Source organism: Hemiscyllium ocellatum, chromosome 30, assembly GCF_020745735.1.
Source record: "Hemiscyllium ocellatum isolate sHemOce1 chromosome 30, sHemOce1.pat.X.cur, whole genome shotgun sequence".
Classification (NCBI taxonomy): domain Eukaryota; kingdom Metazoa; phylum Chordata; class Chondrichthyes; order Orectolobiformes; family Hemiscylliidae; genus Hemiscyllium; species Hemiscyllium ocellatum.
This window is the reverse complement of record NC_083430.1, coordinates 33,770,974-33,843,062: the sequence shown is the minus strand read 5'-3', so window position 1 is coordinate 33,843,062 and position 72,089 is coordinate 33,770,974. Positions and strand designations below refer to the sequence as shown.

At 40.3% G+C, this 72,089-nt stretch overlaps 1 protein-coding gene across 1 annotated transcript; it reads right to left on the bottom strand.

Moving 5' to 3' along the window:
- Positions 1–63,162: 63,162 nt before the first annotated feature.
- On the bottom strand, positions 63,163–70,412 carry LOC132829963 (endothelin-2-like). Its single transcript, XM_060847394.1, has 5 exons — positions 70,259–70,412; positions 69,361–69,502; positions 67,506–67,625; positions 65,328–65,462; positions 63,163–65,038 (listed from the first exon to the last, which is right to left on the bottom strand). Exons 1-5 carry the CDS (start codon positions 70,317–70,319, stop codon positions 64,951–64,953), a joined length of 546 nt encoding a protein of 181 aa, XP_060703377.1. The 5' UTR covers positions 70,320–70,412; the 3' UTR covers positions 63,163–64,950.
- Positions 70,413–72,089: the final 1,677 nt, after the last annotated feature.

Below are 72,089 nucleotides of genomic sequence, written 5' to 3'. Positions count from 1 at the left end.
CTTAACCAGTCACTAAGAGACCTTGCAATTAGTGTACCAATTGCCCTGTGCCTGTGGAATGGTGCTATTGACCTATGTTTATTTCTCTCTCCATCATATCACTTTTTTTTATTGTACACATCTGTCTATATGTGCATGTAGGAATTAACTAGTAGAGTTACATGTTATAAGTTGATAATTTTTCTATCCTTACAAATCACTTATTCTCATTATTCTTTTGAAGTACAAGAACTTGGTCAGTGCTTTCGGTTAGCCTGATTTCATCAGACAGGCAATCTTGGGACTTCGTATTCCAAAGCTGGGAATTGCTGTAAAATTCCTGCAGGTAACAGAGTTGTTCCAGGAAGTCTTAAGTGTAACTAAAAAGGCCTAGTTGGTTGAGTTGGCAAGTAAGTTAGGGTTAGCATTGCCTGCAAAACTAAGGAAGGCAGACAGAATTGACTACTAAGCATTTGGGCTTAGTAGAAATACAAGAAAGGCCAGGTACTTTAAGTAGTAAAATATTGGAATCAAATAGTATTAGGTTGTTTAAAGCAGCTTGAACATGAGGAGAAATTAAAGCAACCTGACATAAAAAAAAATGATGGAATTCCAAAAGGAAGAAAGAAGCAAATGAGAAAATGCAGAATTAAAATTACAGAGAGAAAAGAGATAGGAAGTTTAAGCTTAGAGTGCTACAGTTGAGAAAAGAGACAACAGATGCTGATGCTGGTTGCGATGGGGAGATTGAGTCACAGTTTGAAGTCTGGTAAGGAAGTATTTAAGTTTGTACAAGCCCAAACAAAATTTGATAAAAAGTATGTGGAGGCGTTCTTTATGTCCTTTGAGAAAGTAGCAGAGGAAATGAATTGGTCAAAGGAAGACTAGGCATTTCCACATGCAGTGTAAGTTGTCAGGTAAAGGTCAGAAAATTTACACTCCATTACCAGAGAAGTTGTTGATAGATTTTTTTTAGATTACTTACAGTGTGAAAACAGGCCCAACAAGTCCACACCAATCCTCCAAAGAGCAACCCACCCAGGCCCATTCCCCTACACCTAACACTACGGACAATTTAGCGTGGCCAATTCACTTAACCTGCATATTTTTGGATTGTGGGAGGAAACTGGAGCACCTGGAGGAAACCGACGCAGATACGGGGAGAATGTGCAAACTCCACACAGATAGTTGCCTGAGGCAGGAATTGAACCTGGATCTCTGGCACTGTGAGGCGGCAGTGCTTTCCCCTGAGCAACCGTGCCACCCAAATTTTAATACTGTAAAAACAGTGATATTAGCTGCATATAGGCTACTGTCTGAGGATAAACCTATGTTGAAGTTGAATTGGGAGAGGACAGTGGTTAGCACTGCCGCCTCACTGTACAAGGTTTGTTTCCAGCCTTGGGTGACCGTCAGTGTGGAGTCTGCACATTCTCCACATGGCTGTGTGAGTTTCCTTCCACTGTCCAAAGATATACAGGTTAGGTGGATTGGGCAAGCTAAATTATCACGTATTGTCTAGACATGGTAAATGCAGGGTGCAGAGATAGGGTGGGGGATTGGGTCGGGGTAGGATGCTCTTCAGAGAATCAGTGCACATTCAGTGGACTGAATGCCCTCTTTCTGCTCTGTAGGATTCTATCATTCTATTAGAAATTGAATCCATGTTTGAAGTTCAGAGAAAGATTATTTTTCTCATTGGAATTTAAAAGCTCACTATTTCCATAATAAGAACCTATGCTGAGCAACAAAAGTTTGCAACTGCTAAACAGGGAGCAATAATGACTGATGATTATGAGTTGATTCTTAAAACTAACCTTTCATTCACCAGCCTTATAAATTTGGAAGGGAAAGAAAGAAAAAAAAGACTGGAAAAGTGAAAGGAAGCAAGTACCAAGGCTAAAGCATGGATCTCTGCAAATTCCACTCCAATTCCTTCCTCTGATCATCCTCAGAACAGTCCTTTCTGAAGTTGAAAATCAAAGACTAAAGTGCTTCTATTGTTACAAAGTGGGGCACATTTGTTTCGAATGCTAGAAGTTGCAAGGAAATACTAACTGGAATTCATAAGCTTGAGTCTGAAAAGGGAATTCGAAAGGAAATTGCCGCAGATGAAGTTGCAACTTTAACTAAGAGACTGGTGATGGCGAGTGGTGATTGGTGACCGGTGGCGAAGGATGGTGGTGGTTGGCTGCAAGGGATGGCAGCAGTGGTTGTCAGCAGTGATGTGATGGTTGGGGCCAAAGCCTTGCGAGCAGCAACAAAGTCTGGCTTGCTCGGGTGGGTATTATCCCAGCTCAGGGGAGAGCGATATCTCTTGGGAATGCCCAGCTTGGAGCATCTGCAGGACCATGGCTCAAGAAAGGACTGTAATGATTGACATTTTAACTTCATTTCTTTATTTTTCTATTTTTACACTAAGAAGACTGTAATGCTGAACTTTTTAACTTATTTTTTTATTCCACTATTTCTGTAACTAATATTTTGTACCCAGGTACCTGGTCCCAAAGATGGCACCGTGTGTGGGAACATTGTATATTTTTCAATGTACTCTTGTACCTTCTATTTGTGTACATTTTACAATAAAGCCTAAATCTAAATCCAAAAACTGTGTGATTGCAGAAGAAGTAAGTATAGTAGATGAGTAACATGATAAGTTTATGTATAAAGGGAAAATAATCCCTTTTTCTTTGAATGATGCAGGCAGGGAAATGACAATGGTAAGAGGCCCAGTGGCTACTCAAAGTATCTTGCTGGAGAAGAGCTCAGTTTCCCCTCCAGAGGGTTCAGTAAAAACTAATATCTTGATGTGTACATCCTGGTCCTATTGTATAAAATCCAATTGGAGTGTAACTTGTCATCTAGATTATTGGTAGTCAGAGTTGGTACATGCGATGTACCAGTGCCTGTGATTACTCCTGGGGAATGATGTGGCTGGAGTTAAATTTAGAGTGTCACCTATAATCATGGAAAGTTTGAGTGATGCTAAAGAGACAGAACAGTTATAAAAATAGGTTGAGTATTTTTTCAATATGTTTAGTAACCAGGGCAATGGCTAAACAAAGTCCATCACCAGAGGTCACAGTAATACCGCAAAAGTATGTGAGGGTAGAAAAAAAGCTCTCTTTAAGAATGAGGATAATTCAGGAGGAGTATTTGGCATGTCTTCATTAATTGAGGATCAAGAGGCAGATCTGTGGGCGACACGGTGGCACAGTGGTTAACACTGCTGCCTCACAGCGCCAGAGACCCAGGTTCAATTCCCGACCCAGGCGACTGACTGTGTGACGTTTGCACATTCTCCCCGTGTCAGCGTGGGTTTTCTCCAGGTTTCCTCCCACAGTCCAAAGATGTGCAGGTAAGGTGAATTGACCATGCTAAATTGCCCGTAGTGTTAGATGAAGGATAAATGTAGGGGTATGAGTGGGTTGCGCTTCGGCGGGTCGGTGTGGACTTGTTGGGCCGAAGGGCCTGTTTCCACACTGTAAGTAATCTAATCTAATCTGCAATTAAGTAAGCGAGCACAGACAGCTCTCACTGAAGCGGAGGCTGAAGGAATTCTGGAGTGCTATTACCTTAAAAACAGTATTCTGATGAGGAACTGGACTCTCACAGATCTCCAGGTGAAGAATGGATGATTAATCTCAAATAATGGTGCTGGTCAGATATTATAAGGACGTATTGTAGCATGTGAAAATCCTATAACAGTGGTGAAAATGCAAGCATTGTTAAACAACTATGTTGTCTGGCCAGGGTTTCATAAAGATGTCATGCAGATTAGCATATTCCTCATGTGAGCAAGTGAAAGAACCTTGAGAAAAGGGATTGAAGAATGGAAGGTCTTGGGAAGCAAAAGGAACAGTATATGAAAGCCAGTCGACTGATGTCATTGAATTGTGTTCATTTTCTATCCACCCATAACGCCAACTCTTTTTTTTTGTTTGTCTATCTGTACATGTGTATCAGAATTTTAAAGGAGCTTAGAGTTTTAACTAGTAGAGTCATACATTACTGGCTCATAATCATTTGCCTGTTGTTAGAATTTATTTACTTGATTTTGAATGATTTTATTGTCCTTGTATTTTACAGTGAGAGAAACAGCTTTTCTGCTGTTGCCATGATCCAATGAATAGTTTAAGAATAAGACAAACAACAGAAAGATATCACTTAACGAAAATCCATCAGTCCTGAGCTAGCTCATAATCAACAATGCCTTCATCGTCATTCCTTTTCCACCACCTCACCCCTGCCTACACTGAATCCAACCAACGATGGAGTTACTGATCCTCAGGCAGCATACTCTGTCACTGGGCCTACTTTGCCAATATCACCTTCACCGATGTAGCAGCCGCCGATTCCGAGATCAGGTCCCATGTTTGCCTGGATAAAGTAAGTAGGGGGTCACTCAAGTCTACACTGGGCTCACCCACACTGCCACAAGGTCCCCCCCCAGGATCCCTCGAGTCTACGTTAGGATCATATGCTATCCCGAATGCCATCTGACCTCAGGACAAGAGATAAGTAAAGGAAAAGAGAATAAACTTGTAAACTAATACACTTGTAATAAATGTAGCAGTTCTTGTGAGGTACAGATTCTAACCTGCTAGTCCAATACCATCAGACAGGTAAATTGAGGACTTTAATAAAATGATTTTATATTTAAATTCTGATTGATGAAAGCAAATGTGGTCGGCCAGGTAATAACTAAAATCATACAGGAGATCGTTCAGCCTATCGCGATTCTTTCAAAAAACTGAGCAATTTTTACCAAGTATCAACTAACAGCTAATCTCATCATTTTGCTTGTTGAGACATCTCAAATGATTGTGAACATTTCCTCTGTCAGTTGCAATAAAATCATATGATCAATCTCAAAGAACAATGTGCAGAATGTTTCATGAAACATTAAGGTAAGAAAATCTTTCCAAGCATAAACTCGGAATACACCAGTCATTGCTCAGGGAAATTAAAAATGCTGGAAATCACAGCAGGTCAAACCTCCCTTGCTACACTGGTTCTGGGCAAAAATGGGGTGGTGTTTTTCTTTATTCTTTAACAGGAATGAGAATGTCACTGACTATGCAGCATTTATTGCCCATCCCTAATTGCCCAGAGGACAGTGAGAGTCAACAATTTATTGAGAGTCTGGAGTCACATGTAGGCCAGACCAGTTAAGGACTGCAATTGCCTTCCCTAAAGGATTTTGTCAAACACAAGGGTTTTCTGAAAAATGGCAATGGATTTATAATAGCTATTAGATTCATAATGCCAGATATTTATTGAATTCAAATTCCACCTTTTGCTATGGTGGGATTTGAAGCCGGGTCCCTGGAACATTACCTGAGTCTCTAGATTAACAGTCCACTGATAATGCCACTAGGGCTATCACCTCCACAAACAATGTAGGAGGATGGAAAATTAAAGCTCCAGCTCCCACTCAGTTCTGACAAAATGCCGTTCTGGACTCAAAATGTTAACTCTGTTTCTCTTTCCACAGGAGGATGCTGCCAGACCTGCTGAGGTTGTTTTTTAATCACCCCCAGTCTGGTGCTTTCCACAATGACAGAGAACTCGGTGCAAGGACTAGCACATTGTCCCTTCTGCTAATCTGACACTATGCCAACTTTGCATACAGGGAGTGTGTGATAGTGACTTTGAGTCACAGAGCAAGAATTCTGCTCGTCTTAAAATAATATTTTAAAACTTTATTGGTACCAATCTCGCTCTCCATTCTGCACATTAAATTGTAAATAGGTTCTCAGAAAAAATGTAAAATGGTTTTTACGTAAAACAAATACACTTGATTGCCTGCATTCTATAACAGTGACTGCACTTCGCAAATATTTAAATTATCCTCTTTGGGAGCCAAACCAATCTATAACTGTATCAGAATGGTGACTTTAACCCATTAACCCACTTAATAGTGGGGGTAATAAGCAGATTCAGAAACCATGGATGTGTCTAAGCCAAAATCCAAGGGCAGAATTTTAACTGCCATGGGTTAGGTCATATTCCAGTGGGTCAGAAACTTAATTTGATCTTGTCCACTTATAGGATTTACTGGGACATTTTGCAGGTGAATGTGTGTATCTATAATGGTGTTGGTGGAGTCTGTGCATGAGTCAGAGAGCCATAGAAATATACAGCATGGAAATATATCCTTCGGTCCAACTCATCCATGTAAACCAAAAACACTAAATTAATCTGCTGAAGAAGCGTCGCTCCAAAATCTAATGCTTCCAATTAAACTTGTTGGACTATAACCTGGTGTTGTGTGATTTTTAAATTAATCTCGTCCCATTTGCCAGCATTTGGCCCATATCTCTCTAACCTCTTGTGACACTGTGCCTTGGAACCTAATCCCTGTTGCTAATAGCTTGTGGAACTTCAATGCACAGTAGTTTACTTTGTGTGGTTTTCCTCTCTTCTTCCCTGCTGTCCACAAGAAACAACCTTCTAGTTCTCACTTCAACCAGCATCACCTCCCGCTAAGAATCGGAATGTCAGTGCTGGGATATGCTTTGTCTCTCTCTGGCCTTGAGCAACTTCATTGGCTGCAGCCATTTTGCCTCCTGCCAGGATCCATTCAAGTAGAAACTCTTCCAGTGACAGATGCAATCCATCATCAAGGCCACACTCTCTGATCAGACAGGACAATCCAGAAGTGGCCACTAACGTCATGACTGTTTTAGCTCAATCCAGTAAGGCATGGTAATTAAAATGGACAGGATTGCCCTGCAGAGACCTAACATTTTGTTGCTTCCACTCTGTACCTTGTTATCTCTAAAGTGGTGGTTCTAGTGCTGCTGCTAAATTAGGGCTTGCCATGTTGGAATGCTTTCTCTCTAGTCTCACTTTGTTGCTGTGCTTTAATTTTCATTATTCTCTCCCTCTGTTAAACATTTGCTTGAATAACCACACACCAGTCTGCACCAGGTACAAGATTACAGTGCTACAATTATATTGTCAATAGGATTCCAGTAAAGTTCAAAGGTCTGGGAGTGAGTTTTTTCCACAGTGTTTGATCTGCAAAACATGCTAAGAGTGTAATTAGAATACTGGGATCTTTCTGTAGTGGGTATTCTGGCAACATCTGTGGAAAAGGAAGTAGTGTGAATACTTCAGGAACTTAATCTTTTTGCGAGGATTGTGATAGAACATCACAGACTCAAAATGTTGACCAGGCTTCCCTCTCTCCACAGATACTGCCTTATCTGCAGAGTATTTCTAGAATTTCCTGATTATATTTCAGATTTCCAGCATTTGCATGTTTTTCTTCAAGTCATCATTTACTTCACTGGCTGGTTTTGGGAGAACAGTCTTATATTGAGCACACAACACTAAACTCTGGAAATCATAAGTCCACCTGCACTGTTTATTATTCAAAGCAAATTAAGTAGCAAATGCCTAGCATTGTTATATTTACCTCTGCGCATGAGGTTAGATCAACGTCTCCACTCCATCCGAAAAAATCCTTCAGTAATATGACTGAAACTTGTGACCTCCGAGACATCAGAAGGCACATGAAAACCTAAAAGGAAATAAAGAACTATGGAGGCTGGAAATCTGAAACAAAACCAAAAAATTGCTGGAGAAACTGAGATCTGATAGCAAGTGTAGAGAGAAAGCAGAGTTAACATTTCAAGTCCTGAATCTCACAACATGATAGCTTTGTGGAAGGTGTTCTCACTGCACAGTCTGTAGTAGTACAAAAGCCGGCCACCAGCTTATGAATGCCAACCAAGAATGGTACTGAATGCCAACCTTGCAATAGTAAGGTTTCAGATTGTTGATCATTAGAGAGACAGACGTCCAACATCAAGAGGTGAATTAATACCAATTGTACATATTCAATGCAAAAATGATACCTTACACTTGATGTAGCAAAGGCCAGTTAAGCATCCGATGATGATAACAGCATTAGACATCCAATTTATTTGACTATATATGAATGCTATGGCCAATTCTTATATCCTCTTACCCTTGACCATGCAGGAAGGCAGTCTCGGAACTGAAGAATCAAGCTAAGGTTTTAGGATTTGTGGTTTTGCCTTACATACCAGGTCTGGGAACCAAGATGATTAATGTAAAGAAATGGAAAAGAAAGGAAGGGAGAGTGAGCACACGGATGAGAAAGAGCATGTGAGAAAGGGAAAGAGCAAGAATGGGAGTGCAAGAGCAAGTCATATCTTTCATGTCATGTGGCTTTAGAGCCTCTAGATTATATTTGAACTGCAGCAAAATCATTAAAAGGCAAAAGATGCAGAAATGGCAGCATCCATTTCCACACAGCAAATTCTTACCAACAGAAAGGAAGAAAATCACCCCATTAATTGATATAGATGATAATTAACATAAATATTGGTCAGGACAAAGATGTAGGGGAAGCAATATTCTCTGATATTCTTTAAGGTGGACTATTGTAATCTTTTACATTCACCCAGAAGGAAAGATTGGATATTGGTTAAATAAAATAAGTCATCTCAAACAAGATAGAACCTTGTAGAAATTGGAACAGGAGCCAGGTGGATCTCTTTAACTATGAGATTCTTGATTGGAGTTGTGAACCTGGGCCAGTCCGGGTGCTCTGGATGACAGATATAAAACACTAGTCCACACCTGCACACACACACACACACCATGGTGCTGGGGTAAAACATAAGCACTACCGCAGTTAGGCGGTAGTGTGGGGGGTTAATAAAAAAATGTATAACCAGGAGAATCACGCAGCATTGCCCTTTGACGTGAAGGGCACTGCTTGTCACTGGACCACTCGGGTGTTTCCTTTCTTCCTGGTGGTGGAAAAAGAAAAAATAATGAAAAAAAAAATACTAGTCACTCGGGTGTTTTCCTATCTTCCTGGTGGTGGGAATTGAATAAAGATTCATGCACTTTGTGTCTCTCACTGTGTCTCACATCTGCACACACACACCATGGGTGCTGGTGAAAAAATAAGCACTATCGCAGTTAGGCGGTAGTGTGGGGGTTAATTAAAAAAAATGTGTTGAACTCAATATTACGAGAAAAAGGAAAGAAAAAACAGAAAAAATAAAAAAAAGAAAAAATAAAACACTAGTGATCACACAGCATTGCCCTTTTGTGAAGGGCACTGCTTGTCACTGGCCACTCGGGTGTTTTCCTATTTTCCTGGTGGTGGAAATTGAATAAAGATTTGTACGCTTTGTGTCTTTCACTGCGTCTCACACCTGCACACACACACACCATGGGTGCTGGGGAAAAAATAAGCACTACCGCAGAAGAAAGAAAATAAGAAAAAAAAAACTGGGGAATCACGCAGCATTTTAAAAAAAACAAAAAAAAACACTAGTCCACACCTACACACACACACACCATGGTGCTGGGGAAAATAATAAGCACTACCGCAGTTAGGCAGTAGTGTGGAGGTTAATGAAAAAAATGTATAACCAGGAGAATCACGCAGCATTGCCCTTTGACGTGAAGGGCACTGCTTGTCACTGGACCACTCGGGTGTTTCCTTTCTTCCTGGTGGTGGAAAAAGAAGAAAAAAATAAAACACTAGTCACTCGGGTGTTTTCCTATCTTCCTGGTGGTGGGAATTGAATAAAGATTCATGCACTTTGTGTCTCTCACTGTGTCTCACACCTGCACACACACACACCATGGGTGCTGGGGAAAAAATAAGCACTATTGCAGTTAGGCAGTAGTGTGGGGGTTAATTTAAAAAAAAGGTGCTCAACTCAATATTACGAAAGAAAACAGAAAGGAAAAAAAGAAAAAAGAAAAAAAAGAAAAAATAAAACACTAGTGATCACACAGCATTGCCCTTTTGTGAAGGGCACTGCTTGTCACTGGCCACTCGGGTGTTTTCCTATCTTCCTGGTGGTGGAAATTGAATAAAGATTCGTGCATCTTGTGTCTCTCACTGTGTCTCACATGTGCACACACACACCATGGGTGCTGGGGAAAAAATTTTTAAAAACCCACTAGTAATGGAGTGCTTTATTCCCCCCTCCAACTCTATTTGGATTTAATCCCTGCCCTCCCCTTCACATTTTGATCACGCAGCATTGCCTTTTGATGAGAAGGGCATTGTTTGTCACTGGCCAATCTGGTGTTTCCTTTCTTCCTAGTGGTGGAATATAAATAAAGATTTACGCACTTGTTATTTTGTACTGTCCGACACTTGCACAAACATGACATGGGTGCTGGGGAAACATAAACACTACTGCTGTTAGGCGGTTGTGTGGGGAACAATTTTTAAAAGTAGAGGAAAAGGAGAAAAAGAAAAAAAAACAAAAACACTAATATTGGAGCGTTTATTTCCCCCTCCAAATCTATCTTGATTTAATCCCTGCTTTCCCCTTCACTTTTGTTTGATGATACCCTTTGTTGTGAAGAGCGCTGCTTATCCCTGGCCTCTCTGGAGTCTCCTCTCTTCCTGGTGGTGGAATATAAGTAAAGTTTTACACACTTATTGTTCTTCACTGTTTCCTATACCTGCACATGGCATGGGTGCTGGGGAAAATAAGCACTATCGCAGTTAGGTGATAGTGTGGGGCAAAAATAAAAATAAAACACTAGTCTCAGAGAGTCTTCTCACTCTAGGGACTGACGCAGTGCTGGTTGGCCACAGTGTATACTGCTACTTTTGGTTTCTGTTTGTTTTGGGGGAAACCTGATTCCTGAACTAGCTGATCTATACAGCCAGTTTTATTAACTGGTATAGCTCTTTTTAATTGAGGACTGATTTGTAAGTTTGCTGATCTATACAGTCAATGTGTTACATGTGTATTTCAATTCTCTTTAGGGAACTGTTGTTTCACTGGCTGGTTACAGCCTGTGTGTTATTCTTTTCTTTTATTTGGAGAAAAGGACCAATGCTGATTTTATGGCAGGGCTTAGCTCTTGCACTTTGGATTTCTTTTTTGTGTGTGTTTTCACTTTTTGGTGTTTGGACTGAGGCTTTGTGAGATAATGCACCTTTCCAGATGAATTGTTCCTCTATGGGTAGACCTATCCCTTCATGGGTAGACTAGGCCTCTGTAAAGATTGAACAACTTTGTGTGTGTCTGGGAGGTGAGCATTTGCCTCTGCCTGTTGCAGTGGACCCGTGCCTGATGGAGTGGACCATGCCCTCTGAGTTAACTGCATTAGCTGCACATTTTACAATGAACTGTATTCCTGTTTGTGGGCCTGGTTCTCTCTGGATAGACCAGGCCTCTATGGAGACTGAATACCTGTGTGTGTGCTGTGGGGGTTTACATTTGCATTTCAGGAGTGGAGTCTGTATACTGGAGAGGATTCTGGGTAGGCCATCTTGAGAACTGGAAGATAGATAGGCTGCCCCAAAAGCAGGAGGGTGGGTAGGCCACCCTGATCAATGTCGTCCTGGGGTGGGGAAAAGAAACAGGATGGGCTGTCCTAGGGGTGGTTGACAGATGTGTCAGAGCGGACCCAGAGCCGGAAGGGCATGGGGAGAGCTGCTTTTGTGTTGTTGGAAGGTGGGAGAGTTGGGTGGTTTGCTGGGTTGCTAGGAGTGTCTATGATATATACACTGTTTTATTTTTCAGTTTATCAGACTGTCTATATATGACTGCGTCTACTGTTTCCTTTTTGATATAATAAGGTGGGATTTCAGGTTTGTCCTCTTTTCCCTGTGAACGGGTTGTACGGTGGGATTTGGAGTCTGGCTTTGCCACCCCTTTCCCCTGTAAACTGCTGTTCGTTGTTAACTGTTTGTTTGTAATTTGTACTGGTTAATAAAATAAAAAGTATATAAAATACTAGTCTCAGAAAGTTTCCTCACTCTACGGATTGGCTCTGAGCTATTTGGCCTGAGCTCATGTACTGTGTACATGCGATTAAAGGGTGATTTGGTGAAGGGACACCAGCCTCTGTGCAGTTATTTCACACTCCATTCAGTTTATTTGGTTTATATATTTAGGGACGTGAAGTAGGACTTGAATCCATGACCTTTTTACTCATAGGCAAGTCACTGCTAGCCACTGAGCCACGTTTATAAATTGACCTCTCCAATATACAAAATTAACCAGTCCCAGAGACAAAAATAGCAATCACTGGAAAACTCAGCAGGTCTGGCAGCATCTGTGGAGAGAAATCAGAGTTAATATTTTGCTTCAAGTGACCCTTCCTCAGAACCAGCAGGTTCTAATTTTGTTTCTTATTTGTAGTATCCACAATTCTTTCAGTTCTTATCCAATCCCCAGTCCTCTTTATCTTTGAACTTACGCACTTTGAAACTGTTTTCATTCTAAAGCCTCTCCTCAGCAAAAAGTAAATATTGCAGCATTTGTTTATGGCCCCCAGTTTAGACAAACCCTCACAATCTTGAAGACAGTCAACGCAAGGACAACATGTGATGGATCTTAACTTATGGATTAATTCTACATTCAATTCTCAGCTTTCCGCTCAGTTAATAGCACTCAGCCAAGACCACAGTAGAATTACTTTGCTGGATATTGCTGTTGAAATAATAGTGTCTTAATGCCACTGGCTTCAATAACGTTCACATGATCTAGCACATACTGGTGGTAATGAAGTTTAACGCTGAGTTGATTTATACAACTGGTATCTCACTTTAATCTATCATTATTTTTAAGAACTTGTTGGATCTGCACATTAATTATCTGTTAAAAGCATCGTAGTAAGTTAAGTTTCATGAGTAATGAAGCATTCTTCAGCAATGTTAATGAAATGCTAACAAACCTCTGATACAGAAAAAGAAATGGCTGTAATCATAATTCTCATTCCTTCAGGTAGTGAATTATTTTTAGAGATTTTTTAATGTGCTAAATTTGGAATGTGAGAAGTTTTTCTTATTTTTCACTCCTTTCTCTCTCTCTCTCTCTCTCTCTCAATTCCTCATGTACACGTCCAAATGTCTTTTAAATATTATAACTGTACCTACATTTACCATTTCTTCTGGCAGCACATTCACATGTTCATTTCACAGTTCATCTCGTGGTGGCTCAGTGGTTAGCACTGCTCTCATACATCACCAGCGACCTGGGTTCAATTCCAGTTTTGGGGAACTGTCTGTGTGAAGTTTGGACATTCTCCTTGACTGGGTGGATTTTCTTCCACAGTTCAAAGATGTGCAAGTTAAGTGGATTGACCATGCTGAATTGCCCAGGGATATGCAGACTAGGCAGGCGAAAAGCAGGGTTACAGGGTTGAAGTGGGCCCAAGTAGGATGTTCTTCAGAGGGTTGGTGCAGACTCAATGGACTGAATGGCCTTCTTCAGCACTGTAGGGATTCTATGATTCTGATATTCATGAAGGCCCCTGTTATGATCCCAACTGATGGTAATACTGGATATGTCAGAGTTCACAGTGAATCCCTGGATTGATAGATCTTAATTTTTATTATTACAGTTTGGATGCCATGATGGTCAATCGCTGAATATATTCACATGAGGCTGTGAATATTCTTTTAACAGAGGAAATAAAAACAAAGCTATACAAGGCAATTTAGAAAGATCTTAAATTAAATGACAAAAAAAATCACCCTTTTCCTTGCAACATCCTTTACAGATACTCAATCCAATTGAAGTATTACTCCCATTGCTTTCATTTCTTACTTCTTTAATTCCTTACTTAATTCTCAATTTGCAATGATTTCCTTTTGAATTAGAACTAGATTTTATTGCCATATGTACTCAAATACAGGAATATAGGAGTATACAAAATTGCCATTCTTAAAACACAAAACACAAAATCAGAATTTAAAAGAAACAAGAGAAGAAATAAAAGAAACAGAGCAAAAAGAACAATGGCCAGATCTTTAAATCCTTATCCAAAATCAAAGGAGAAAGTCCAGGTTTTAGTAGCTTATTTCCCCGGGCCTAGCCCTGGCCTGGAGATTCTGTCAGCCTCTTTCCGGGACATGCTCCACCGATCAGCTTTACTGCTGCTGATGCTGCCACTGATCGCTAGGAGGAGCCACCTCCTCCAGTCCCTACATGCCCTCCTTGTCTCTGTAACCCCCTTCGGCCCCTACATTCCTCCCTATCTCTGTCACTTCCTCCATCCGCTATACCCCTTCCATGTCTCTATCAATTCCTCTCGCTCCTATGCCCCTCCAAGCCTCTATCAACACCTTAAGTCCTTCCACCCCTCTCTTCCTCCATCACCTCCTCCAGCTCCTACATCCCTCCCCATATCTATCAACTCCTCCAGTTCTTACACCCCTTCCTATCTCCATCACCTCCTCCAGCTCCTACACCCCCTCACTATATTTATCAACATCTCCAGTTCCTACACTCCTCTCTATCAGCTCCTCCAGCTCCTATGTACCCCCCCCCCAACTCTATCACCTCCTATGACCCTCCGAGATCTATGTGTTCATCCAATCCAGGCCTCTCAAGGTTCCCCCAGTTCCCATCACTCTGCCATTGAGGTGCCATGCCTTCATCTACCTGGGGCAGGGACATCCCCCATCTCAGAGATCCCCTTCCTCCCAAATCACTCTTTCACAGGCCCCCTCCCCAGACACATCATGAAGCCTTCCAGAAATGGGGCAACATTTTACATATTTGATCACCTGTTGTGATTCTCTCCATTATGCTTCCCAAAGTGGTACACAGACATTGGCTATTTTACTGACTTTCCCTTACTGAACTTGAAGAAAAATATTGTATAATTAAACTACCATAACAGGTTTAAGACTTCTTTGCAGCTCTGAAAGGCTGGACTGAGAGTTCCAAAAAAGATTTATGTAGATTTGAAATGTTAACATTTTCTTTCTTCACAGTTGCTACCTGGCCTGTGTTTCTCCAATACTTTTCACTTTTATTTCTGCCACAAATTAAACTCTAGTATAAAACTGTTCTTGTCAACTGAAACCTGATTGTGGGCCCCAGGTCTGTCTTTTAATATCTTATAAAAGCTTATATTTCTAAGTATTTTATTAATTAACATCCCAGAGAGTTAATCTAGCAATTTGCTTAAGTCACATGCTGCATTGGAAATTATACTTGATTTCCCTGTTTAAATATGACATTCTAACATCTTAAAGCAATGCTACCTTAAATAAAACCTATTATTTGCTATTTTAAAATACAGAGGAACCTCGATTATCCGAATGAGGTGGGCGGGCACTATTTGGGTTCGGATCATTGATTATTCGGATAATCGATTTTACTTTAAACAAGGGAAGCCATTAAACAAGGTCCCGAACAGCTTCTACGATCGCAAGAGCATTTATCATTTTCCAGGAGCTCAGTGTCGCGATAGCACTGCCTCACACATGTGAATATTTTCTTGGTCATTTTTTTCATGGATGGTCCAGTAAAATGACGGGATTAACCCTGTACTGTACAACACTTACTTTTGCAAAAATTACACTTTTGTGTAACTATTCATTACCTCAAAAATATCCTGTTGCTGATGCTTGAGGTACTTGCGTTTCTTTGTTTTTGCCACCGTGTTCACGTTCTTTAGTACAGATTAATCGAGTACACTTACCTTTTTGATGTAACATTTTTGTGGGACTTTGAAATCTTCTTCGGATAGTTCGAAATTTGAATAATTGATATTCAGATAATCGAGGTTGATCTGCACATATTCCCAAATAATAATATGCTTAAACCCTCATCCCATCCCTACACCACCTCCAAATGAAAGTATATGCTTAAGGGGCATTTTCTTTCCCTATCAACATATTTACCAGAATTTCTACTTTATATTGAGTGTAATAACTCATTTACATTAGACACAAAGATTTTCCACCTTGATCAGATAGCCCAATGTGCCAAGGAGTGGCAGATGGAGTTTAATTTAGATTAAATTGAGGTGCTGCATTATGGAAAGGCAAATTGGGCTGTAATTATACATTTAATGGTAAGGTTTGGGAGAGTGATGCCAAACAAAGAGACCTTGGGGTACAGATTCATAGTTCCTTGAAGTTGGAGTCACAAGTAGACAGGGTGGTGAAGAAGACTTTGGTATGCTTGTTTTTATTGGTCAGTGCACTAAGCATAGGAGTTGGGATGTCATGTTGTGGCTGTACAGGACATTGGTTAGGTCCCTTTTGGAATACTGCATTCAATTCTAGTCTTCCTGCTATAGGAAAGATGTTGTGAAATTTGAAAAGGTGTAGATAAGATTTACAAGGATGTTGCAGGAGTTGGAGGGTTTGAGCTATAGGGCGAGGTAGAATAGGTTTAGGCTGAGTGACAGAGGCTGAGGGGTGACCTTATAGTGGTTCTATAAAATTATGAGGGGCATGGATAGGGTGAATTGCCAAGATCATTTGTCCTGGGTAGGTAAGTCCAAAAATAGAGGGCATAGGTTTAGGGTGAGAGGAAAAAGATATAAAAGAGACTTAAGGGGCATATTTTTCATACAGAGGGTGGTGCATGTGCAGAATGAGCTGCCAGAGGAAGTGGTGGAGGCTGCTATAAATACAACATTTAAAAGATATCTGGATAGGTACATAAATAGGAAGGGGTTAGTAGGATATGGGCCAAAGCTGGCAAATGAGACTAGATTTATTTAGGATATCTGGTAAGAAGGGATATGTTGATTGAAAATTCTGTCTCTGTGCTGTACATCTCTATGTCTCTGCGAGTATCTAACCATATTCTACATTTTGATCCTGGTAGTCTTTTATTCAGATTTGCTCATAACAAAGCACCCAGTATAATATAGTATTTTTCTGTAACCTGAATAAATTTGATTTGTAATTTAATGCTACAACTGTGCAATGAAATATTATTAAATTCCTATCGTAGAATCTCTCCAAAAAAAATTAAAAGTTATGGTCTGTATACGTATCAAACAACTGCAGCGAAAAGTATGTAGATGACCAAAGGCTTCTGGAGCCAAGACCAGGCTGAGTGTCTTTTTAGCCACTGAGTACTTCTCTTGTAAAACATTTAATTAAGGGAAATAACTGACTGCTGATTTGATCCCATTCTCATCCTCCTGTGACACCTTGCAGGAATACTGATTGTGCTGGCATCTTTACTCAGTTTAAACATTTTGTCTTAATTAGGTGCTGTTAAACTTAATGCAGTAGTCAACATAGAAGTTGTCAAACACACATTCTGAAATTATTTTGTCCATTCTATCATATAAACTCTATGATTTATATATACTTTAATTTCAATTATTTTAATTGAGGCTTAATGACAAGGGTTTTGCATGCATATGAAGTTAATAATAAGTTAATAAAGTATTCCTGTAGCCATGCGATTTCATTTAAAACAATTTGAGAGAGCTAATTTACAATTTAGCAAGGTAAACCATTATGATTTAAAATCTCTCAGAAATCTACAGACATAGGGTTTTTGTTAAAGCTTGGGGAGACACTCATATATTAGGGGGAGAGACTTTTAAAATTTTCAGTTTGTTTTGGGTAGATCTGTGAAGTCTAGGAATGGAGATGGTTACATAGAGCAGTGTTCCTGTGAAGAAGAGATTGGTGTAAAACTAGATTAGGTCAGAGTAAGGAGTTAGTGATAGTTCCAAACCAGAAATGTTGGATAAAAATCTGAAAAGATGATTTGAAGCTAAGAATGTTTATGTTCAGGTATATGGTAGCTCCAGGAAGAAGCTATCAGTGTTTCTGGCTAGAAATTAAAGTTAGTTGTCTCAGGTTTAGCAAGGAGTTAGAAACAAGTGTTTTTTTCCCCTCTGGTGTAAGTATTATATCAGGTATGCTTTTGACTCAGTGGGTGTTATAAAGTCACAGAGTCACAGAGATGTACAGCATGGAAACAGACCTTCGGTCTGACATGTCCATGCCGACCAGATATCCCTACTCAATCTAGCCCCTCCCCCGCCAGCACCCGGCCCATATCCCTCCAAACCCTTCCTATTCATATACCCATCCAAATGCCTCTTAAATGTTGCAATTGTACCAGCCTCCACCACATCCTCTGGCAGCTCACTCCATACACGTACCACCCTCTGCATGAAAAGGTTGCCCTTTAGGTCCCTTTTATATCTTCCCCTCTCACCCTAAACCTATGCCCTCTAGTTCTGGACTCCCCCACAACAGGGAAAAGACTTTGTCTATTTATCCTATCCATACCCCTCATAATTTTGTAAACCTCTATAAGGTCACCCCTCAGCCTCTGATGCTCCAGGGAAAACAGCCCCAGCCTGCTCAGCCTCTCCCGATAGCTCAAATCCTCCAACCCTGGCAATATTCTTGTAAATCTTTTCTGAACCCTTTCAAGTTTCACAACATCTTTCCGATAGGAAGGATACCAGAATTACACCCAATATTTCAACAGTGGCCTAACCAATGTCCTGTACAGCCGCAACATGACCTCCCAACTCCTGTACTCAATACGCTGACGAATAAAGGAAAGCATAACAAATGCCTTCTTCACTATCCTATCTACTGCGACTCCACTTTCAAGGAGCTATGAACCTGCATTCCAAGATCTCTTTGTTCAGCAAAACTCCCTAGGAGCTTACTATTAAGTGTATAAGTCCTGCTAAGATTTGCTTTCCCAAAATGCAGCACCTCTCATTTATCTGAATTAAACTCCATCTGCCATTTCTCAGCCCATTGGCCCATCTGTTGCAATCTGAGGTAACCCTCTTCACTGTCCACTACACCTCCAATTTTGGTGTCATCTGCAAACTTACTAACTATACCTCCTATGCTCGATGCTATTTTTGGAATTTGTAAAGTAATGTTTTATGATGAGTGGGATTACACTTTTCCTGTGTGTTTAAAAATCTTTGAACTTGTTTTGTAGCCATATAGTTTGGTTTATTATTTTTTTCTCTTCATTTAATAATTAACCTCTGTTTTATTTTTTAAGCAAACTCTAGCATTGCATGCTCATGTTTCAGCTAGAGACCACATAATTAAAACCAAATCAAATCAAAATCTGATCAGGCCAGGTTTCTGTCTGGGATCTGACTTGTCTGATGATAACATCAGTTGGGATCATAACAAAAGGAAGCAAGTGCTAAAACTGAAGCACTGATACAATGAGAACAGGTTTCTTTGAAACAAACACTGAAATTGTTGCAGAAGATCTATCTCCCTCTGTACAGATGTTGCCAGACGTGTAGAGTTTCTCCAGCATTCGCTATGTTTGCTTCAGATTTCCAGCATCAATGGTATTTTACTTTTCATTTGAATGTTTCATTGAAATGTATTAAGAAAAGAGTGATGGCTCAGGACAGGCATAAAAATCCTTCTGTACGATTGGATAGTGGAAAATGAAAGTGTTGGATGTTCTGAAACGTTATCTCAAAAGGAAGATATTTCCTTATACTTCCAATCAAGGAGGAATAAACTGAAAAAGATGTTGAGGGACTCCAGTGCAAGCCAGTCACTAGGTGATATTATTTGCTAGTCAACAACCCCAAATATTTCTTTGGTAGAATACCTCTCTGATTTATTTTGTGTCTTAGGGAAATATTTTAGTAGCCTCGCTATTCTTGACTCAACATCCTGGATCATTATTGCAGCACCCATCACCAAATCCTTATCATTAATTGTCATTTTGAAATCATAGAATCCCTCCAGTGTAGAGGCAGACCATTTGGCCCTTTGGTCCACACTACTCCTCTAAACAGCATCCCACCTAGACCCACCCTCCCTACCCTATCCCTGTAACCATACGTTCCCATGGCTAATCCACCGAGCCTGCACATAGGGAGGAAACCAGAGCACCCGAGGATATCCAGACAGACAGTCACCCAACGTTGGAGTTGAACCTGGGTTCCTGGGACTGTGAGGCAGCAGTGCTGGAATAACTGGGCACCACACTAGTTCGCTTATTAAGATTGCTTTCAGTTTATCAAAAGTTGTTTAGCATTTTTCCAACGCTATCACATTTGCTTGTTTCTGCAACAAATTCTAGCTATTGAGGGAGTGTGACAATGGTTTACCAGACTGATTCCTGAGATAGTAGGACTGATGTTCAGGGTGAGATTGGACCAATTAGGTTTATATTTGCTAGAGTTTAGAAGAATGATGGGATCTCATAGAAACCTATAATATTATAAAAGACTTATGCAGGGTAGGTATGGGAAGAATGTTCGCAACATCCAGGGGTTATAATCTAAGGATAAAGGATAAGTATTTTAGGACAGAGATAAAGTAAAATTTCTTCCTCCAGAGAATGATGAACCTGTGGAATTCTCTGCCACAGGAAAAGTTGAAGATTTTCAAGAAGGATGATTCTAAGAATTAAAGGAATCAAAAAATCTAGAGAGGAAGTACAGCCAAGGTACTGAGTTGGAGATCTGTTCAAATCAAATTGATTCGCAAAGTAGGTTCAAAGGGACAAATGGCCGACTCCTGCACTTATATTTTAGGTTTTTATGTTTCTATTTGTCAAAAACACAGATATCATACTGTAATTATGCATAATATCTGGTAAAATCCACACATTCCTAAAAAACACATGATTTCTCACAATGTTTTCAGATCAGGGAGTTCTATTAAAGTTGTAATTTATGCTGTCCCTGTCACTTGTCCTTGTCAAACAATATGGTTGAAGCAAATTGCTCTTGCTTTCGCAAATTCACTTCTGATTAACTTTATTACTAAACCAATAAACTCTTATTGCTTAAACAACTCTTCCACTTGCCTCAAATGTTCTTTCCAATATTATTGTATGCTGCAACTCTATCCAAATGCACAATGCAGCTATGAAGCTCAGCTATCTGTTGATTCATAAGCCTTGCTAAAGCAACTGAAGCATTCGCTAATCCAAATGGTATCACTTGACATCAGTATAACCCATTTCTTTAGCCCTTGATATTAATGGTGCTTGCCAGTAACCCTTCAACAAATTATTCTCAGAAAGGAATGAGGCACTTTTAACAGAATCAATGCAGACTTTCAATCAGGGAATTGAGTACAAATCTGTCTTTCTGACTGCAATCACATTTCTATTATCAATACAATATCTAGTTGATTTATCTGTGAAGGAATGAACATTCTTCAACAATTTGAAATTTATATTCAACATGGAAACAAGGAAATCATAATTTCTATTGACCTTCATTAAAAAGTTAAAAAATTGAAATATGAAGTTATTCAGATGGAGATTATTGTTACAACAATTTAATGTAAAAATTATTTATTTTACAGGAAAAGATAATGTAATTGCAGGTGCATTGACCCAAATGTAAACTGGTAAAATAATTTAAAGCTTTCAGAAATGCTGTGTAAGTTATGTAAGGGGCAGGAAGAACAAATATTTATGTCTTGTTTTGTTGTTTGTATAGCAATGTGTAATAAAACACATTTTGAAAGGACGTTTCTTTACTTTAAGGGCAGAGATCTTTGCAGACCAAGTTCCTTTTTGTTTTTTTTAAAATTATGGCCTGAAATGATAAAGAACTATTTAAAAATCAATGCTTTAAAGAACTGCTGCATGTTTTGAACAGTGAGTAACTTGACACTTATGGCAAGCTCTACATAAACAAACAGTTTGAACAAGCAGTAATTGAAGTCATTCCAGACAAACCAGGGCAAAGGGGTCCTATGTGCAGATGCTGGGTGGCAACAAGAAGTTGATTAATCTATGGACTAGTGACCAGCTATTGATGACAAAGGCTTATTACCTGCCAACAACCATGTGATTGATTCTTAGCTAACAGAACAGCATGGGCTGGGAACAAGATAGAGAAATGTTTTGATCTCCACCAGCTCAGGAGTTGTCTCCCTATTCTATGCAATAAAAGTAATGTAAATCTGAGAAACTCATTTCACCTTTCCTTTAGCAGTTGTTGTAAGCTATGCTGATAAGCCAGAGATGTTTTATAAATGAACCAATCATCTTGTGTCTCCTACAAACCAGTGGAAGCACCTGGAGAAAGATGACTTAAAAGCAATGTACCAGCCTGCATAATGATCATCTCAGCAACTCATCAATAGGAGCCACTGAACTACCTTCCAGTTTACTTCACCCACACTTATTTGTGTGTGTGCGTTTGAGACAGAAAGTTGGGGTGGGTGAGTTATAAGGTGATTAGAGTTTTAATTTGTGGTTTTGTATACAGACCTGAAGCTAGTGTCTAATTACTTGTAATTTATCATAATTCTTGTTAAGAACATAAACTTGATTTTTTTTGTCAACTTGGGTCTGAAAAATATTGTGTACTTGTTTAAAAATCTTTAACTTTTCAGATGACTCCAGGGGACTTGATTTCCAACATGCTGCCCCAGTGAGTATTGATGCTATCAAGAGAGGATCAATGTCAATTTCACCAGTTTTCTGATCTCCACTTCACCCCCACCTTGTCCAACCTTCCAACTTGGCACCGCCCTCTTATCCTGTCCATCTTCCTTCCCACCTATCTGCTCCAACCTGCACACCAACCTATCACCATCTCCCTCACCTTCATTTCCCTACTGCATTCCAGCTACCTTCCCTCAGCCCCACTCCCTTCCCATTTATCTCTCAGCCTCTTTTGCCCAGCACCCCCACCCTCCCATTCCTGATGAAGGGCTTATGCTCGAAACATCAACTCTCCTGCTCCTCAGATGCTGCCAGACCACTGTGCTTTTCAAGCATCACACTTTTTGACAATGATATCAAGAGAGCTCAGCTAGTCGAAAGGAGAAAATTGGAATATAATATGTGAATTGACTTAATAAAGTTAAAAAATCTTCATCTCTAAAGTGAAAAACAGAAATGTATTTGTTTAGTTTTGTTTAAACACTCAGCGAAAAGTATTCATCTTATTATTTAATTGATAGCACTGCAGATGAAGACAAACACAATGGCCTTCAAATGCTATTTTATTATGATGATTTACATTTCCACTCAACCATTGCACCAATACAAATGGCAGTGAAACACAGTTAGCAACTGTGTAAGCTGCCTAAAAATTAGAGACAAGGGACTTCATTTATATCCATTCAGCATCTGTACTGGCTCTGGAGTAATAGTAAAACATTATTCTGATAAAAGAAAAAGTGAAGATAGAATTTCTAAATGATAACAGCAGGTCTGAAGAGGAGAAAATTAGATATCCACAGGGAGCTGGAGGCTGATGGACTGAAGAAATTAAAGAACTTCTAAGACTGAAAGAAAATATCCAAGATGACTGCTGGAGATTAGGTCAGAGATTTGTAGGGAAGCGGGTGGTCATTAGCTAGATGTCCATGAAGTACAACAGACCCAGAAACAAGTTATCACTGTGCTTATGCCTGAAGATGATAGCAACTAGCTTATCAATCACTGCAGTCTTCTACAAATATCTTATCTTCTTTACCTGGTCCGAATGAAAGATATGAGAATGTGTTGCTGGAAAAGCGCAGCAGGTCAGGCAGCATCCAAGGACCAGGAGAGTCAACGTTTCGGGCATGAGCCCTTCTTCAGGAATGAGGAAAGTGTGTCCAGCAGGCTAAGATAAAAGGTAGGGAGGAGGGACTTGGGGGAGGGGTGTTGGAAATGTGATAGATGGAAGGAGGTCAAGGTGAGGGTGATAGGCCAGAGTGGGGGTGGGGGTGAAGAGGTCAGGAAGAAGATTGCAGGTTAGGAAGGCGGTGCTGAGTTCGAGGGATTTGACTGAGATAAGCTGGGGGGAGGGGAAATGAGGAAACTGGAGAAATCTGAGTTCATCCCTTGTAGTTGGAGGGTTCCTAGGCGGAAGATGAGGCGTTCTTCCTCCAGCCGTCGTGTTGCTATGGTCTGGCGATGGAGGTGTCCAAGGACCTGCATATCCTTGGTGGAGCGGGAGGGGGAGTTGAAGTGTTGAGCCACGGGGTGGTTGGTTGGTTGGTCCGGTGTCCCAGAGGTGTTCCCTGCAATGTTCCGCAAGTAGGCGGCCTGTCTCCCCAATATAGAGGAGGCCACATCGGGTGCAGCGGATGCAGTAAATGATGTGTATGGAGGTGCAGGTGAATTTGTGGCGGATATGGAAGGATACCTTGTGGCCTTGGAGGGAAGTAAGGGGGGAGGAGTGGGCGCAAGTTTTGCATTTCTTGCGATTGCAGGGGAAGGTGCCGGGAGTGGCGGTTGGGTTGGTGGGGGGTGTGGACCTGACGAGGGAGTCACGGAGGGAGTGGTCTTTTCAGAACGCTGATAGGGGAGGGGAGGGAAATATATCCCTGGTGGTGGGGTCTGTTTGGAGGTGGCGGAAATGACTACGGATGATATGATGTATATGGAGGTTGGTGGGGTGGTAGGTGAGGACCAGTGGGGTTCTGTCATGGTGGCGATTGGAGGAGCGGGGCTCAAGGGCGGAGGAGCATGAAGTGGAGGAGATGCATTGGAGGGCATTGTCGATCACGTCTGGGAGGAAATTGCGGTCTTTGAAGAAGGAGGCCATTTGGGTTGTACGGTATTGAAACTGGTCCTCCTGGGAGCAGATGTGGTGGAGACAAAGGAATTGGGAGTATTTGGGAAGGAATTGGAGATGTGCTGCTGGATTTTAATGAAGGGCTTGGGGACTGAGCACAGTCCCACAGCATTCAGTTCTGGACTCTTTTTGCTTTGATAATGCTTGAGAAATTGATTACCAAGAAGTCCACATATTTGGCACTCAATCCACCAGCTGAAATGTCCACTCTGTCTAACACCAGTATATTGTAGTATTTACAGCCTGAACAATACTGTGCAAACTCACAACTTCCACCACCTCCAAGGATATGGTCATCAAATACCATTGTCTCCAAGTTAGGCATCAGACTGATTTTGATCTCTGTCATCCATTCCTTCGTTATTAGTCAGTCAAAACGTCAGTCTAGACTTCACAAACTAACAACATTGTGACCACACTTTTACTATAAATTGACAACTTTAAAGAAGGGCAACAATGAATTTCCCAGATAATAATATATTATGAAACTTCATCACAGCATCAAAATGTGGAAATTAAGAAAATAACCAAGGTTTTGAAAGGGAGCTGGATCTGATATGTCCATACACAGGGATAGCAGATAAATTTAGCATTTTCAATTGAAAAATATTGCTGTCAGAGCAAATATTCCATCATTATTGCATTACTGAAACATCTCCAGTACTTCTTGCCTTTGCTTGATACAGAAAGCATGGAAGCCATTTTTAAGTCTGCATTCTCTCAAATGAAAAGTACACATAGACTGAGTCTAATCCTGATTGTTCCAGGCACGAAGGTCTTACTCCTTCCTAGTGTTAATTGACGTCAAAGCTAAGGCAGCTCAATCATAAAAGGTGGATGTGAAATTTGTATATCTCATTTCTCATCAATAATAGCTATCATTTAGATAAAAAATACAATTGTTGAACTTTGTTAGGAATTACAAGTGGATTTCTAAAACTAAGCAAATACCAGTAAATCATTAGCAGCATCAGAGACAATAATGACTACACTGACCTTCAATGTTGCAGGTAGGAGGAATGATATCTTATACTTAATCAATACAATCTAAGGCATTGACCCCTCACTTTTCTGAAGGAAATAAAAACAGTAAGAACAATCTCAATATATTTACTTGGCTGTTCAAGATCTCAGAGCACCATCAGTCAAATTGTGTTTACCTCCAGCCTATAGAAACAGTGTATGGGACAGGAAGCTGTCTCACTCAGCGAAGTGCATAGGACATAATTGATGCTGACATGGATTATAAAGATGTTTCTAAAATTCTCATGACCCTCTCCTACTTTGAACCTTCCTCATGTTGAAAACTTCATTGTAATGTTTTGGTGGTCTGACAACTCGTTCTGATCTGGTAGTTGTATGGCGATATGGAGAGCTTACACATTTCGTGCTACACATCTTTGACAACTAGTGATTGTTGTCGTGATTGGAACGAGGGCCAGGTGGATCTCATATGAGATTCTTGATTGTTTACCTAGGCCAATCAGGGAGCCCTGGCTGGCAGGTATAAACTGGAGATTCAGGAGGTCTCCTCCGTTTAGGGACTTGCCCTGAGCTGGCGGTCACAGCCGATGGACAGTGCACATGTAAATAAACGGTGACAGTTGTTAGTTGCTGTCATTCTCCATCACCACACAATGTATTGTCAGAATTATTCTTCTTCCTCATCCTTCATGCATGATTGGCGTGCTGTATATTGGGCTGGGCCGGCCTATGATTGGTTACAATATAGCAGCATGATCAGTAATGACTACGCATGATCTGAGCTGGTTGTATATTTCAGAAACCTTTGCTGGTGCCTAAGTATTTCCATTTCTAGCTAGCACTCTAAGCCCAGTGTGCAGTTTTGAAAGGCATACCTACTTGCTCATCATGTATCTCTTTCATTCACCTCTTTCTTTGAAGAAGAATGTCTTATGTTTTGAAATAGTTAGACAATCAGATGCTGGGCAATGCTGTTTGCCCTTGCTTCCTGAACAAGTTATGCTGGGGGTGGTAATGCCTTTTTCATTTCATTGATATTATCCAAAAATGCAGCAATATGTAAATCTTACTTTGGTCCTCCACACTTAATGATTGGTGATTTCATTAAATGCATGGCATGTGCTGCCAAATTGTTTGAGTGTGGATAGTAGGGTGGTGATGTGGTATAGTCCATGCCTCACTTGGAAAACATCTTGAAATGGTTTTCTGGTGTATCATGCTCCATGTCAGATATTCTGTGAGCAAGGAAACAGGGTGAAAGCAGTGCTGATGTCAGCACTGATGGTGTTTGTGTTACTAAGTTATTGCACTAGAGGAATTTGGGAGAAGTAATCCATTTAAGGATGTAATCTTCCTTATGCACTGTGCATAGGTCTGTTGCTACTTTTGTCCCAAAGGGTGGATGGAACATCATGCCTCACATGCATTCACGCATTGTTGAATGTCCAGATTCATCCCTGGTCAGCACACAGGCTCACATGATAGCTGTCAGGTGTATTCAATACCCATGTGCCCCTGGTGTAACATAAACATGATATCATAAAGGGATGTCTTTGGTATTAGAACTTGTTTGCCCTTAAAAATGACTTGCCATGATAGATTGCATTAGGCTGTTTATAGCCTAAATGTACAAATCTTCTCAGGTAACCATAATGACCTTTTGCAACTCTTGTAATTGCTCATCTTCAGCAGTAGATAATTGCAATTGGTCACACTGGCTGCAGTCTAACAGACCAAACTCAAGGATTTCTTCAAGTCCATAGTCTTGATCATCAATGTGGAACTCAAAAGGAATATCTTGGATCTCATTTGGATTGGGAATTTGTTCAGGATGTCAGATGTAATCATCCCGGTGCTGAGCTCAAATTTCGATTTAAAGTCATATTTGGAGATAAATGAGTGATTTCATTGCATCATGTGTACTGTTCTGCCACAGTGACTATGGTTTGAATCTAACAAATTGTGACCAAACCAAGGTCAGTACACACTGGTAGTCCTGTTAGTATTGGAGTATTGGGATCAACGTGATCAAAGATTTTAGGAAGCCAAACTGAGAATGTGTTTTGGCACAGCAGTGTTATTCTGTGATAGCATGAAACATAATGTGTTATCTGCTGTTAGATGGTCTTATGCAGACTATTCCATGAAATTCAATTTGCAAAGGTATATGTTTTCAGGATAGACAGTGGCAAAATGTTGCTACTAATTTGTGTTTCAGTTTTAGCTTTAACTGTGTGTTGTCCTGCCTTTTTAGGACAAATAATATTTATCATTGCAAAATCTTCTGATCCCTAGCATTACAGATATCAGTCTTCAGCCAATTTGATTCACTCCATATGATAGCAAGAATCAGCTGGAGACACTGGATACTGCAAAGGCTACAGGCCCTGGCAACATTCCGGCAATAGTACTGAAGGCGTGTGCTTCAGAACTTGTCGCTCCCCTAGCGAAGTTCTTTCAGTAAAGTTACAATAATGGCATCTATCTGAAAATATGGAAAATTGCCCAGGTAAGTCTTGTACATAAGAAGGAGGAAAAATCCAACCCAGTCAATTATCCTACCATCAGTCTACTCTCAATCACCTGTAAAGTGATGAAGATGTCATTAATAGTGCTATCAACCAGCACCTGCTCGGCAATAATCTACTCAGTAATGTCCAGTTTGTATTCTTCCAGAGCCACTCAGCTCCTGATGTCATTACAGCCTTGGTCCAAAGATGGAGAAAAGAGCAGAATTCCAGAAGTGCTGTGTGAGTGATAGCCCTTGACATCAAGGCTCATTTAATTGAGTGTGGCATCCAGGAACCCTTGCAAAATTGGAATCAATGGGTATCAGGGGACAAACTCTCCAGTGATTAGAGGCATACCTGACACATAGGGAGATGATCATGGTTGTTGTAGGTCAGTCATCTCGGATGCTGGATATCTCTCTGCAGGAGTTTCTCAGGCTAGTGTCCTAGGCTCAACCATTTTCAGCTGCTTCATCAATGACCTTCCCTCCAGCATAAGGTCAGAAGTGAGGATATTCACTAAGGATTGCACAATATTCAGCACCATTTGCAACTCCTCATATACTGAAGCAGTCCATGTTCAAATGCAACAAGATCTGCTCAATGTCCAGACTTGAGCTGACAGGTGACAAGTAACACACACACCACACAAATGCTAGGCCATGACAATCACCAATAAGAGACGATCTAACCACTACCTCTTGACATTCAATAGTGTTACCATCACTGAATCCCCCACGATTAACATCCTGGGGGTTATCAAAAACCAGAAATTCAATTGGATGCACCGCTACAAGAGAAAGTCAGAAGCTAGGAGTACTGCAGTAAGTAACTCAACTCTTGACTCTCCAAGGCCTGTTCATCACTAACAAGGTGCAAGTCAGGAGTGTGATGGAATACTCCCCACTTGCCTGGATGAATGCAGTTCCAATAAAATTCAAGAAGCTTGATACCAACCAGGACAAAGCAGCTCACTTGAATGGCACTTCATCCATCAGCATCCACTCACTTCACCACCAATGCTCAGTAGCTGCAGTGTGTACTATCTACACGATGCACTGCAGAAATTCACCAAAGATCCTTATATGGCATCTTCCTAACCCACAACCACTTACATCTAGATGGACAAGGGCAGGAGATGCATGGGAACACCACCATCTGCAAGTTCTCCTGCAAGCCACTCACCATTTCACTGTCATTAGGTCACAGTCTTGTGGTTCCCTCCCCAGTGGCACTGTGGGTTTATCCACAGCAGGTGCACTGCAGCGGTTCAAGCACACATCACCATCTTCTCAATGGCAACAAAGGACAGGCAATCAATGCCAGCCAGCCAGAGACACCCACATCCACAAATGAAGAACAAAATTCACCCTTCCACAGTGAAAACTTCTTAACATATTGCTTTGTTTAGCCAGGCCATAAGCCAGAAATTAGAACATAAGTTAAACGTGAAAGGAGAAGGAAGACTGAGACGTGATCTGATAGACATCGTCAAGATTATGAAAGAATTTGATAGGATAGGTGGAGATAATATGTTTCCACTCATGGGAGAAACTGAAACTACAGTAGCCATTAATTTTAAAATGCCATGAATAAATTCAATAAGGAATTCTGGAACAACTCGTTTAATCAGAGAATAATAAGAGTGTGGAATGCAGCAGTTGAGATGACTGGCATAGATGTAGTTAAGGGAAAGCATAGATAAACATGAAGGAGAAAGGAATGGAGTGATACTGAGGGTGCAATATGAAGAAGAATGGTGGAAACTTGTGTGCAGCATAAACTGACATGGACTAAGGCCTTTTCCCATGCTGTGAATTCTATGTGTGCATTTATGTTCTCTTTGCACAATGAGTCTGCTAATTCACAGTTCCATTTATAACCTGGGTTTGTGGCTAGGGCTGGAGCAAGCACGCTATTTATTCTCAAACTGCAGCTGAAAACACCTCTTCTGGAAGAAACAGTGTTTGTCCCGAGGCAAAAAAATTTTCCTCATTGTGTTTAATCTTGTAAAAAAATCTATAATGTTACAAATTTAGCATCAGAATAACAAGGAACTTGTTTGAAACAGCTGAGCCATTAATCACCTTTCATCCCGGCCTGTTTTATCGTGCCACTACATGACCACTTAGGATGAGGGATTATCTACTTAATTCATGTAGGCCTCGCATGGCTGTTTGTCTTGTATCACTTTTCATTCTTCTGTATAAATCAGGCAAAGGACATATGAAAAGCTTTCATTCACAACCATCTGGGAAGATTGATTTTGCCCATAGTACTTATAAAAATATTTAAGGTTTTGTAAACAATCAATATTAGCTATCGCACACATACTTATTGGCACTTTGCTGATTTGAAACATTTTCAAGAACATCACATAATCAGTATCTTTTGAGAGGTAGTAGTTATCGTTCTGTAGGCAGCTAATAAGTCATATTAGACTCATAGATATTTAGTAAGGCTAATCATGACAATAAAGGTCTGACTACGCTAATGCCATTCCAGTTTTGGGCCTAGCCTGGAGACCATGGTATTGCAAGTGACTGTCTAAATATTGCTTTAATGTTACAAACGTTTCTGACTCAAGCATACGTTCAGGCAGTACATTCCAGACTCCCACCACCATCTGAGTGAAAAGAAAATTCTTTCCTCTTAGTCTTCTACCTCTTAACTTAAAATTTTGTCCCTTTTTCTTTATTCTTCTATTAATGGAAAAAATGCCTTCCCAATCCATCCTATCTATGCCCTTCATAATCCTCTATTAGATTTTCTCTCGACTTCGCTGTTCCAAGGACAATACCTCCAGCCGATTCAATCTTTCCTCTGACTCAGACCCTCCAAACGAAGCTACATCGTGGTAAATTCTGAGGTAAGTAACTTGCTTTCTATACTGTTCCTGGAAGGATAAATACTGGCTTAAGTGGACAATTTTCAAAGAAGACTAGGGGGATCCTCCATGGTATTGTGACCAATGTTTAGCCTTCATCCAATACCATTGAAACATAGTAACTCATTCCCATTTGTGGGATGTTTCTGTGTACATATTGACTGCCACAGTTCTCTAAACTACAATAATCATCACACTTGCAAGCTTCTTTATTAGCTGTGAAGTGCTTTGTAATCTTCCGAGGTGAAGAATAATATGTACATGCAAGCTCTTTCATGAACTGCTGGATAAACCATGAGGATCTAGACTGATCCTCCAAATCAGAACTAAATGTGCAAACATTGAAATAAACTCATGACAAAAGCAAAAGCATACCTTTTTTTAAGTCAAATAGTATTTTAAAACACATTAACTTACATTCAGATTTCACTGCACAAATTCATCATGAGAGTCAGCAGCTGCAATAGCTACGACCTGCCCCTTGCTTCAAGCTTAGGAACAGGACCAGTCTGTGATAACTACAATGTTAGGAGAGATCCAAGCCTGCTCCATTAATAGGGAAGATCATGCTACTAACCTGGATAACATCAAGGCTTGGGCTAAAGAATAGCAAGTAACTTTCATGCCTATAAGAGCCAACTATTGAATAGCTCCAGCAAAACAAACCCAATTGTTTCCTCTTGACTTACAGTGTTACCACAGGTTCATTGACTTATCAATGTCTTGAAGGTTACTATCTAGCAAAAAGCTTAACTTGACCAGCTATTCCAATACAATTTTGGTGACTCCTGACTCCTCAAACCCTTTCCATCATCTTCAAAACTGTGGTCAGAATTGTGATGGAATCACTCGCTTCAATAGGTGCAGCAGCAACAATATTCAAGAATATTGGCACCACCCAAGACTGATCAGATTGTTTATTTGCTTTTCGTGTCATCAGCCTCATTAGCCACCATACTGGTGCTGTCTGACTGTTGTAGGTTATAATCTATAGGGTGCACTGCAGCAACTAATGAAAGTTAATTTTGCAGCACCTCTAAAATCTTTAGCACTAACAAAAACAAGAGCCGCAATATTATGGAAATACCATCAACTCCATGTTCCTTATTGTTATTTCAATGTAAAAGAGCTACTCCTTTATCATCATGAGATCAATATCTTGGATTTTTCTGCCTTACTCTATTGTGGAGTACAACAGCACAAGGACTGCAGCAACTGCAAGAGAAATGATATGATGTTGCCTCCAGCAGAATATTTCACTAATACAAGCTGAAAGAATCAAAAGATAGAATGGATCCATGGGAACAGACTTTTGAATTGAATGATCAGCCATGACCACACTGCATGGTAGAACAAGTTCAAAGGAGCAAATGGCCAACTCAGCTCCTATTTTCAATGTTTCTACATCCCTTAGAAGGTGCACAGACATACTGACCATGAGACATAACACATCAACGAAGGCTGCCATTAACTTTCATAAAACAGTTGGGTTAGGGGATAAATCAACTTTGCTGAAATATCTCACACAACCAGAAAAGAATTATATCCCAAAATAAAACTAGAATCTAATTCAAATGATTGCGCACAGTGTGAGCAATGAGGTTGGCTCATTCACTTAATCATTTTTAGAAAAATAATCGCTATTTTGTTAGTTGCAAATGATTATCAGATAATGAATTCCATCAATCATTGAATTGACAAAGGAAAAACAAACTTCAGTAACTCTCCACTAACCACATCAAGGTAAATTTTCATAGATGGAAAATTCCAATCACAGCAACTACAATACGAGATTGACAGAATTTTTGACATCTTCATAGCAGTTGCACCAATGGTGGAGTGATACTTGGCTCAGTGGTAACATCTTATCCTCAGAGTCAAATGGTAATGCTATTCTGATAGGAGTGCAATGCTACAACCTAACCCATTGTACACAGCCAACAGAACACCCTCAACAAAACCCTCTTGCCCTCAATCACACTAATGGTCTTTCTAAAAAGTAGCTGAAAATGTGTTTCTGGAAAAGCACAGCAGATCAGGCAGCATCCAAGGAACAGGAGATTCAACGTTTCGGGCATAAGCCCTTCTTCATTCCTGAAGAAGGGCTTATGCCCGAAACGTCGAATCTCCTGTTCCTTGGATGCTGCCTGACCTGCTGCGCTTTTCTAGCAACACATTTTCAGCTCTGATCTCCAGCATCTGCAGACCTCACTTTCTCCTTTCTAAAAAGTACTCTTGCAGAAAACCTGTTTCATTCAGAAACAAATTGTGTGAAGATCAATTGAAACCAGGTGAAGAAATGACATGAAAGTACAAGAGCAAAAAGCCATGCAACAATTTTGCATAAAACCGATTCAAATGGTATCTTTGGTCTCAAAGAACTTTCAGTTAGGAATCCCCTGCAGAAGTATATGTGATTGGTGCTGTATTGTTCTGTTAAATTTTGACTAATCACAACATTTGGTTATCTTCACATAACAGATAATTGGTATAAAGTTCTAAAATTTATGAAGAATTTCCCCTTCGTATTACTGGAGTACAAGATTAAAAAGGTATGATAAACCATTGACTGTGCATATAAAAATGGTGAGTCAGATTTAATAAACCTTTTATTATGCTGTTTGCTTTTGAAAGGAGGTGGCTTGAAAGAACAAGAGGCTACCATATCCATGAAGTCTCCTCCTAGCAGTGAGTGCATATTCTGCTGCCCCAAACTTTATTGAAAGTTATTTTTAAAAATTCATCAAGTAAACCTTGATCTCACTTACTCTGAGTGATGGAGTCGAATACAGCTGGCCTGCCAACAAAACTAAAAATATTGACTTCTCTGAAACATCTATTGTTTACAAGGTGTGACAGCATAATTACTTTAATCCTGGGACAAGAAAACAAAAGTCTGGACTAATAATCCAAAGAATTCAGTTCCTGGAGATACTGGAAATAAAAGTTATATTGGGAATGATGACCAAATAGCTATTGGCTTGCGGTTAAAAATACCACCTGGTTTACTAATAACATTTAGGGAAGGATATCTGACCCTCTTACCCTGTCTGTCCTCTCTGTTACCCCAGTCTGATACCAACAATGGTTGATTCATACCTGCTCTCTGAACTGGTTCAGACTGCTCATGGACTGCAGCAAGGAAACAGCCCATGCTACCTCTTCATGGCAGCTGGGGAAAAGTCTTACTGGTACCCACATCCCGAAAAATCATTTAAAAAATTTCACTTTTCTCTCATTTATATTTCTTTCATCATTAGATAGAATTATTCCATTGGATAGAATGGGAAGTTAATACTGAAATACATTGATAAGAAAAACTATCCAATGACATGAAGTTCGAATGTGAAATATCTGCTTAGAGGCCAGTATCCGATCACCAAGTCACCCTTTATTACACTGTACACTGTACACCGTACACTGGCTGTGACCAGCTATCTCAGAGTCAGTCCCCTTAACTGAGGAGATTCTAAATCCCCTGTTTATTATTTTTAATCTAACTGCGGTAGTGCTTATTTTTTCCGACACCTATGGTGTGTGTGTGTGTGTGTGCAAGTGTGAGACACAGTGAAAGACACAAGGTGCACAAATCTTTATTCAAATTTCCATCACCAGGAAGAAAAGAAACACCCAAGTGGCCAGTGACAAGCAGTGCCCTTCACATCAAAGGGCAATGCTGTGTGATCAGACAGTGAAGGGAAGGGCAGGGATTAAATCAAAATAGAGTTGGAGGGGAAAATAATGCACTCCACTCCCTGTGGCACCCACCTCTCCCTGAACAACTCCAGTTCCCTGTTTATTTTGTATTGTTTTTCTCTCTTTTTTTTCTCTTAATGCTGTGTGAAATTTTTGTTTTATTTAACCCCCACACCACCGCCTAACTGCGGTAGTGATCATTTTTCCCCAGCACCCATGTGTAGGTGTGAGACACAGTGAGAGACACAAGGTGCACGAACCTTTATTCAATTTCCACCACCAGGAAGATAGGAAAACACCCGAGTGGCCAGTGACAAGCAGTGCCCTTCGCAAAAGGCAATGCTGTGTGATCAAACAGTGAAGGAGAGTGAAGGGGAGGGATTAAATCAAAATAGAATTGGAGGGGGAAATCATGCACTCTACTCCCTGCAGCACCCACCTCTCCCTTAACAACTCCAGTCCCCTGTTTTTTTTTGTACATGCAGCTGTGGGACACAAGGAAGAAACAACATCTGCTGGTCTTATTTTTTTTCAAGACTGTGTTTATTTTTTTTCTCCCCCACACTACCGCCTACACACTACCGCCTAACTGCGGTAGTGCTTATTTTTTCCCCAGCACCCATGGTGTGTGTGTGCAGGTGTGAGACACAGTGAGAGACAAAAAGTGCACAAATCTTTATTTAATTTCCACCACCAGGAAGAAAGGAAAACAGTCAAGTGGCCTGTGACAAGCACTGCCCTTCACAAAAGACAATGCTGTGTGATCAAACAGTGAAGGGGAGTGAAGGGGAGGGATTAAATCAAAATAGAGTTGGAGGGGGGGAAATAATGCACTCTACTCCCTGCAGCACCCACCTCTCCCTGAACAACTCCAGTCCCTGTTTATTTTTTTTCTTTTTTCTTTTCTTTTTTCTTCTTTTTTTTCTAACCCCCACACTACCACCTAACTGCGGTAGTGCTTATTTTCCCCAGCACCCATGTTGTGTGTGTGTGCAGGTGTGAGACACAGTGAAAGACACAAAGTGCATGAATCTTTATTCAATTTCCACCACCAGGAAAAATAGGAAAACACCCGAGTGGCCAGTGACAAGCAGTGCCCTTCACAAAAGGCAGTGCTGTGTGATCAAACAGTGAAGGGGAGAGATTAAATCAAAATAGAGTTTTTGGGGGGGGGTGCGGAATAATGCACTCTACTCCCTGCAGCACCCACCTCTCCCTGAACACCTCCAGTCCCCTGTTTATATTGGTCAGCCAGGGCTTCCTCATTGGTCTTAGCAACCTTAATCAAGGACCCGGTAATCAACAAGGTCCACCTGGTTCCAATCACTACAGAATGATTCTTGTATTTATCAGACTGATAATGATAAACAGCCATTCCATACATTTACACTGAAGAATGAATGCCCTGACAAACAACCAAGGAAACACATCTCAAACGTAAGTTATCAGATAAACTGTAAACAGTTCGAGACATAACCCTCTAAATTCAACAGATCGACATGTGGGGTGATCCAGATCACAAGGGAAGGAAAATTCTTGTATGTATCCCTTTCGTGATCTCAGAGAGCACTTTACAACCAGTGAATTATTTTTGAACTATAGTCACTGTTGTATATGTAGGACATAAATATATGTAGGAGCAAAGTGGTTAAAGCCCACATGCCACCAAAACACAGCTGTTTAACTTTATTGATTCTGCTCTGTCACCAAAGGACCTGTTAGTTCCCCTGTAACTAACTGGAGCTGACCTTCAAGTTGCACTTCATGTTGTAGCAGTAAACATGTCCCATTATGGTAATTGACGACATAACACAGGTAGCATCCAATTACATACCTATACTTGATGTATCTAACAATGACAGCCCCTGTAGCACGTACACACTTAATGGCTATATTATACTGAGTTACAGAGAAACATGGTTAGCATACCAATCAATTTTTTGATATTTCCCAAACCACAGAATCAAAATATGATGGATATCAAGAGGCCCCTCTCTTCTTGTTTCACAAAGAAGTTAATTGCTGTTTGGAAAGTGGAAATTATTTTCACTGAACAAACTCAGATACTGATACATGTCACAAGTCACTTGCAATTCACTATAAAGGAAATATTTTTAAATTCATGTCTGAGCAGTTATGTGGCACAGGGTTATTTTATTTATCCAGCTGCATTCTCGTAGATACCAAGATGGAGGGATAAGGAAGACGATTGCTTATGTAAATGTTTTGCACTAAGTTTAGATTGGTAGTTAGGAAGGAAAATGTAATGCTAACATTCATTTCAAGAGGACTAGAATATAAGACCAGAGATGTACAGCTGAGACTGTATTAGGCTCTGGTCAGATCACTTATGGAATATTGTGAGCTGTTTTTGGCCTCATGTCTTAGGAAGGGTGTGCTAGCCTTGGAAGGGTCCAGAGGAGGTTTACAAGAATGATTACGAGCATGAGGAGCTTGTCATGTGAGGAGCAGTTGAGGACTCTGATTCTGTACTTGAGGGAGTTTCGAAGGACGAGGGAGTATCTCATTGAAATATACAGAATGCAGAGAGACTTGGACAGAGTGGATGTGGAGGAGTTGCCTCCACTAGAAGAAGAATCTAGGACATGAGGGCACAGCCTCAGAGAGAAGGGACAAACCTTTAGGACTGAGATTAGGAGGAATTCCGTCAGCCATTGATTGGTGAATCTGTGGAAGTCATTGCCACAGTAGGCTGTGGAAGCTAAGTCATTGTATTTAAGAGAGAGAGCTAGATGGGCTCTCAATTAGTAAAGGGACCAAAGGCTGGGAAGAGAAGGCAGGAGAATGGCTTTGACAAACATGTCAGCCATGATAAAATGGCAGAACAGACTGGATGGTCCGAAATGCCTAATCTGCTCTTATATCTTATGATATTATGGTCTTTATTGCACAATTTAGAATTTACCTACTTTAATGTTTGCTATGTTAGGGCAGGAGAATATCATCCTGCTTGGAATATGGAGTAGAAAGGCAAATTCTTGGCAGTACGTTTGCTTTGATTTTAACATGAGGAGTGAATCATTGGCTATTAACTTGACGTCTGACCCAACAATTCAACTTTGTTCAATTGAAAGCTAATTTATCATAGATTGTTGCATATCAGTCAACTCTGAAGCTTCAACAAATTCTTCTTAAAACAGGGTGGATTTATATACAGGATGTGATCTACCAAAGTTGGTTTTGATCATCACCATTTTCAAATATGAAGAAAATATAAAACCATTAGCTCAAACTAACTTAGTGCATCCTGCACTGTGGCACAGTGGTTAACACTGCTACCTCACAGCATCAGGGACTTGGGTTTGATTCCACCTCCAGGCAACTGTCTGCATGGAGTTTGCATATTCTCCCTGTGTCTGCATGGGTTTCTGCCTGGTGCTCTGGTCTCGTCCCACAGTCCAAAGATATGCAGGGTAGTTGAATTGGTCACACTAAATTGCCCACAATGTTCAGGGATGTGTAGTTCGGTGTGTTAGCCATGGGAAATGCAGAGTAACAGGGGAAGGTTAGGTGGGATGCTCTTCAGGGGGTTGGGCTGAGTGGCCAGTTTCCGCACTGTAGAGAATCTGTGACACTATGTTCTATTTGATGAAGTAATTCTACAAGGATGGTTTGAACCAAAGTCATAACATTGCAGAAATGATCAAATTCTTCATCATTGGCATCACATTAGACAGCATTGTCTTATATTTTATGAGATACATCAAAACATAGTTTTGATTTTAAGAGGGAGCCAGGTACATTTCTACATGATTTTGGAATGGCTGAGATAACCATGTTCACAATCAATGGTTCCTCTGTACAGGGGTTGGAAAATGTTCTCTGTAAAACACCAACTAAGGATGAGACTGCAAACTTGTTTTGGGTATATTTTTGAAGGTGTCACCATTTGACCTCCCACCTTCATCTACACGTCCCCTACATTGCCATCATTTGTCAGGCAACTTGACCATCCTTGACTCTTGGCAGTCAAATTGTTTTCTTTTGCCACTTCCAATTTTTTTTAATATAACTGATGAGCAGAAATCTTTAAAGAAAATGAAGCAAAATAAAAATGCCCACATCTCCTAATGTACTTACATTTCTATCTCCTTGAATTTTATTGCAGTACTGTTCTGGAGATTAATCAAAACTTTATTTCTGAAGTCCTAGTTGAATCCTGTAGTGTCCTATTGAGGGTTGCCTGGCAAAAATGAATGAATATGCTGAAATATTCCATGGTGAATCTTGTGGGGGATGGGCTTGGGGTGTGCTATGAACCAGACCATTTAAAACAGTCCCTTTCTCTGCTGTATTAAGTATCACAGCAGGTAAACAGAGTTCCAGAGATAGTTTGAATGCTGAGGTGCAGAACATCAGATGGGAATATCAGGCACTGTTACCACTGCTGACCTCAGTTGGTCCATCTGGAATATCCACGTGTAAATCAGACTTACATGTGATTGATTCCCCATTCCCATGGACTAACACCCACCATATAGGATCTATCATTCAAAATGACCACTTGTCATTCACCCAAAATAGTTTGTAGTGCTGCTGAATCCTCTTGCACCAGTGCTAGGAGTGAGGAGAAAATATAAAGACTACAGATCCAGATTTATTCAAATAGATTCACTGAAAAACACAGAACAATAACAAGATAGGTTGCTCAATCAAATCAGAATTATTTTACATTCTGAGAGGAATTTCTCAAATTGTTTGAACATTTCAGCACAGTTAATTTTTAGTCCTAGTCATAATAAGTTGTTGGCATTTATTGCACACAGAGTTACAATTACAACCTACAAACCTCCCACTAGCCATTTTCCTTCATTCTTTTCAGAAGCACAGTTAACTGTGTTTGTCCTGTTATTCTAATTCCTTTCAATATTTTGTCTTTTCAAGAAAATTTGCTGAAATAATGCTCACCCTGTTGCATAATGAACATGATTGTAAAATAAGAAGGCATTTTTGATAGATAAGAATTAGAGAGAGAGACATATTTGTGGGAATGGCTTGTCTCTCAACTCATTCAATACCGTGGCTACCCAGCACCACAGTCAAAGAAACCAGCTTCTTGACAGCGCCATGACCCTTGTATGCATACCTTCATAACAAAAGACTGACTCATTCAAAGTGATGCAGATTGTGGAATACTATAGTCAAAATACATACTCAAAAGTGGTTTTGAATCCATATGACTGGAATTTGAAAACAATTTGTACAAAATCAGGAAAGAAAAAACACAATATTCACTGCTTGAAACATCCAAACTACTAGCTTACAAAATAGTGCATCTGTTGGGTATTATTACGTGAAACAGGCTTAGTTGTATCAGTAATGTTAAGGCTTGCTGGTCCAGGGATGACTTAGGTTTGAGGCACTAAATGTATTCCACTGAGGCACAAAAATCATTATATACTGATCTCAAGGGAAGTATAGAGGTGTTCATGATCCTTGGTGATAAATTTGGATAATTGTCTGTTGGCTGCAGTGATCTGAATCAGGACAGTAGTCTAGATTTGGTTTCAAAATTTTGAAATTTTGGAGTAAAGGCCAAGTCTAACCAATATTCTTGATAATGGTTTCCTAAAGGATTGGGCAACTTGTTTCAAGAAACTGGTTGACATAGCAATGAGATATTTCATACCTTGAGAGGAAATGTGGTACTTATTGGGATAACTTTCATTAGTCTTAATTTTTAGAGGAAACAGCACTATTGACACAATGATAGATCACATGAAAAACACTATTCAGTCTCTCTTTGAAAGAGTCATCAAGATGGGCGCATTCCAATGCTATTTCCCTATAACATTTCCAATAATTGCTTAGAAGGTTTATCCAATTCCTTTTTGAACCTGGATTCTGAATTTGAATGCAGCTGCATAATGAAACAGGTAGCATAGGCTCTAGGGAATTGTGTCCCCTGTATAAACCTCACAGTTAAACATGTACAGGCTTGGACTATTACTTTGCTCAAAGCCAAGAAACATTGTAGATTTATAGAATGGAGAAAAGAGACAAAATAGTTTGATTTAAAATAAGCGATGGGGCCATTTTAAAACAAGAATGACTAAATCTTTCCTTGGGCACGACACAGATTTTCAAAGTATCAGAGGCAACATCCTAGTGGGACAATGGGGTAAAAGGGAGATAATTTTAACTTTTACTGATTCTATAATTATGAAGAAATTCAACAACACCTGATTTGAACAATCAGCAAAAACTTAAATTACCAATATACAGCTGAAATCAGTATATTCCACACATTGTTTGATAGTAATAACATTAATCAGGTATTCTACTTAAGACTGTAAAGATAGAGTTAGAGGTAAGCTTCCTTCAAGAAAGATAATGATATTGTATTGGATTACAGTCTAAAAAGGGAGAATGTGCAGGCATTTTCTATTCAGGCCTGGGATGTAGAGTCACTGACTGGGACAGTACTTACTGCCTGTCCCTAGTTACCACTGAGTAGTGCAGGTGAACTGCTTTCTTGATTTGCTGCAGTCCATTTGGCTTAGGAAAATTTACAATGCAATTAAGGAGGGAGTTCCAGGATTTTGACTAAATGTCACTGAAGAAGCAACAATATATTTCCAAATCAGGAAGTTTAGATTAGATTCCCTACAGTGTGGAAACAGGCCCTTCGGCTCAGCAAGTCCACATCGAACTTCGAAAGAGTAACCCACCCAGACCCATTTCCCTCTGACTAATACACCTAACACTAATGCCCAAGGAAAGACTTAGTCATTCTTGTTTTAAAATGGCCCCTTCGCTGATTTTAAATCAAACTATTTTGTCTCTCTTCTCCATTCGTTCAGGTAATTTTATACCTCTACAATGTTTCTTGGCTTTGAGCAACAGTAATAGACCAAGCCTGTGATCTAACACTTTGGGGAATTTAGCATGACCTGTACATCTTTGGACTGTGGAGCAAACCCACGCAGACACAAGGGAGAATGTACACACAGACAGTTGCCTGAGGCTGGAATCAAACATGGGACCCTGGTACTGTGAGGCAGCAGAGCTAACCACTGAGCCACCATGCTGCTCAATCAACTTGACTGAAGACTGACATCTGTGAGGCTGGGAATCTCCAGAGGAGGTGGAGATGAATCATCCTCTTGACACTTCTGACTAAAAGTTTTTGCAAATGCTTCAGTTTTATCTTTTTCATTGATGTACTGTATCCTTTCAACATTGAGAATGTGGCTATTTGTGGAGTCTCTTCCTCCACTAAGTTATTTAATTTTCCACCACCATTCACAATGAGGTGCAACAGAACTGCAGAGCTTAGATCTGTGGAATTATTGAATTGCTTAACCCTCTCCGTCACATATGACTTATGCTGTCTGGCATGCAACTAGTAATACTGTGCTGTTGAAGTAATTTACAACACTAAGATAGAAAGAGTTAAGAGTTAACTTCGATCAGGAGTAATTTTCTTAAAACTTTGTCTGTTGAATTATATCTAGCTGATTCTGCAAATGCTCAATTTTGCATTTAGATAGCCACCCATTGGGAGAAGCAGCAGTCCAAGAATGTAAGCTTCTGCAAATAGCCTGCTTAATTTAATAAGCCTTCATTATGCTTTGAACTTAACAGGCATTTTAAGGGTCCATAATTTCTCTATTCAAAAAAAAACTTCCCTACTAAGTGTACAGGATTATAGGGTTCATTTCAGTTGAAACAGAAAACTTAAACTATATTGCTTGTACATTTTCTTAAAATAAAATTATAAAATTAGTAAATTGTTTAACATTCTGAGAGCAAAATATCAAAAACATCTGATAAATCTAAACATAAATAACATCAAACTGGATTCCAAGTATTCAAGAATATTAAAGAATACATAAGAATAGCTAAAACTAAAAATGGCATAACAATCTAAGGATAGTCAAGACTAAAATATCTAATAATACCTAACAATATCTAAGAATAGCACATCTATCAGCATTAAAGTTTTACCTTAAAATCTCAAGGTCCTTTCTCCCAATGAGAGAAAATATCTTAAGTACTATCAGAAGGTCCCTAATATATCTGAAATTGCCATGCAAGTGTTTATTTTTCTATTATTTAGATTCCACCTGTTTTGCAAATGTGGGTGTTAACCCTCTGTATAGGTTCCTCCCACTTTCATATGACACTGTAACATTAAACATTATTTCATAATTATTTGGTGAAGATTCATTTCTGAAGGTGTCAGCTTTTATTAATCAATATATTGATGTATTGTATCTGGATATTCCTTTCACCTCCCCCTTATTTTTCAATCTTGAAAGAATCCTTCATGAACAGGTTGTCAGTTATGATGTTTAATTTCACTGTCTTTGTGTGTGTTGTTTTATCCTGATTTTTAATGGTACTATGCAATAACAATCAATGTTATTCTTCGCCGTTGATGGTTCCGCTAATCCTCCTATAATTTACATTTTATATTGTCACCCATGTGTGATGTGGTCATGTATCTTTCCAGGGATTCATTTTAGTGATTTAGCTATTGTTTATACCTTTTGGCTGCTTGTGCAGAGTATTAACTTAATTAGTAGCATATGTGTGTCATTTCCCAATTGCCTTTCATTTGCACCCCTCTCCTGCTAGCTGTGATGGAGTCTTTCATGGTTAATATCTACGTGAATCTTTATCTTTCAATGTTTTAATGTCTATGTTTGTCTCATTCAATTAGATATGCTTAATACTCAATCAAATCTATAGTTATATAATATCGGTACGCAGGAGTTTTTTCAGATTGACACCTTATATTTAGGGTATACCTGGTGCTGTTTTTGACAAGTCATCCATTGAGCAAGCATTAGCTTGATGGTCATGGTAGATTGGAGGATATGCCCAGGCCATATCAGGGAGGCAATGCCTCATGGTATTATCACTAGAGTTTTAATCTAAAAGCTCAGCTAATGTTCTAGGGACAGGTGTTTGTATCCCGCCACAACATATGGTGGAATTTGAATTTAGTTTTAAAATAAGTTATCATGGAATATCAAGGAATTTAATGATTACTATGAAACCATTGGCTCATTAATGCCCTTGAAGGAACAAAACCTGCCATCCTCAACAAGTCTGGTCTATATGTGACTCCAGAGCCACAGCAATGGAATGATTCCATGAATATGCTACGAACTAGCTGTTGCTTGACCAGGTCGATGTGGCAGTTCATAGAGTCATAGAGGTGTACAGCATGGAAACAGACCCTTCGGTCCAACCCATCCATGCCGACCAGATATCCCAACCCAATCTAGTCCCACTTGCCAGCACCCGGCCCATATCCTTCCAAACCCTTCCTATTCATACCCATGCAATTGCCTTTTAAATGTTGCAATTGTACCAGCCTCCACCACTTCCTCTGGCAGCTCATTCCATACATGTACCACCCTCTGCGTGAGAAGGTTGCCCCTTAGATCCCTTTTATATCTTTCCCCTCTCATGCCCTATGCCCTCTAGTTCTGGACTCCCCGACCCCAGGGAAAAGATCTTGTCTATTTATCCTATGCATGCTCCTCATGATTTTGTAAACCTCTATAAGGTCACCCCTCAGCCTCCAACACTCCAGGGAAAACAGCCCCAGCCTGTTCAGCCTCTCCTCATAGATCAGATCATCCATCCCTGGCAACATCCTTGTAAATCTTTTCTGATCTCTTTCAAGTTTCACAACATCTTTCTGATAGGAAGGAGACCAGAATTGCACGCAATATTCCAACAGTGGCCTAACCAATGTCCTGTACAGCCACAACACGATCTCCCAACTACTGTACTCAATACTCTGGCCAATAAAGGAAAGCATACCATATGCCTTCCTCACTATCCTATCTACCTTCGACTCCACTTTCAAGGAGCTATGAACCTGCTCTCCAAGGTCTCTTTGTTCAGCAACACTCCCTAGGATCTTAGCATTAAGTGTATAAGTCCTGCTAAGATTTGCTTTCCCAAAATGCAGCACCTCACATTTATCTGAATTAAACTCCATCTGTCACTTCTCAGCCCATTGGCCCATCTGGTCCAGATCCTGTTGTAATCTGAGGTAACCCTCTTCGCTGTCCACCTCACCTCCAATTTTGGTGTCATCTGCAAACTTACTAACTGTATCTCTTATGCTCGCATCCAAATCATTTATGTAACCCTCCACCACCACCTTCTGTCTTCTACCTTTGAGCCAGTTCTATATCCAAATGGACAGTCCTGGCTAACAGCCAGGCTTAAAACATCAATGTAAGAAACAGTCATTATAAACTTGTAGTGTTTGCTATAAAACAATAAATTGGACTAACATTGAGAAATTTCAAGGAAGGCTTTCTCTCTCAGCAGAAGTGGTGCACCCTGTTCTGCAAAGACGATCACCCCTGAGAGAAAATTGACTGTGAACAAAGCTCTTTTATACTGTGGGAATCTGCCCTAAAAACTGCTCGAGAGTTGGCATGGTGGCTCAGTGGTTAGCACTGATGCCCCACAGCACTAGGGACCTAGGTTTGAATCCTACCTCAGGTGACTGTCTGTGTGGAGTTTGCACATTCTCCCACAATCCAAAGATGTGCAGGTCAGGTGAATTGCCCATAGTGTTAGGTGCATTAGTCAGGGGTAAATGTAGAGAATGGGTCTGGGTGGGTTACTCTTTGGAGGGCCATTGGGCCGAAAGGTCTGTTTCCATTCTGGAGGGAATCTAATCTAAACTAATTATATCACCAGAAGAACAATCAGCACAACATACAATTCCTTCATTGATTACCAGTAATTGTTCTTTTCAAGTCCACCTCCCCATAGCCTTTAATTTATTCTGTTTTGTTGCAAGCTAATGTGTGCACATCTCAGGATTCAAGATACTTACATATTTTAAACAGTTCAAGAGCTTTATGAGGTTTCTTCTCATTCTTCTTTTCCAGTGAAGAAGATGATCAGACATCCAAATTTAATCAGAAATAAAGCCAAATGTCTGTGTATGAAACAAAAACAATCCCAAATAAGAATCATGAAGAGAATGATGGATACATAATGTCAGTCCCGAGCTGGACTCAGTACATGTAAGAAATAAAGGATGTGCAAATAATCGAGGAATTCAGAGACCTGGGGAAATATGAAAGTGTGATGGAAGGTACGAAGAAAATGGAATTTGGGTCCGAATTTATGTAGTTTTGAAGATCAAGATATACTGGCTGTCCAAAGTTATTGTAATCAATGTTCAGACGAGTTGATTGTAGGATACTGGGGGAGAAAAAAATAAGATAGTATGAAGCTTCAACTTCTACAGAGCCAAAGAACATACTTCACAGACAATACTAGTCAGGGAATACCAGCGGGGACATATGCCTCAAATTTAAAGTTCTCAGTGTGTTCAAATTTCTTCCTTTTTCTTGATCTTCTCCAATTCAGGCCTTTTCTGCATCCCTGCCTTCCCATTCTGCATGACTTCCTTTGGTACTCTGCCTTCTGTTGGTTTAGGTTAAGAGTTGGCTAGTAAAAGATTGCCTTTAAAGGTAAATCTCAAGAATATTATGAATGAAGAAGACATTTAGCTTATTATGATTCATCCAAAGAGATTGTAAGATCAGGCCATTAGCTGACGCCAGAAATATGTTTTTCTCCTCTTCTCTATTTGGACATTTATTCCACATTTTGATCATTATCTGTGAAGAACCATTTACTGATAGCTCTCCTAAAAATGCACGACTGACATTAACTTGTATTCCTTGATCCTACTTCCAAGTCAAGAGTCCAGTTTGAATAGTCTAAACTGGCTTGACAGTCAAACTCTCCAAAGGATTTATTGTTTCTCCAATGAGCCTTTAGCAGCAATTGCTCACGTGGAACTAGTTTTCAGGATTCTAAGCTGAACAGCACCCCCATAAAGAAGAATGGAACCTTTCACCAAGTCTCAGCTTTTCTTCACTATGATATCAGTCTATAATTATAAACCTATTTGCGAAACTGTCAACATGTCATAACTGAATATTATAAGTGGGATTAACCATTAGTGAACAGTTAGGTGATACACAAACCAAAATAAATCCGTTGGCAACTGAGACCCAATAGACTTGATTACTACCAATCCTGTCCTTTCTTCATTTGCTTTCAATGTGCCAAGGAATTAGCTTTTAATAACCTTATTGTAATTTTCTCCAGAGCATTACGCTTCTCTATTGCAGTGACCTCTTCCACTTCCATGCCTCTAATTGTACTCAATGACGCTCCAACACCAATCAACTTCTCAGCTCTTTCTTTCTTTTGCTCCCATTTTCCCAAACTGCCTAGTTCCTCACATATACATACCAGCCTCCCACTTGATAAAAGCCTGCTAAAGGCTCTCAGATTACATTTCTGGCTCCTTTATTGTTGCACAATTTTGCAAGACTAAATAACATACATTCAGTGTTAACATTAACAAACATTTTATTCCTAAAGGTCTGTTCACATTCGTTCAAACCAGTGGAAGAAACCCATGTTTATTCTACAATGACACCGTATTAAGAAACTTCAATGCCTTCCTGGCATCATTTCCAATCAAAACAATTTCTTTTTTAAATATTGAGCTTTATCAATGTTAATTAAAAGAAAAAAAAAGACATTTGGCTTTTTATTGTTTTGCTCAGTGTTCACCAACAAGCTCTTATTTAATTTATACGAATCTACAGTGAAGCCTAAGCAGAATTTTCACAAAAACATTGAAAATAAAGGCACATCACAATAACTTTAATATTCTTTTTGGTCAGATAAACTCATGATGCCTGTTTCTTCCAATAAGTGGGAACATTGTGAAAGTGGATTATCATGCGCTGTTCAACAGAAATGTCAAACCAAGATTCCATCCGTCTCATCAGGTCATCTTAGAAGATCCCATGTCACTTTAAAACCTAACTAGTAATTGATTATTTATAAATGGGTAAAAGAAACAAATAATCCAAAAAAGCTTGGGGGTCCAGTTACACAGATCATTCAAAATATTATAATCAGATGCAGAAAGTAATCAAAAGAGCTAATGGAATGCTAGTCTTTCCACCCAGAAGACTACAATGGAATAAACCTCATGCTTTAATGATACAAGCTTTGGTTTGACCACAGCTGTGAGCTATTCTAAGCACCACATCGTAGGAATGCTCTTGGAGGGAATACAAATCAGGTTTACCAGAAATACACCTGGACTCCAGAGGTTAATTTACCAGGAGAGATTAAGATTTAAGTCATATTCTGTGAAGTTTCGAAAGTTATGCAGTGATTTGACCAAAGTTTACAATGTATTTTAAGGGAACCAGATAGGTGAGATTGCAAGAAACTATTTCTGCTGACCAGAGAGCTTGGTCTAGAGTCAAAAATTAGAATGAGACATTTCAGAAGTGAAATTAGGAAACACCTCCCAAAGGGTTGTGGAAATTTGGCAGTTGATGCTGAATGAATTTTAAATATCAAATTGAGGTTGATAAAGTTTTGTTTGCTCAACACATTAAGGAACATGGGACTAAAGTTGATATGATGAGTTAAGTTACAGCCATAATCACATTGACAGGTGGGTCAGACTTGAAGAGACCTGTGAGAATCAACATTGCTGGCTGGTATGGTTTGTGTTAACTCTTCATAGGCACTGTTTGGCAGAGGGGCGGGGTGGGGGAGCGATATGATGCTTTAGTCATTGTGTTCTAACAATTATGAATGGAGAGTTGAGGTGCAGTTGGAGGAGCCTGCATGTAGCAGGTTCACAGTGTTGAAGGGCTGATTTAATCAAATTCAATGTCATGAGTTGCCATAACAACAGGATTAGAGGCGATTTCAGCAAATTACAAGGTACAAGTTTTGAAAAATGGTAGATACTGTATTTTTCACCATTTTGTCACTTAACAGCAAACAGAGAGTGCCAACTTGGAGTCAGCAGGCTCATTTCAGGACTTCAATATATCATCTCCGGTAAGACATCAGTGCAGTACTGATTGAAAGCTGCATTGCTATAAGACTGTTGTAATTTGTTTGAGATATTGTGATGATTTACTCGGGTAGCACACTGGAGATCAAGTCTCATTATTCCTAGGGACATCAAAAAATTAAAAATTTGAAAATAAATTCAAGCAACACTCTAATTTACCTAATTTTTGGATCCAGGATGATAGAATGTCATTATCATTATTAGCGGTCCCTCGCAGACAAGGATGACTCTCTTCCACCCTCAGAATGATTCTATCAGTGACTGTACAGTCTGATGAGGCTTCTGCAGGCTCTGCTACACTTGGGGCAAAAGGTGGTTGTGGGAAGGGGGGAGTAGAGCAGTGAACTCCTTTCACTGTTTTCGCCTGGCAAAGTGTGATAGAAAGTATGGACCAAGTTTCTGTACTTAACAGGAATTACTATTTATTACAAGTAAGTAGATTCTAGCCACAAATAAACAGTTACAAACCATTGGCAAATAACACTTCTAATTAAAACTCTAATCCCCTTATGGAAACCTACACACTCAAATATAAACAGACAGGGACAAATAGGTTATGGGGCAAAGAAAATCTGAGTCAGCTCAGTGGCTGCTATTCATGGTTTGCTGAGATGATCCTTATGATTCTAATGCTGGTCAGAACATTACTGTTAGTCACTATTGTCCAGGTTTACTTATAAAAGTCGCTAACGTGTCAGTTAAAAGTCATAACTGATAACAACTGCTGGAGGAAAGATGAATTGATTTCCTTCAGGTTTAAAATGGTTTTTGATTGCAGAGAATAGAGAGACAGCTTCTTTACTGGTGGAGATCAGAACACTTCTCTCTATCATGTTCCCAGATCCAGGCTGTTCATTTCCCTGACAACTAATCACATAGTTGCAGGTGGTCAAAAGGCCTTTGTCATTGATAACTGGTCACTAATCTATGGGCTTCTTGTTGCCACCTAGCTATATTTGTACACACCATTGGCTCCAATTCATCTGCAACCATTTCAAATACCTTTTGTTCAAACAACTATTTACACTATACTTGCCATAATTATCTGTCCACAACTTAAAAAAGCACAAAAATGAAAAAGCATTCTAAATCAAGGGTCATCTGCCTGTTCAGGTGGATGCACATGATTCTATCATACTAAATAAATATTAATGAACTCTTCTGGTCTCTCAACCAATAGCTCTACCTGAACTACAAACATTGGCAAAATGTTATCCCGCAGGTAGATAGGATAATGAAAAAGGCATTTGGTAAGCTTTCATTTATTGGTCAGATGAAGGGCTTATGCCTGCAACATCGACTCTTCTGCTCCTCAGATGCTGCCTGACCTGATGTGCTTTTCCAACGCCACCCTTTCGACTCTTTTTTTGGTCAGAGTATTGAGTACAGGAGTTGGGAGGTCATGTTGCAGCTATACACGATATTGGTTAGGCTACATCTGGAATATTGTGTGCAATTCTGGTCTCCCTCCGATCGGTTGGATGTTGTGAAACTTGAAAGGGTTCAGAAACAATTTACAAGGATGTTGCCAGGGTTGGAGGATTTGAGCAAAAGGGAGAGGCTGAATAGGCTGAGGCTGTTTTCCCTGAGCATCAGGGACTGAAGGATGACCTTATAGAGGTTTATAAAATCATGAAAGGCATGGATAGGATAAATAGACAAGGTCCTTTGCTGGGCTTCGTGAGTCCAGAACTAGAGGGTATAGATTTAAGGTGAAAGGGATTTAAAGGTGAAAGGTTTAAAAGGGACCCAAGGGGCAACGTTTTCACGTAGAGGAAGATGCTTGTATGGAATGAGCTGCCAGAGGAAATGGTGGAGGCTGGCACAATTACAATGTTTAAAAGGAATTAAATAGGAAGAGTTTAGAGGTATATGGCAGAAGTGAGGACTGCAGATGCTGTAAACCAGAGTTTAGATCAGAGTGGTGCTAGAAAAGCACAGCAGGTCAGGCAGCATCCGAGGAGCAGGAAAATCGATGTTTCAGGCAAAAGCCCTTAATCAAGAAAAACTATTCCTGATGAAGAGTTTTTGCCCGAAATGTTGATTTTCCTGCTCCTTGGATGCTGCCTGACCTGCTGTGCTTTTCCAGCACCACTCTGATCTAAACTTCAGAGGTATATGGGCCAAGTGCTGGCAAATGGGACTAGACAAGGTTAGGATACCTGGTCGACATGGATGAGTTAGACCAAAGGGTCTGTTTCAGTGCTGTACATCACAATGACTCTATGACTCTACCTCACTCATTGTTTCTTCTTCCTTACTGTGTGGAATTAATTTACAGTCGCACATGTAACAGGCATAACTGAACTCCAGCAATGATCATTAGTGTCCAAAGCTCTTCAAAGCATACACTATAAGTTGCTACAAAAAGCCATTTCCTTCCTTTTTTGACAATAGTCAGCTTTCCTGCAATCTGCATGCCATGGTTGAAAACCTCTGGAAAACATTTTGCTTTTATATAGCACCTGATTGAGTCTTCATGACATTCTCGAATGCTTTCCAACCAGTAGCTTGCTTTTGATGTGTGATCATGTAAACAAATACAACAATCAAGGTCTCACAATGTAAAATGTATGACCTGTTATTGGTCAGTGGAGGAATACTGCCCAAAACTTACCAACAGATTGAACAACGTAATGGAACTAACAGCTAGCCATTCATTACATTTATATTTGTCCATAGACCTGTTGCAGTTTATTTTTTCACATTTGTTTGTGGGTTGTGGGCTTTGTTGGGCAGGCCAGCATTTATTGCCTATTCCTAGTTGCCCTGAAGAAGCTGTGGAGATGTGTCTTCTTGAACCGTTGCTTTTGGGATGGGACTTACAGAATTTTGATCTTTCGACAGCTTAGGAATGGGGATACAGTTACAAATTAGGATGTTGTTTAGCTTGGGTGATAATTTTCACAAAATAGTGTCACTATGCATCTGGTGTTCTTGCCTTTCTCTGCAGCTGAAGATGGTGAGTTACTGCCTTGCATTTTGGCACTGAAACTTATTTAATGAGAATTATTTCTGGATGGCCCCCTCTGCAGGGGAATCTGTGATTTGTACAAACCTGACCAGCAACTGCGTTCTATCCTCAATCAACCAGATGAAGAATTATTACTGAACAGTACAGAGGTCAATGAAAGTTTTGTGTAAGTTTATCCTGTTCCTTATCAACTTTTGTAAAAATAGAACAAAAATAGAATTTCATAATAATAAATTAACTCATGCATTGATAATAACAATTTGAACCTCTTAGTATAAACGCCTGTTAGAAGGAGCAGGGAAAAATTCCTTAATAGCAATGTAACTAAAACAAACCAAGAATACAAACAATAAATCAAATGCAAATGGAGAAATGTAGTGTTAAATAAATACAAGTGGTTAACTTAAATGCCAGTGATATCAGTCTGAATGACTACAAGCATGTCGCAACAAGTCACCATATATAGACTGTTCAAATATTAGCTGGAATGAAGAAAATGTGATATTGTTCCTTGTAACTCTCCAGTATTTTGTTTACAGGAAGGCACAATGTCTTAATTTAGAATTAAGACACTCTTCTAATGACAGTATTGACCATCAGGGAGGAGAAAATGAGGACTGCAGATGCTAGAGATCAGAGTTGAGAGTGGGGTGCTGGAAAAGGATAGCAGGTCAGGCAGCATCGAAGGAGCAGGAGAATCAACGTTTCGGGCATGAGCCTCATTCCTTATGAAGGGCCTGAAACGTCGATTCTCCTGCTCCTTGGATGCTGCTTGACCTTCTGTGCTTTTCCAGCACCACACTCTCGAATATTGACCATCAGTCAGGGTATCACACTTGGCTCAATGTATAATATTCTTGCCTCAGAGTAGGAAGTGGATGGGTCCTCTTCCAGAGACTTCAACACAATATTGAGAGAATGCTGTCAGAAATTTCTTTGGACGAAGCACTGAACTAAGGAATCATGTCTTGTCAGAATCCTCTGCCCTTTATAAAGTGAAGCAGCAGAATCTTGCATCTTGGACAATAATTATCTCCACACACACACATCCCACCCGCCAAACAAAATTAGAAAATCTCATTATCCCATTGCCGGTTGTAAGATTTTGATTGTGAAAATTGATTATGTGTTTCCCACACGACAACAGTGACTATCCTTCTAAAGATAACTTCATTGGCTGCAAAGCACTTTGGGAAATCCCAAAATTGTGAAAGGTGCAGTATAAATGCAAATTCTTTCTCAACTCAAGAGGAGAGGTCACACAATGAATTACGCTTTGCGTATTTTGGGAATTATTTTGGAATCAAAAGCTCTTTATTAAACAAACACAAGCTAATTATTTACTTTTCTTACAAAGCACACCTTGTAATAACGTGAAAGTATTTTCTTCTGTTACATTATGTCTTTCTTGCCAAGGACCTAAGTGTGTCTGCCACATTGTCAAATTTCTAAATCATAAAAAGCACATGTCAGCAAGTAGAGAGAGGAGACAGTCATTTCGACTGTCTGGATTGAAATTGATTTGAGTGGGTGAAGAATAGGGTCTTTACCGATCAGTAAGTCTCCACACCCACCAATTTTATTAAGGGGCTTGCACCACTGCTCTGATGGCTTCATCACTATCTTAGGTACCTGATTTGGCACAAGAAAAATGTCACAGTTTACCTGTAAAGACCATCACAGATGGAAAATTGTGATCTTCGGAGTAAAGCTCAGACAAAACCGAAGGTTTAAACCTTGCATCTTACATTAATTAAATTTCCATTTACTAATATACTAGAAAGGCCCAAAAGAGAAGTTGCTGTAAGAGGAGGAACTTGTATCAAAAGTAGATTGCAGCAGAGTTATCATCATATTAAATATGTGTTGATGTTTTTGCTTCAGGACTGATCTGTTTCCACTTTCCCATTTGCTCAGCCTACTTTTTAATATGACTTCTCCAGATAAATCACACTCCTTTAAAAAAATTTATAGATTCTGTGTCAACAAAATGTATGAAATAGATTTCATGTTACAACCACCCTCTCTGTGATCGTGTTTTATCGGATCCCCTTTTACTCTTTGCCAGATTGTTTTAAATTAGTGACCATAGGTAAATACTAATCAGTGGAAAAATAACTTATTTACAGCTATTTATTTTGTTGATGCCTTTGATCAGGTCGTCCCTCAAACTGATTAAAGTAGTTAAATATGGTGCAATTAAACATCAATTATTAGTTGCACTATCAGTAAAATCTTATTGGAACAATTCGACAGTTGTCTGTATCTGATGGTATCAGAATTGCAACTGTACTCCTCAAGGCTTTTATGTAACTATTGCAGGGAACTTGCTTGAACTCCTAAACATTATTATTTCATTTCCTTATCCTTATTTAAATGCAAACTGTTCACCCAAAATTAGCAATTGATTTTATTTAACGTATTTTCACTTCCTTATGATCTAATAGCCTGCCACCTTTCACAGCCACTTAATTGTTTTTAAACTGCTAATATTTTGAAGGCAGATACAGTAGTCAATTTGTGCACAGAAAGATCCAACTAACAGCAATGAGATAAATGATCAGTTGATCCATTTTTGATAATGTTGGACAGGAGGTAAATGTTAGCTGAGGATGAACATCACCCAAAAAAAACAACAAAAAAAAGAACTTGTAAATGCAACTGAACACATAGTTGGGGCACCTGTCCTGACACAGACATCTGCCCATTTACTTCCTTCGTTGTCACTATCCAAGGCCCTCAACACACCTTCCAGCTGAAGCAGTGATTCACCTGTACTTTACTCAATGTTCTCTGCTGTCTTCACTGTCCATGATGTGGTCTCCTTTACAGTGGGAAGATGAAACACAGAGTAGGTGTCCATTTTGCAAAACACTTATGTTCTGCCTGCAAACATTACCATGAACTTCCAGTTCCTGCCACTTTAACACAGCACCAAGTTCTCTGGCCAATATCTCTGTCTCAGTGCTCCAATGAAGCTCAGCGCAAGGTGGAAGAACAGCATCTCATTTTCCACCTGGGGACTCCACAGCCTTCAGGATTCAGTATTGAGTTCAATAGTTTTAGGGTCTGAGCATCTTCTCCCATCTTCTTACTCACACAGCATGGGCTGCTACCATAATCATTCCATTGTCAGCCACTAATCGTCCCATTATGGATTCTCCTAGGCTGACTGTTACCCATTCCAATGTCAGCCCAACTGCTGTTCTCTCGGACTACATTTCCATCTATTGTTTACTCCTTCCTCCCTCCCCCAACCCCATCTTCAGCATATCTAGCAACCTTTTCCTAGCTACAATCAGCTCTGAAGAAGGCTGGTACAGTTATGATTTTTAAAAGACATCTGGTTGGGTATGTGAATATGAAGGGTTCAGAGGGATATGGGCCAAATGCTGGCAAATGCGACTAGCTTAATTTAGGGCATTGATCAGCATGGATGAGTTGGTCTGTTTCTGTGCTGTATATCTATATGACTCTATTACTCTTAAGGGTCACTGGATGTCAAACATTAACTCTTTTCTCTCCACAGTTGCTGCCAGACCTCCAGTGTTTTTCTGGCCATTTTTGGGTTTCATGCACAATACGTTGATGCCAATGTACATTTCTATCAATGGAAGCTAGGTAGCAGTTTTGAATGAGAAAATATTAGCAGAGATTAGCAGAGAGAGCATTATGTCTAAACTCAAAGGCCTGGGTTCCTTCCCTATTTTCTGTTTGTATGTTGTACTAGAGGCTTCTAATTCCCTGAGTTTCTTCAAGAAATGAAAATATAACCTTACCCTCACTAGGTTCTGTTTCTGCAGTTTAAATTTTCAGTATGAATACACAAATCCACTTAATACACGATATGAATTGCATCATGGTATGTTCCTACAGGTTTTGCCTTAGCAACTGTTGGAAATTGAGGTTTACATAAATGGTTAATTTCAACAAGTGACTTCATTAAACCAGAAGATAGTATTTAACTTGCTGACAGAAGAAATCGTATTGTCTGAAAGAGAATAAATTATCTGCTATTATATACTCCCTTGGTGTGAACCTATTGGCATTGAGGACTCCACAGCACAAATCAAATAGATATCTCTGATTGATTGATTGGTTGATTGGTTGCATGCCATCACATGACTTTCTGCCTCCAACAGTTCCGTTCATGCATTGGTTACCTGACATGCATCTCTACTTGGAAACCACCTTCCCCTGGCCAATCTGATCGGATGATTCTTGACCTGCAGTCAAGAAAGCTTTCGTTTTCTTTAGATATTTTTATCACAAGTATGCAAAACATTCAAAGAGAATTTTAGATCACAATTTTCCAGGTTGCTTGGAGCAGTGGGGGAGCGGAAAGCCTTGTATGGGTTTTGTCCTCGCAATCACAATTATTTAAAGGAACACCACTATCATGAAAATCTCCTGGCCTGGACCTTTTAGCTGTAACCACATGCTTTGCTATATATACCTGTAAACAAAAAGCGTAATTCTGGTGAAATGAAAAAGCAAGGGCACATTACTTAGACAGTAGGTGAGTAAAAGATTGGCAGACTGAACTCAAGGTTAAAATCTTCGAGTAAAAAATGAGGTCTGCAGATGCTGGAGATCACAGCTGCAAATGTGTTGCTGGTCAAAGCACAGCAGGCCAGGCAGCATCTCAGGAATGGAGAATTCGACGTTTCGAGCATAAGCCCTTCATCAGGAATAAGGATGCTTAGTCCTGATGAAGGGCTTATGCTCGAAACGTCGAATTCTCCATTCCTGAGATGCTGCCTGGCCTGCTGTGCTTTGACCAGCAACACATTTGCAGCTGTGAACTCAAGGTTAACAATTGTGAGATAGTTCTATTCGCCGAGCTGGGAGTTTTTCTTGCAAACGTTTCGTCCCCTTTCTGGGTGACATCTTCAGTGCTTGGGAGCCTCCTGTGAAGCGCTTCTGTGCTGATTCCTCCGGCATTTATACTGGTTTGAATCTGTCGCTTCCGGTTGTCAGTAGCTGTCTGCTGCAGTGGCCGGTATATAGGGTCTAGGTCGATGTGTCTGTTGATCGAATTCGTGGATGAGTGCCATGCTTCTAGGAATTCCCTATGAGCATGAGCAAAACCATCGTGGTTTACAAAATCCCATGCAAGGACTTCACAAAACACTACATAAGACAAACAGGAAGACAGCTAACAATCCGCATCCATGAACACCAACTGGCCACGAAACGACACAACCAGCTATCCCTAGCAGCCATACACTCAGATGACAAACAACATGGATTCGATTGGGACAACACCACTATTATAGGAGAGGCCAAACAGAGAACAGCCAGGGAATTCCTAGAAGCATGGCACTCATCCACGAATTCAATCAACAGACACATCGACCTAGACCCTATATACCGGCCACTGCAGTGGACAGCTACTGACAACCGGAAGCGACAGATTCAAACCAGTATAAATGCCGGAGGAATCAGCACAGAAGCGCTTCACAGGAGGCTCCCAAGCACTGAAGATGTCACCTAGAAAGGTGACGAAACGTTTGCAAGAAAAACTCCCAGCTCGGCGAACAGAACCACAACAACGAGCACCCGAGCTACAAATCTTCTCACAAACTTTGAATTGTGAGATAGCAACAAATTGAAATAAGTATTCTTCGAGATTGATTGATAAGGAAGAGCAGAGGAATTCGGGGTTTCAGATTAAGATATTGCAATTGCACTGTTTCAAAGAAAAAGGGCCATTAAAAAAATCACTCTGAATGTTTGGGTTTTGTAGCAAGAGGCAACGGAATGGTAACAATTGAGGTTTAGTAGTGGCTCAATATAAAGTAATCAGGATGCCACAAGAGGAGACAACATCCACACTATTGGAAAGATGTTGAGGTGATGGTGACAGCATCAGTTCAATCAACTGGGATGGGCAACAAATGTCTTACCAGCAATGTCCACATTAACATCCCATGGAAGAATAAAAATATCTCAACTCTTAGAGGCAGCTGTTCCAGTTCTGTGGCAACTGATTTCAGATTTGGCACAAGAGAATATTTCACATAGAGTCATAGAGATGTACAGCATGGAAACAGACCCTTCGGTCAAAATCATCCATGCCAACCAGATATCCTAACCTAATCTAGATTAGATTACTTACAGTGTGGAAACAGGCCCTTCGGCCCAACAAGTCCACACCGACCCGCCGAAGCGCAACCCACCCATACCCCTACATTTACCCCTTACCTAACACTACGGGCAATTTAGCATAGCCAATTCATCTAGTCCCATTTGCCAGCATTTGGTCCATATCCCTATAAACCCTTCCTATTCATATACCCAACCAGATGCCTTTTAAATGTTACAATTGTACTGGCCTCCACCACTTCCTCAGGCAGCTCATTCATACACACACCACCTTTTGCGTGAAAATGTTGCCCCGAGGTCTCTTTTATACCTTTCCCCCTCACCCTCAACCTATGCCCTCTAGTTTTGGACTCCCCCACTCCAGGAAAATGACTTTCTCTATTTACCCTATCCATGTCCCTCATGATTTTGTAAACCTCCATAAGATCACCCCTCAACGGTTCAGGGAAAACAGCCCCAGCTTATTCAACCTCTCTCTATACTTCAAATCCTCCAACCCTGGCAACATCCTTATAAATCTTTTCTGAACGCTTTCAAGTTTCACAACATCCTTCCAATGGGAAGGAGACCAGAATATTCCAAAAGTGGCCAAACCAATGTCTTGTAAAGCCACAACATGACCTCCCAATGCCTATAATCAATACTCTGACCAATAAAGGGAAGCGTACCAAATGCCTTCTTCACTATCCTATCTAACTGCGACTCTACTTTCAAGGAGCTGTGAACCTGCACTCCAAAATCTCTTTGTTCAGCAACACTTCCTAGGACCTTACCATTAAGTGTATAAGTCCTGCTAAGATTTGTGTTTCCAAAATTCATCACCTCACATTTATCTAAATTAAACTGCATCTGCTGCTTAACTCATTGGCCCATTTGATCAAGATCCCATTGTACTCCGAGGTAACCTTCTTCGCTGTCCACTACTCCTCTAATTTTGGTATCATCTGCAAACGTACTAACTCTCCCTCCTATGTCACATCCACATCATTTATATAAATGACGATAAGTAGTGCACCCAGCACCGATTCTTGTGGTGCTCCACTGGTCACAGGCCTCCAATCTGAAACACAACCCTCCACTACCACCCTCTGTCTTCTGCCTTCGATATTTCTGTATCGAAATAGCTAGTTCTCCCTATATTCCATGAGATCAAATCTTGATAACCAGTCTCCCATGGAGAACCTCGTTGAACGCCTTACTGAAATCCATACAGATCATGTCCACCCTTCTTCTCTCATCAATCCTCTTTGTTATTTCTTCAAAAACCTCAAACTAGTCTGTGAGACATGATTTCCCACGCACAAAGCTATGTTGACTGTCCCTAATCAATCCTTGCCTTTCCAAATGCACATAAATCCTGTCTCTCAGCATTGCCTCCAACAACTTGCCTATCACCGATGTGCGGCTCACAGGTCTATACTTCTTTGGCTTTACCTTAACACCGTTCATTAATAGTGGTACCACGTTAGCCAACCTCCAGTCTTCCAGCACCTCACCTGTGACTGTCGATGATACAAATATCTCAGCAAGGGACCCAGCAATCACTTCCCCAGCTTCCCACAAAGTTCTAGGGTACACCCGATCAGTCCTGTGGACGGCACGGTGGCTCAGTGGTTAGCACGGTGCTTCGCAGCACCAGGGTCCTAGGTTCAATTCCTGCCTGTCTGTGTGGAGTTTGCACATTCTCCCCGTGTCTGTGTGGGTTTCCTCCCACAGTCCAAAGATGTGCAGGTCGGGTGGATTGGCCATGCTAAATTGCCTGTAATGTGAGGTGTATTAGTCAAGGGTAAATGTAGGGGATTGGGTCTGGGTCAGTTGCTCTTCAGGGGTTCGGTGTGGACTTGTTGGGCTGAAGGGCCTGTTTCCACACTGTAGGGAATCTAATCTAATTTATCCACTTTTATGCATTTTAATACATACATCTACTCCTCCTCTATGACTTGGAAATTTTTGAAGATGTCACCATCTATTTCCCAACATTCTATATCTTTCACATCCTTGTCCATGGTAAACAGATGCAAAATACTCATTTAATATCTCCCCCATCTTCTGCGGCTCCACACATTGGCTGCCTTGCTGATCTTCGAGGGGTTCTATTCTCTCCCTAGTTACCCTTTTGTCCTTAATATATTTATAAAACCCTTTGGATTCTCCTTGAACCTACTTGCGAAAGCTATCTCATGTCATCTTTTTGCCCTCATGATTTCCCTCTTCAGTACTCTTCTCAGGATTCAATCAGTCTCTCCTGCCTGTACCTGACATATGCTTCCTTTTTTTTTCTTAACCAACCCCTCAATTTCTTTAGTCATCCAGCATTCCCTACAACTACCAGCCTTTCCTTTCACCCTAACAGGAAAATACTGTCTCTGGACTCTCATTAACTCATTTCTGAAGGCTTCCCAATTTCCAGCCATCCCTTTACCTCTAAACATCTGCCCCCAATCAGCTTTTAAAAGTTCTTGCCTAATACTGTCAAAATTAGCCCTCCTCCAATTTAGAACTTCAACTTTTGGATCCGGTCTATCCTTTTCCATCACTATTTTATAACTAACAGAATTATGATCGCTGGCCCCAAAGTACATCCACACTGACACCTCAGTCACCTGTCCAGCCTTATTTCCCAAGGTCAAGTTTTGTACTGTCTGTAGTAGGTACATCCACATACTGTGCTTAAGACATTATTATCCATTATGTTCTAAAGAGCTTATAGTCAGTTTAAGCAGGTTATGGTCTGCATTGAAATAATTAGAGGTTGCAGGATGCACTTTTGAGGTGCTGTGTCCCTGAAAGATCAGTAGACCCAGGTTCAAGCCTCGCCTACTCCAGTGGTTTGTCATCTGTCTGAGCAGTTTGCTACAAAAATATACATATTACAACGTTGTTTGCACTCATCACTGTAATGCACTCATTAGTGAACTCTGGTGGATAGGATAGTGAAGAACGTTTTGGTTTGCTTACCTTTATTGGTCAGTGCATTAAGTATAGGAGTTGAGAGGTCATGTTAAGGCTGTACAGGACATTGGTTAGGCCACCATTGGAATACTGCATGCAGTTCTGGTCTTCCTGCTGTAGAGACTTGAAAGGGTTCAGAAAAGATTTACAAAGATCTTGTCAGTGTTGGAGGGTTTGAGCTATCAGGAGAGGTTGAATAGACTGAAGCTATTTTCACTTGAGTGTTGGAGGGTGAGAGGTGACCTTATAGAGGTTTATAAAATCATGAGAGATATGGATAGGGTAAACAAAGTGTTTTCCTTGGAGTGGGGGACTCCAGAACGAGAAGGCATTGGCTTAAGATGAGAGGGAAAATATTTAAACGGGATCTAAGGGGCAACTTTTTCATGCAGAGGGAGATGCTTATATGGAATAAGCTGCCAGAGGAAGTGATGGAGCCTCGTACAATTATAGCATTTAAAAGGCATCTGGATGGGTTTAGAGGGATATGGGCCAAATGCTGGAAATGGGACTCCGTTTAGCTGGAATATCTGGTCAGCATGTAAGGTTGAACTGAAGGGTCTGTTTCCATGCTGTACATCTCTATGGCTCTCTAAAAAGGGGCAATGGTGGTATCCCCACCTTTGTGCCAGAAGGTTCAGATTCAAGTCTGTTGCAGATTGTGTGACAGAACATTTTGAGAAGGCCCAATAAAAAACTCTTTGGATAGCAATGCAATTTAAAGAGATCCCAAGGTAGTATTTCATAGAAAAGCAGGGAAATGAGCCAGTGTCCTGGCCATTACTGATCTCGCAATCAACATCCTAAGAGCTGATCATCTGGTTATTATTACTGTGATTGTGAGATCTTAATGTTTGTAAATTGGCAATTGTGTTAGTGGTGAATACAATTTCAAAGTAATTCATTGGCTGTAAAACACTTTTGGGTGTCAGATAATTGTGATGGCTCTTATATAAATCAAATCCATTTCTTCTTGATACATTAATATTGCCAAGTGTCAGTTTGAATCTGTGTCTACATCTGATCCAGACAGCCAAGGTAAAAGTCTCACCTGCTCTTGAGGAGTGTTAGAACATGCCTGAATAGGCTGACTTTACATTCCAATGTAATACTAAAAACAGCTGCACTGTGACATTATTAGGGGTGAGACGTTGAACTGAGACCTTGTCCTTACCTGACTAATGGCCATACAACTTATCATTTTAAGAGGGAACAGAAAAGTTTTGGCTATTCTGGTCAGTAATAATCCCTCACTCCTATCATTGAAAAGACAGTCTGCTTAGAGTCATAGAGATGTACAGCATGGAAACAGATCCTTCGGTCCAACCCGTTTATGCCAACCAGATATCCCAACACAATCTAGTCCCACTTGCCAGCACCCGGCCCATATCCCACCAAACCCCTCCTATTCATATACCCATCCAAATGCCTCTTAAATGTTGCAATTGTACCAGCCTCCACCACATCCTCTAACAGCTCATTCCATACACGTACCACCCTCTGCGTAAAAATGTTGCCCCTGAGGTCTCTTTTATATCTTTCCCTTCTCACCCTAAACCTATGCCCTCAAGTTCTGGACTCCGACCCCAGGGAAAAGACTTTGTCTATTTATCCTATCCATGCACCTCAATCTTGTAAACCTCTATAAGGTCACCCCTCAGCCTCTGACGCTCCAGGGAAAACAGCTCCAGCCTGTTCAGCCTCTCCCTATAACTCAAATCCTCTAACCCTGGCAACATTCTTGTAAATCTTTTCTGAACCCTTTCAAGTTTCACAATATCTTTCCGATAGGAAGGAGACCAGAATCGCATGCAATATTCCAACAGTGACCTAACCAATGTCCTGTACAACCGCAACATGACCTCCCAACTCCTGTACTCAATACTCTGACCAATAAAGGAAAGCATACCAAACGCCTTCTTCACTATCCTATGTACCCGCGACTCCACTTTCAAGGAGCTATGAACCTGCACTCCAAGGTCTCTGTTCAGCAACACTCCCTAGGAGCTTAGCATTAAGTGTATAAATCCTGCTAAGATTTGCTTTTCCAAAATGCAATGCCTTGCATTTATCTGAATGAAACTCCATCTGCCACTTCTCAGCCCATTGGTCCAGATCCTGTTGTAATTATTATTACTTGTGCAAGCTTACGGTGCACAAGTGGTCTGCTGTGATTCCCTAGACTATAAAACAGCAGGCCATTGATTGTTATGTGTTTTGGGATTTCGTAGTATCTTAGAATTCCATACTGACCCTCCAAAGAGCATTCCACCCAGACCCACTTCACTCCCCTAACTCTGCATTTCCCATGGCTGATCTAGCTTGCACATCCCTAAACATAATGGGGCAATTAACAATGGCAAAATCCACCAAACCTGAAAAATAATTGGACTGTGGGAGGGAGCCACAACACTCAGGAAATCCACACAGTCATCAGGAGAATGTGCAAACTCCACATAGACAGTTACCCGAAGTTGGAATCAAACCCCAGTTCCTGACATTATTAAATGACAGCACTAACCAGAACTACCCTGCTACCTCTGAGCTCCTGAACGGTGCTCTATAAATGCAACACCTTTCTTTGTGATTTCTTTACCCTTCTGAGGGACAACTGACTATTCAGGAATGAAAGGCACCAGATTGAACCAGCTCCTATTCTCATCTGCCAGCAAGAACCACTGCACTGAAAGTGGACTGAGATCCAGTACTAATTTTCTGCAGTTCCCACAGCATACTACAGGAAGTACCATTTTTGAAAATGAATTACATCCATAAATACTTAATGATAGTAAATATATATTTTTTCCATTTGATGGTTTATATCATAAAATAATCACAATAACACCAAAGTACACTGAATTACAATAATTTACAGTTAATCATAAATTAATTAAATATTGATTAGAGTTATTTAATCACTGAAATGTGGGTCAGCTTATCACTGTATATAACAGATCGTTAATAATAAATTAACAGTTGTCTTAAACCAGTATAGTACAATGATGTTTTAAATGACCACTCACATGGATATAGAGGCCAATTACCCATTCAGCATGGTGTGCATAATGTAAAATAACACAAGACCCTAAATGTAATATGGTTCCTGTTAAGTCCCTCAGGCCTTGCTACCTCAGTAAGCTTTGAAAGAAGAACTCTTTGTGTCATAAATCTAATAATTAAACACAGCAAGCAGGTGCAATCCTAATGAAATAGTTAGACTGTAGTATTCAATGTTGCCTATACTGCCTTCTCCTATATTTAACATTGAAATTGGCTATGCAGAAACAGACTGTAAATGGTTGAATATTAAAATGTGTTGATAGTCTTTTCTCTTAGACAGTTGTTTGGCATTGGAATTCCCTTCCTCAAAAGGGTGTGGTTTAAAATATTTAAAGCAGAAGTAGATGAATTATTGATTAAAATTATCAAGGATATGCAGGAATGTAGAGTTCAGGTTAAAATCAGATCAGCTGTGATCTTATTGAATGGCAGATGCAGTGGCCTATTCTTGTTCCTCGTTTATAGAATGAAAAGCTATGCATAGACAGGGATGTGATAGATTTATTTCTAACCTCATCAAATACCTGAAAACAAGAATGCTGACAGTAAAAAGGTTAAAGTTGAGGGGATTTTTCATGAGATGTAATAGGATAGTGGCCAGTTGTGACAACAGCAAACAAATACACTGCTTTCAAACATCACTTCATTTCTGTTACTTTAGTGGAGGGTTAATGGGTGTTAAAATAATGGATAGAGGAATGTTAGATTAACAAATGAAGCATTTGTTTGTTATCGCCAATGATCATTATTGATTAATGATTCTAAGCAAATTAATGGTGAGCACTGGCAGGTTGTCTGTAACGGGCATCACAGTCATTTTTAACATTATCACTGTACCCAATGCTCTCACACATCCATGCGTCTGTCTCTGCATGATGCACGATCACCTACTTGGTCAACAGACATAAAATCATCTACCGAACCTATTTACTTATGAAAATACAAACTGAAAAACAACAGACAAAAAGTACTTCTTCTGCTTCATAGTAAGCAACATTAAGAAAGAACCTAGTGATTCATTCACTGGTTATGAATCTGCATAGACGTCCTTTACAACAGGAGTTGAGGTAATTGCAAAGCTGTTTTATATCACACCTTCAGCTTCAACACTTGTATGTTTTCAGTTCTGTTGTAATTGTTGGGGATCCTATGTCCTAGTGACAGCTATCATTTTGTGTCCAGTTCACTGAAGTTATCCAAAGATGACCAATTGTCACATTGTGGAGGTAGATGTATTATACAACCATTTTTTTCTCCACCCCCTTGCTGCCTTGTAAATATACAGACTGTTATGTCTGCTCTATTCAATTAAAAACATGTAAAAAAAATACAAGGCTTCTGACAAAATCCTTCAGAGCGTTCAGGCTCATCTTCCATCCTTGATCTCCATATCTCTTTCCCCATTCCTGCTTCTCTTACAGTCCAACAACAGAGCCATCATTGTTTGACAGCAGCTGGCATCTGATCCCTCCTGCCATCTTCTTGTTCTCTCCTGGCATCTCATGTGCCATCAATGGAAGAAGAAACAGAAGCTAAAGATGGCACCTTCTCTCAGGAAAAGAGTGAACTCGTTTTGGACAGCTCATCTCCTTCTCTCTCGATATAGTTCATTCCGAGTCTTTAAAAAGTGCTTTCGTTGAACAGTCTGGATGTTTGATGATGCAATTTTTCTGTAAAAGATTTTTCATAAAATTAATTTTATTCTAATCTATAAGCATGTTCTTGATATTCTTCATTTCTGCTCCTCACCCTACACAAATGTGGCGGACACTTGACTGTCCTCTGAAGTAGCCAAGCATTGCATTAATTTAACGCATTACGAAGAATTCAAAATTAATGAGGCCATCTAGTATCTTATCTAAGGGAATCAGGGATGTGAAATAATTGCTAGCACCATCCCCATTTGAAGGTCGATTAACATGAAGGAATTGAACTTCTCTTTTTGTGAATAAAATTTACCTTAAAATCTGTAACAGATGAGAATGGACAGTTCTCTGGTGTTGCGTTGTACTGGAGCTTATGGTTTGGTGTTGGGGTGGGTTTTGGTATTGTCTACCTGTATTTCCAGTTTGCTGTTGAACACTGCTGTCTCTTCTAAAAAAAATGAAAACAAAACATATTTCATTTTCTAATATAAAATTGTAGTATAATGTATTAACTGACAAGCCAGTTCCTAATACGAAATAGGTTATTTCACACTTCTTTTAAATATTAGCAACAATGGGCTGCAGACTAACTCTGCCAGGTTTTTAAGGCTTTTGGCATAGAATTGTGTAACTTCCTGAAAAACGGGCAATTATTTCACTACCATGCTCTTTCCCCATCTCTGGCAATCTTTCCCCCATTTTAACTAAAGATCCAATTGCCTTTTGAAACTTACTGCTACTACCAGCTTTGAGAAGTGCATTTCAGGTCACAACGACTTGCTATATAAAATAGAATTTTCCCCACCACCCCTCCCTGGCCTTTTGCAAATGATTTTATATCTATGTTCTCTGGTTGCCAACTTCCCTGCCTTTAGAAGCTGATTCTCCAAAGCATCTCTTTCAAAATCCTTTACAATTTTCAACATCACTATTGAATTACACATTGCCCTGTGCCCTGCTCTTCAATTACCACTAAACTCTGCATTTCTCTACAGTTTTGAAAATAATTCTTCCTTTGTCTTCACGTCCATCTCAAAAAGTGCATACCTGTGTAACAGGTTTACCATGTAACAAACACATTACCACAAACATTTGAAATAAAACAAAAGATGTTGTTCTGGAACCTGATCATTTCAGGTATGATCCCTGTGTCAACAACTTTTACAGTTTAGATCTGAAAGATTAACCCATTTCCTTTCTCAGATACTGATCAAACTGCCTTGCATGGCCACTATTCTGTTTTTGTACTTCTAACTTCCAGCTTCCTCAACATCTTAATTATTTTGAATATTTTTAAAGATATTTTCAAAGAACTTGTATTTGCATACAAGCCTTCCATGACCTCATAGTACTGCCCATCAAAGTGCCTTTGAGAGTTCCTGAAGCAAGGTAACTGGTGTAATGTAGGAAAGGTAGCTGTCAATTTGCAGACAACAGTAAAGATAAATGACTAGATAAACTGTTTTACTGATATTGGTCGAGGGATAAATATTAGCCAGAACACTAGGGAAAACAACCTATCTCCTTTCTAAAATAAAGCTATAGGACATCCGGCTGGAGCAGCAAAGAGATCTTCTTTCAAATTTCCATTCCAAAAGATGACACCACTGATAGTGCTGCACACACACACTGCCACCCAGAACTGCATTGGAGGGTCAACTTGGACTTTGGCATCACATCACTTGCGGCAGTGGCTCAGGGTGTGGCATGGTGGCTCAGTGTGACTCAGGGTGCGGCTCAGTGGCTCAGGTTGAGGCATGGTAGCTCAGTGGTTAGCACTGCTACCTCACAGTGCCAGGGACCCGGGTTTGATTCCAACCTCAAGTGACTGTGTGGAGTTTGCTCATTCTCTCCACGTCTGTGTAGGTTTCCTCTGGGTGTTCCGGTTTCTTCCCACAATCCAAATATATGCAGGTTAGGGGAACTGGCCATCCTAAATTGCCCATTGATCAGGGTAAATATAGGACAATAGGGTAGAAGAATGGTTCTGGGTAGGTTACTCTTCGGAGGGTCAGTGTGGACTTGTTGGGTCGAAGGGCCTGTTTCCATACTGTAGGGATTCTATGACCTACGATGACTGGAGTGAGACGTACATGATTCAGAGGCAAGAGGCCTACCCACTAAGGTATGGCTGTCATTTCTGTGTCTTGTCCCTCTCTTGACACAATAGGCACATAACGGAGCTGAAGTCATTGATCGAAGGCTACAGCTTGGGTAAGTGTTCTGTTTGCAATCTTTTAAAACTGAGAAACAGTGAGTACAAATGGCCTTTTCAATGAGATTGGGCTTGCTTTCCAATTTCCCTTGCCAGCATGGTCCCCTGGGTGAAGCTTCTAGTGTCTAGTGTAGACTGTCATAACGGGAAGGCAAGTCTCCCTTGGGCCACTTTGTAATATACTGTTACTGCACTGAGCTGGCTAACTATTCGGTTACAGGTTTGAAACTGTACACAAAATCCCCTGCAGTGTGCTAATTAATCTTGATAACTTACGAGCTGTCCAAGTGGCAAAACTTAGAACACGTTCCGTCCTTGGAATTTGCACATTCGCACCTTGGAGTTGATCTTTTGCGGCGTGTTGCTGGACTTCCTAAACCGTAAGGTGTGGTTCTCCTGTTAAGAAAACAGATAGCTGTTATTACCAAAGAAACTCTTTACGACATCATAACACACACAAAGACCTATCATCAAAGGAAATTCAAAATCTTTAGGCTAGTTTATTGGTCCTTATTGATTTTGTGATAACTGGTTTGAAGGGTGGCAGCGCTCAACAACATTTGAAAACACATGCCATCTTTATGTATAATAACTAACGTGCTACAGTCAGCATACTGTCCCCTTCAAATTAATGATGGCTGATTAGTGATTGTGGAATATAATTGCTAGGGCAGGTATGCGTTATCACCCTAAAAAAAAATTTAAATTCATAACTTTCTTTCGTGATCTGATTTTGATTACAGTGCCCCTTATGGGCTGTCTGCCCTAATTATGTTTAACTGGGTTTTTAAAAATAGAATATAATGACTTACTGGCACCAATTTAGCTGCATACTTAAAGAGATAAAGAAATATGCAAATATTCAAAATTCAAAACACTGGAGATCATAGAAAAATAGAGCTGAGTCCATCATTAACTGGGCAATGTTAGTGTTATAACAAGCTCTCTATAAAGCACTTTCAAGGTGTTAAACATCCTTAGCATATTGAGATATGCCAAGGCACTTAATCAGACAACTGCCACTGATGTAATGACATTAATATTAGGATAGATGACCAAAAGCTTGGTGAAAGAGCTAAGTTTAAATAGGAATATAAAGGAGCAGAGACGGTAATGAGGAAGGAGATTTAGGAAGGGAATCAAACAGCACAAATGTCAATGTGATGAAGAATCTGAAATTGCAGAGTCACAGAGATCCTGGAAGGTTGGAGATGGTTACAGAAATTGTAAGGTGCAAGAATATGACATTGTCCAATTTTTGGTAATACATTAAAATCCAGTTTATACATTAACTGACTTGAATTTCAAGTGCAGTTTAAATGCACCCAACCACAGCACTTGTCATGCGTTTTCAATAAGCCCTAATTCAATGTTGGGTGGATCTGGTTTAAAGTTATTGCACACCCAAATGCATAAGTAAGGCATGACAAAGTATGAAGATTAACTGGCACCTCAAGATAGCACCTTATCTCATCTTAAAGCACCCACAATGGATTAGTTTTTGATTTAATTCTGGAGGTGAAATTGAAATGCAGGAGGTAATTCTAGTTATTGAAGACTGGTGCGGAAGCTCACTCAAAATGCTGGAAGTACTCTGCAGGTCAGGCAGAGAGAGCAGAGTGAGAACACTAATGAATATTTCAAGTTGGTGACTTCTCATCAGAACTGAAAATTAATGATCTGGCCATATCTGGCAAGGTATTCAAGCAAGATGCTTCCAAAATGGGTGTTGCAATGAGGTCACTGAGGTCATATTTGAGGCCACAAACTGCCCCATCTCTGAAGCAGCCATGGCAACTGTAAATGCTGCCAAAAAGCATTGGATGGATGGTCAGCGTATATCAAAAATCACTTGCAGAAAGAAATGCAGACTTCAAGCTGACCCTCCTAGAACTGGCAGTGAAACAGTGAATTTCCTTTAGTTTTGATGTTTGATCACTCTCACCTCTTCTTTAACCAGGGCTGCCCTCTTTTCAGTTGGGATTTCTGTTTATCTGTCATCTCTAACTTTGTTCCAGTCCTGATGAAGGGTCATGAACTTGAAACATTAACGCTACCCTCCAACCCCCTTCACAGTTGTCCAGCGTTTTCTGGCTTTCTATTTGGGATTCCTGATTTCTGCTGTACTCACCCTGGTGTATTCACCCAGATAATGTCCTTGTGGCAGAAGTAGATGCACTCTTTGTCTCTCAGATTATTACATGAGCAGCGCTTCTCTCTCCTCAGATACTGACTGCTGGCCTCGCTGGACCATGGCAAGCGGAAACCACAACCTAGAGCACCAAAAGTTGACATGTTAACCAACAGAAACATCTACAGAATTCAAACGGGGTGGTGGACTCTCTCTCTCTCCCCCCTGGAAAATCTGCCCGTGCCTTTGCACTACGCGCGTTGCAATTGTTACATAAATTACAATTAAATTCAAACAATCGATTGTCTCTCTGCCTGTTTTTTTTCAATTTATTTTGTATCGTCGCGCCCTGCTGCTCTGATCTTTCGATTGAGCAGATTCGGAAAAAAAGCTGGAAACCCAGGCAACCGCGACGGAGGACAAAGATTCACCGTTGCATTCATTGGATGGATTTTTATTTTGCAAAAGCGTTATTCTGTTAAGGAAATGGTTGCTTAAAAATAAACTCGGGTAGACCACTCCAGCGCCCGATTTCTGATAAATGCACAAAACGATACTGATCAGAGAGCAATTTACCGAAATGTCTACCATCTCCCATTTGCAGCACTGCGGTTCCAGGTTGGGTAGTGAGAATCCAGAAGCAGGGACCATGATACTGACTGTGTCAATGATAACAGCTAGTGCCTGCCTCCATTCAAAATCGTGTGCCCAGTGCTGGCACTTATCAGTGCAAACCCTGGCAACACTGTGCAATTAAAACCCGTCCCGGGGTGACCACAGAATCATGCACAAATCTGCAAACATACCGACAAGTCTTATAGGTTACAGCGCAACAACCACACGGTACACGCGACAGATCCAAACTTTATATTGAAACGTTTTATTTACAAACACGTACCATTTTCCAACAAAATAAGAGCGGTGGCCAGGGTAAATAATCCTTTCAAACTGCAGCCCATCTTTTTGTCGCGCAGGGTCTGGTTTAGAGACTAAGTCCTGCGTTGCTGTGTCGTTTGCATTAACAAGCGAAGCGCTCTGCAGACACCGCGCTGTGTGTCTGAGCGCCTGGCGTCTTACCTTATTTATACAGCTGACGCAGAGTCAAGACAACACCTACAGCCGCATCTCAGCGCTTGAGGATCCAGGGTGGTCAGAGGCAGTCACACAGCATTCAAATTCACCCTCGCACCAACCACATACCACAGCATGGCGATCATGCACGAAACCAGACTTATGTTTTTTTTTCGATTTACGCGGGTGAGTTAATCCCCGCTTAAAGAAATGCCATTTTTGGTTAAAAGGGAGAGAAAGAGGAAGTTGCATTGGCCCACACCCTGCATTCTAGAAATTTACCCCCAGCTGAAACCCACGTTCCTTTGATACACTTCATCTGGCGGTTTGAAGTTTAACTTTTGAAGTCACTCATTCACTCAAATAAAGTCATAACATGCCATCGTCTCCAGTCACACGAGTTTTTTTTCTTTTTTAAAAAAAGCCGATTACAAGAGAAAACATGGACCACTTTATTTGTGACATTAAGGGACTAAACGTGTAGCCTCATAAAAATAAAGAAGTGTTTCTTTAGACCACCCCCCACCGCCATCTCCCTCTCCAAACCAACCTTTTCCTTCATTCTTCAAAATTAGCTTCTCAGTGAGGCTCTAGGCGGTTTTTGAGAGAGTCGCTGACTCATGTTTACCCCACCTTTCCAATGTCAGAGGAGAAAACAACCGAAATTAAAGTGACGAGCAGCTAACAGCAATGATAGAAATGCTGAAGAAGGGTCACTGGACGGAACCATGAACTCGGCCTTCTTTTCACAGATGCTGCCAGACTTAGAGTCATAACAGTATGGAAACGAAGTCTCAGCTCAAACTAGTCCATGCTGACCAAGTTTCTCACTTGCCTGATTTGGCCCATAACCCTCCAAATTATTCACGTACCTGTCCAAATGTCTCTTAAATGTTGGAATTACCTGCATCCACCACTTCCCCTGGCAGTTTATTCCAATTGCTGAACCCTTCCAGTAATTTATATTTTTTTGTCCCAAACTTTCAGCATCTGTAGCTCTTTGTTTTATTCATTGCAACACTAATGCTGACTGCCAACCTTTTGGTTCAGTTTGGTAGCACCTTCAGTTCTGAAAATCCTTGACCTGAAATGTTAACACTGTTGTTCTCTCCTCAATGTCGCCAGACCTGCTGAGTAGTTTCAGCATTTTCTGTTTTTGTTTTAGTCTTCCAGCATCTGCTGTATTTGAGTTTTGAATAATTAGGACCTTTTCATTGGAACAGACCAGTATAAAGGAAGATGTAATGGAAGAGTTTTGAATTGTGAAAGGATGGGCCAGAATGAAGAGCTAGCTCTTTTCAGTGAGAGATCAGGAGTTAATGAGCAGGGACTGTCATGGGATCATAAGACGGCAGCTATGCGTAAAGTTGCTTATTTCAACTGACTGTAAAAATGGATGACACCGACACACAATGGCAGCAGAGTGTACCATCTAGAGGATACACTGCCACATCTCACCAAGGTTCCTTTGGCAGCCACGTCTAGACTTATGGCTTAGAAGGACAAGGGCAACAGATACCTGGGAACATCATCCTCTGTAAGTTTCTCTCCAAGCCACACACCATTCTGACTCAGAATTATGTCACCATTCTTTCACTGTTATGAGTCAAAACCAAGGAATTCTCTTCCTAACATGGACTGCAGCAGTTTACAAAGGT

Bases quoted from the DNA above. Each gene is read 5' to 3' on its own strand.
- LOC132829963 (XM_060847394.1), bottom strand. From the start codon at position 70,319: ATGGGCTGCAGTTTGAAAGGATTATTTACCCTGGCCACCGCTCTTATT. The intron at 67,626-69,360 runs GTGAGTACAGCA...TTTTCTTAACAG, and splicing joins ATCTGGGTGAATACACCAGG to GAGAACCACACCTTACGGTT. The intron at 65,463-67,505 runs GTAAGTTATCAA...CATTTTTTTTAG, and splicing joins TTTTGCCACTTGGACAGCTC to AAGAGACAGCAGTGTTCAAC.